We start from the raw sequence: 71,475 nt of genomic DNA on the forward strand, positions 1-71,475 counted from the left end.
AATGTGTAAAGGTCTGAAGTCAGAGCCACGGGAAACAAGCGCCAGACACACCCCACCTGCGAGAGGCATGTGCTCTCCCTGGGGCTCGGGGTCAGTGGGCAGTCCCCCACAAGGTAGCTGTGCAAGGGGGGCACCTCGTGGGGGAGGGCACTGTTGGCAGCCTGCAAAGGTCATCTGAAGTGTGGTGGCTGGAGGGACAGAGGAGGAGTCACTAAGTGGGGGTACAGGGGATGGCTACCAGGCTCTGGAGCGGACGGCCGCCGACGAGCACACAGTGTTGCCTTTCCCACGAACCCCTGGACTCGGCCTCAAGGATGTGAGGCCACGTCCTGGATAGGCTCTGGTCAAGACGACTGTGGGAGGGCTTCTCCAGCTGCTGGCCACAGAGATCATGGCACAGCGTGAAAGTGCTCTCCCTCTGGACAAGTCATTGGTGTAGGCTCAAGAGCACCATGGGCTGCAGGGTCCAGGGTCCCAGCCCAGCTCAGTCCCTGTGTAGACGCTCAGGGCCATTCCCCTGGGCAGAGGGGGAATCACAAGAGACCCAGCACATCTCCCTTCTCTCGACCACAGGTGGGATCAGGTGTCTTCCATGCCAAGACACTCTGGCCTTGGGGCAGAGACACAGGGAGCAGGGGTGGCCATGGCCACAGAGGAAAGAAGAAGGTCCTACAGGGTCGCCCGGGGCGCAAAGGGTGAAGAGAAGCCCCAGGCAGGGGCCGCAGGGGTGATGTCCTGACCCGTGAGGCCCTGACCACGCCCAGGTCCCAAGGACACTGTGCAGAGGGAGCCCGACTCTGGTCCCTCCTCCCTGTCCGAGATGGGGTCCAGCGGGACCTGGCACCCTCTCCGAGGGTCTCCTGGGCACCCGGCCATGGCACACGGAGCGGGCACCGTGCCTCCCCTCATGCTGGAGGGTGGCGGACCGTGAGGACAGCGTCCGGCACAGGACGGCAGCAGGGGCCTATTAATTACAGCATTTAATCCACTGGCAGCCCCGCCAGCTTAACCTCTTTGGAATTCCTCTAGTTGGTCTATGATTAATTATTTCTGGAAATAACAGCCGGCATCATGGCTTGCTAATAGGCTTAAGATAATAAGTTTGAAAAACGCTGTGAGAGGTTTACACGGGCCCTAGCTTCCAGGGCGCCAACAGTAATTCCGCGTGTGAAGCACACCGCCAGCCCTTCCCGAGCCCCGCAGCCCCTCCCTGTGCGGGAGCCACTGCCGCAGCCACTGCCGCAGCCACCGCCGCAGCCCTGCGCCCTCCCCACGGCCTCGGACACTGGCCTTCAACAGCACAGACCGGGGTGGGGACGCTTCCCAGAGCAGCTCCTGTGTCCTTCCTGAGTAACAGTGAATCAGCACATTGCCCCCAGGACCGGGACCACAGTTTGCACGGGTGGGAGGGACGCAGGGGTGGCCATGACCTTGGGGAATGTTTGTGGCTGTCGTCTGGAGGGAGCTGTGTGAGGTGGGGCCTCTGGAAGGCTGGGCTAGAAATCCGGCAGGACGTCCTGGGGGCAGATGCCCTCGGGGCTCCCCGTCCAGTGAGGGACCGACACTGCGTGATTCTTGGTGACAGACGGCCCAGCACGGCCCGGGGTGCATGGCGCACAGGTGGGGGGTTGCTCAGGAAGGCTTTCTGGAGGTGAGGCCAGCTCAGAGTTCGAGGCTGGGCAAGAGCCTCCAGGAGCACGGTGGAGAGAGGCGAGGGCGTCCTGAGATGTTGATGCAGCTCCTAGAGCAGGAGGGTGGGAGACAGGCGGGTGAGGGCAGCAGGGGCGGGGCCGGGAGGGCAGGGGCGGGGCCGGGAGGGCAGGGGCGGGGCCGGGAGAGGCCCGCCCACCAGGCCAGGGCCTGATGCTGGGCACCGAGGGGAGTCAGGCCTGGAAACCACATGGCCCGGGCGGCGCACTACATGTGCATGTGGCCCCGGAAGTGATGGGCCAGAGCGGGGAGAGCTAGGGGGTGTGGGGACAGATGGTGTGAAGAAAGAAGGAGTTGGGGGACCATAAACCCCGTCTCCATCCTCTGCCCTGTCCCCACACAGCACAGCGCTCCTCCAGGGGGCCCTCCCTGCCTGAGGAGGCTGGAACTCGGGGCCGCCCCAGGGACGCTGCCCACGTCCCAGCAGTGGCAAGGGGCTTGGCCCACGGGGGAGACTCAGCACCCACCTTGTGTCCCTCAGGCGGGACCCCACGAGGGTGAGACGCCCCCCCAGCTGCAGGCCCTCCGTCCCTCCCGGGGCACTGCCGGGACTCGGGGCCGGCAGCCTGGGCTCAGACTGACTCACAAGCGTCCTCCCGACTCCCCCTCCAGCCGGCGCTCCGGGGCCTTGGCTCAACCGCTGCGGGGTGTGCGGGGAGGCCGACGCGGGTCCGACAGCACGTAGCGGGGAGAAGGCCGCGGCGCCCTCCACGGAGAGGCAACCCTGACCTGAACCCCTCACGACGCGGCGCTCGGCGGCCTCCTGTGCAAGCAGCACCTGCCGCGTGTCAGGCCCCGCGTCCGGTCTGTGCGTTCGCTTCTGCCAGTGGCTGCACGTCGTGTCGGCACACGGAAGCGCTGCGATGCACGAGCTGGGGCGAATCACACCTGCGCCTTCTTGCCCACCGTCATCCACGGTGCCGCACGCGCATACGGGTCACGGTCGCTGCTGGGCCCGGCCTGACCACACGGTGCTCTCCCCGCCCTGGGGACGTCCCCCGGGAGCGGCCGTGAGGAGCCACAGGACCCCTGGGGTGCAGAACCCGTCCTGGGCAAGGTTTCTCTGTCCCCTGAAGACGCGTGGGACGAAGACGCCGGAAGGAAGCAGGCGTGAGGGCAGGTCCTCAGGGACAAGGACACGTCTCAGAGCCGCCAGCCCAGGTCACCCGAGACCGCGTCTCCCGCAGCGCGTCCTCGGCCCGAGTCTGCCCCTTCACTGTCTGCCAGGCTCGCGGACGCGCTTCCATCCCCCGCCCTGTCCCGGGCTCTGAGGTCCCCCAGCCGCCTGTGTGGCCAAAATCACGCCCACACGCCCGTGGGACTCCCAGGTACCGTCACACCCGCCCACACACCCTGCAGCTCACACACACCGGCACACACACACCCTGGCCCGTGTGAGCAGACATCAGCCTGCGGCGGCCGAGCCAACCAGCGGAACATGAATTCTGGGCACGAACACCAGGTCTCGGATCCCCGTGCTCTTTCAGGGGAGGGTTAAGAAAGTTTGTCGTGGAAGCCCGTGTGCGTGTGGCTTCCCGCGTGAGCGGCTGTGGTGGTGGGTCCACAGCTCCGGGAGGCCGGCAGCTCGAACACTCGCCGGCAAGCACCACAGGAAGGCCGGCAGATGCGGGGGCCCTGGGGTCCGGAGCCGGGGAGGATCTGCGGGAGGAGCCCGTGTGTCAGCGAGGACTGGGGACAGGGACCCTCGCTCCGGGCCCAGGACGCCCTGACTCACTGGGCAGAGACGCGTTCTCGCCCGAACCTTCCCAGAAAGGAGTTTGCTTTCCGGGGAACAGCGTGAGGTGGCGACTGTCCCCACCCCGACCTCGGCTCATCTCTGGGAGTGCTGGGCCCCGCGACGAGGCCAGGACCTGCCACAGACGCAGACACAGGACGGACAGCTCTCCGGACTGAAGAAGAGGAAATAAATAAAATACTGACACACACGGGCCTGTTGCCGAGGCAAGGTGCCCACTGCTCTGGGCGACAGCGAGGGACTTCCGCAGGCTCAGCCGGGGCCGCGCGGCTGCCAGCACAGCAGAGCGCAGGTCACCTTCCCGTGCTGTCGCTACCAGAAGAGGATTTAGAAAACGCTCTGTAAACAGGACAAAAATAACTCAAATAATTTCATGTGCATGTGAGAAAATAACGAGATCACTTTCAAAAGCAGAGATTTACCAGTTACTAAAATGTGTCTGAGGACGTCGCGTGATCCCACGGGGTGTGTGTCACTGGGACACCAGAGTCTCCCTGCGGGACGTCCCTCCCCTTGAACCAGGTGACGACTCACGCTGCGTGGGCTGGGGAGGAAGGGCCGGTCAGGATCCCCTCCCGCTGGCACCTGCGAAGAACGGCCCCCAGAGCCAGACTCAGCATCTCCCCCGACCCCGATCCCAGGGCTGCAGAGGCCTGCACTGCCCTCCAGCTCTCTCTCCTGCCCTCCCCCATGCCTCCGTCCCCCAGGCCCTCACCTGGACCCCACTGCTCTGTCCCCCAGGCCCTCACCTGTACCTCATCCCTCCGTGTCCCAGACCCAGAGGCCCCCACCTGTACCCCATGCCTCCATCCCAGCTGCCCAGGAACCCCTTTGCCTGATCCTGGGGAGGAAGCTGGAATGTCACAACGGCGAGACCAACACAGAAGGGCAGTGAAGGGTCTGAGGCCTGAGACCTCCCCCCGCAGCCGAGGCTCCACCACGAGCAGCCCAGGCCTCTGACGAGATGACAACCACAGTCACGCAGATTTGCAGAGCTACCGGGCAAGAGCTCAAAATTACTTGAAAACATTCAAATAGAAAATTACTGAAATTAGCCGACCTGCCAGACCGCTCTGGCTCTCTCCGCAGGAGGCGCGTTCGAGAGCTGGGATCTGAAGCGGGTTTCACTCCCACTTTGCTCGGGGGCCTGGCGGTGCAGGCTGTGGACCCCCCAGCAAGGTGGCGTGTGGGGGCTGGAAATGAAGTGTGTGCTCTGTAGGTGTTCGCTCTCCCGTAACGGCTTTCTTAAGACAGAACCCCCCCGAACAGAGCCGGTGGTGTCCGCCTCAGAGGGTCGAGGCCATCACCACACCAGCTGTGCACACGGTCGCCCCGAAGGAAACGCCGCGCCCATTAGCAACCACGTCCCTTCTCCCCGACCTCCCCCGCCGCCCTCTACCCTTCGCAGCCTCTAAGGTTCTCCTTTCTGTCTTGGCGGATTTGCTTGTTCTGGACGATTCGTACAGACGCAAGCGTCCGCCGTGTGGTTCTGCGACGGGCTTGGCTCGCGGAGCCTCACGTGTCCGAGGTCCCTCCGTGTTGCGGCAGGTGTTAGCACTTCCCGGACAGCCGGTGTGCCCACTCTTTGACTCTCGTCCGTATTGCTGCTACAAGCACTCGCACACACGCCTTTGTGTGGACAGAGGTCTTCCTCTCTTGAGAATATTCTAGAAGGGAAGCCGTGGAGCCTGTGGTCTGTCAGAGCACCGGAGGTGCTGCCAGGCCGTCGTCCCTGTTCCGCACTCACCAGGCCGTGAGGAGGCCCAGTCTGTGCACAGCCCCGCCGGCACGGGTCACCACCCAGCCCTTCCCTTCCGGCCAGCCTGGGGGTGCCAAGTGCCTTCGCAGAGGCTGGGATTCCCGCTCCCTGACGGCTTCACAGCCCTGGGCATCTTTTCACGGGCTTCTCGGCCGCCGTGCATCTTCCTGGGAGGAAGGTCTCTTCCGAGGCTCTGCTTAGTCACCAGGGCCTTTCCCTCGTAGGTGTCTTTTCCGCTGTCCGCACGAGTCTTCACCAAACTTGCCAATTCTGCAACACCAGGACGACAGCTACATCCCGTAACCGATGCAGACCGGATGGTGTGTGGTAAGTTCAAGCCCTCGCTGTTCGACCACAAGCTTCGTAACGAAGCCTCCAGATGCCCGCCAGGTGCCCGCCAGGAGCGAGGGCACATCCTCAGGGACCAGCAAAGTCTCACAGTCGCCCCTGCTGCCTGCCCGTCAGCCCCCGTCCGCAGCACAGCCTCCCACACCGTCGACCCTCTTTCTGTAACGGTTCCTACCACCTGTGTCGATAACCAAGCCAGGTACGTGCCCAGTGCAAGCGTCAGCGCCCCGACTCACACGCGCTCCCTGGCCGTCACGGCGGCCGGGCAGCGCCCACACTCTCATGCGCGCCGAGGGAAGGTTTAGAGGGGCCCCGTGAGCCACGTCCTCCTGCCCTTCCAAACCAGGCCAGGAGCACACAAGCTGTCTGCCGGCTCCGGAGAACCTGGGGACAGCGGACCGTCCTCTGCCCCGGCTCCTGGAATGATCCAGACCCTGGCGTTCACCCCGCGGGGAGAGCGGCCCTGGCAGAAAGCAGTGCGCCCCCGCCCAGCAGCCAGCCCCGACGCCGCACCCAGACCCCGCGCCAGCGCCGGCACAGCTGCCGGGAGAGATCAGAGCAGCCCGGTTTGGGGCGCGCCTGACCGCGAGGGTGAGCGGGCTGGAGCGCGGGCCCCGCCGAGCCGACGGAAGACGCAGGGAGCGCATCCTGCCTGCACACCCGACAGCAGCCCGCGGGGCCCACCCGGCCCCCAAAGGACCCCCGAGAGGTCGCCGCTGAGCACCACCAGCCCCCGCCGTCTGCCTGGGTTTCCTCCAGCGTCTGCGGCGTGTATGAGGGTGAAGTGGAAGGGAAGGGCGGCTGCCGGGCACGCTCTGCACACGGGCTGATCCCACAGGCTCCCCATTGTTCTAGCGACAAGAAATGTCTCCACGCTTCACAGAGGCCAAGGGACTATGGGCAACTTTAACTTTCTCACTTTCCACGCTCCTTAATTATTTTCCAAGTGAGCATTAATCACTTTAATAATTGGGGAAATCTAGGAAAGACGCAGTGAAGAGGAAAACAACCAAAAAAGATGTCTTTGGTTCACCAACACCTGAACTGGAGGCCACCATCACCGGGACTGCCACGGTGTGAAGGGACAGCAGATGCCCGCTGTGCCCAGAGCTGTTCTGGCCCTGTGGGTGCCCTTCCTGCTGGAACTGGGGTCGGAGCCGGAGCTGGGCAGAGGCGAAGGGGAGGATGGGCTGCAGGGGGAGGTGCTGACGTGTGTGTCTTCGTGGGCTCGAGGAGGACAGAGTGCGTCTCGGTGCCCCGACCGCACACGGCAGACTGGCCGGGGCACGCAGAGGGACCCGTCATTCTACCACAAAACCTTTCTAGAGCGCAGCTGTGCGGGCACGACAGAGACGGGAACCCTGGGAAGACCTTTACCGCGGGAATCGGGAAGTTCAGAAGCAAAGGACAAATGCCAGGGAAGGAGAAATTGGCCCAAAGTGATGCAGGAAAATAAAGAAAACTTAAATAGTCATGTGAGTAGAAAAAATATTATTACTTAAAACTCCTCCAACAAAGAAAAAGCGCAGAGCCGAGCAGACTCACCAGAGACTCCGGCCGTCCTCCAGGAAACAAACCGCTCCTGCCCCAGGAGATTCCTCCAGGGTGAGGAGAGACACCCTGAGGCCAGGCCGCGCCATCACACGGGCCCCACGCTGTCTGCGCGCACGTGGAACCTGCAGGCGGGTGACCGCAAGGCAGCGGCTCAGACGCCGCCCTCCAGCAGTGAGAGGAGGGGCCGGTCCACAGGGTCCGGGATTTTGGGGGTGAGGAAGATGTTCTGGAGCAGGAGGTGGTGTTGGTGACCCGGCACTTGGTGGATGAACGTCCAAACAGCGGACAGTTCACTCTACATTTTGTGGGTTTTAACTCTAAGAACTCTGCACATTAGCCTCCCTCATGAGCCAAGAGGAAAAGCATCTGGAAGTTGTCCATGGGCGATGGTGCTGAGCGTGGACCAGGGAGGTCTTCGATCTGGCACCACTGGGGCCCAGGGGCCGGGCCAGCAGGTGCCCCCAGCTGCCGAAGGGGACCGTGGGGCTGCCCGAGCGTGCAGCGGACCAGGGAGAGACCCCGTGCGTGTCTCGCCAGCGCTGACAGCTGCCCTGACCGCAGACAGGACAGAAAGCTTTCTCGGGCTGGGCTGAGCGGGCAGGGCCGGGGCGGGTGGGACTGTGGGGTCAGCCCCTCCCACAGGTGAGGAGCCTTTCCTCCATCAGAAGCAGTGGGCTCCTCTGGGCCTCCCCGGCTCCGAGGCTCTGCCCTCCCAGCTCCGCACGCACGGCTCCGGTTTCGCCCCCGGGGAGGGGGAGGGCGTGTCCACCTTGCGCTTGGCCGTCCGGGTCCCCCCCAGCCCAAATGTAGCACACAGGGTTACAGGGCCGCTTCCCAGCATGTGGAAGGTCAGTCCTTCTGGACCTGTGTTAGGCCGGATGGCACGGGAGCATCACCGATGTCCGTGCAGCGGGCAGCACAGAGACGCGACTTACGACACCCGGGGACTGGGAAGGAGCCGCGAGCTCGTGCATCTCCCTGAGCGAGGCAGTGCCGGTGCGCACGGCTCAGGGAACTGAGCAGACCAGAGACACCGAGGTCACCTGTAGGAGGAAATGGGCCCTGAGGACCCAGGCTGTTTCCTCCTTAGGTCGGAAAGGCCATCTTCACAGGAAAATTAGAGGAAAGGACCATGTTCTGGACACGTTGCATGAACAAGGGAGGGGCTATCTCAGGACACGGGATAATTTCAGGAGCCACACTAACGACGGGTAGAGCGTCCAGCCTAGGAAATCCTCTAAGCCACGGCTGTGTGCCCAGGAGCTGTGCTGAGCGCCGAGCGGGTGCAGCGCTATGGGCCTGGCCCTGCGGAGGGTCCCCGCGGGGGGGTGAGGCACACTTGTCCACAACCCGCGGCCAGGGGAGGGGCGGGTTAGGCAAGCACAGGATGAGGCTGGCAGCTGAGAGGGGTCACGGCAGGTGCCACGGACAAGGTCAGCGCTCCACCGGACTTCCAGAAATGAGGGTGGGCGTGAACGGAGGGGAAAGGAAAGGCCATGGAAAGAGGCACGGGTGGAAAGCACAGCAGTGAAAGTCAGGCACCTGCTCCTTTCTGAGCTCTCCCTTTCTCATGAGGACGGTCCTGCAGCCCATCCCTGGACAGGCCCTGTCACGTGGGCACATGGTGCTGGGAGACACCGAATGACGGAGGAGTAACCTGCATGTACCGCACTGGGAGGGGAGCTAAAGACAGAAGCAGCTGCCAGTGCAAAGGCCCTGGGGCAAGCAGCAGCTGAAGTGCAGGCTGGGGCACACACTGTGGGTCCCAGGGACTCTGGGTAGAAGCCTGGGGTTTGCTCCCAGCGTCCCGAGACCAGCCCCCGCAGTGACCCACACGCCGCGTGTGGAAGATGGCTTATATGAAAGAGCACAGTGGGAGCAGAAAGACAGCAGCAGCCAGAGTCAGCCGGTGGTGCTGGTCTGGATGGGGAAGGTGGACCTGGGGCCGGTGTCAGGAGGGTGAAGGCCAATGGGCCAAGGCTGGCCCCCCTTCGGGCAGACTGAGGGCAGGTCCTCAGGAAGAATGGGATTTACCCAGAGGCTGCAGGAGAGCCGTTCTCGCGGGCTGAGAACCAATACTCCCTTTAAAGGAACGTGCCACTGGAGACACGACCATCAGAAAGAGCAGGTGCCCAGCGGGAAACCAAACCCATCAGCATGGTGCTCAAGGGAGACACGGGCCTGAGAGAAAAGGCTGGGTGAGTTACCGTCGAGCAGAGGGTTTGGGGGACTGGAAAGAAGCCATCTGGGACACCGTAGAGTCCTGTGCACACACGCCACCCCCTCCCCCTCCTACCAGCAGGAGGGGAACACCATGCTTGGCATTTTAGGAAACCGTCCAGACGCCGGGCAAGCAGCAGAACACGGGACACACAGCATGGATTTCCGCTCACGAACGCAGGCTTTACCGAGGGCACACGATCACCCTAGAACTCTGAGCCTCCGTGGGACGGTGTAAAGAAAAACAGCGACAAAACTGTCACCCTGAGCAGAAAAGGCATCACAGAAGAGTGCGTGGATTATGATACTTCCGTAAAATTCAGAGAAGCCTCACTCACACGGCGCATTGTCTGGAGATGATACGTATGTGTAAGAGTCTTCCAGAACCCAGCGAAGTGGCAGCTCGCACATGTTCGGGAGAGTGAGCACCCCCGGGGGGTCGTCAGGAGTCGAGGCTCCCAGGGGCCCCGGGGGCGCGGGAACGTCCACGTACTCGGGCCCAGCGGCAGTGTTCGGGGCTCTACGGTGCTGGCATTCTCTACAGCGGCATAAACACACACGTGCGTCCGTGCGTCCGTGCGTCCGTGCGTCCGTGCAGGAGGCGGGTTTCCGACGTTTCTTTTCAAGGAAGGAGCGAATCGCAGCTGGGGTGCAGGCGGCTCCCGGGGCCGAAAACAGGCAGCGGGAAGGGAGCAGGCTGGTGGGGAGACGGTCCGAGGGGGCCTTCCCAAGAGGCATGAGCGACAGCAGGTGCGCTCGCTCTCAGGGAGGACTCACCGCGGGAGCTGATCCCCGCAGCCCCTCTGGATCCCCGCTTTGGGGTCTCCATTTGGGGAGACCTGCACCGTCTCTAGGTAGTGAGGCCGACCCAGCGACTGGCGGCTCGGCCCTTCAGGAGCTCATGGTACGCAGAGCCCCTCTGCCTGTGTAAACCCAGTACTTCTGGGGAAAGCAGCTCGATCCCCGTGTTAGGGACTCCTGCGCCTCACGCAGGCCGGTCACTTGGGAGTGCCAGCGATTTCCTTGTTAGGAGCATTTTTATCTCGGAAAATCTCTAACGTGTGAATATGCCTGATGACATTTTTGGTTACAGTGGAGGAGGAAGTAATTCCTGGATAGGAAGAGAAGAGCCTTCCTCTCCCATGGCCGCTTCCTGCAGCGAGCCCGTGCGGGCAGGTGCAGGTGCCGCTCACGAGGGCAGTCGCGGAGGCCCCCTGGCAGGCCCCGATGTGGGGGCTTCCCCGGCTTGGGATGGGCCTGGATGCGCCCTCCCAAAAGACACGAGAGGAGTCACTTCCCAGCTGTTTGGCGGCAGGACAAAATGGGAAACTTAAACCACTCGATAGTTCTGGAAGCAAAGGAACAGGTGGTAAATGGCTTCCGAGACAGATGGTACTTTTTAATAGTTGTGTTCGACCGCCAGGCGCTCTACGAGCGGCCGGAACGATCACTCATATTTTACCTTTTTCACTTGAATGCTTGCAAAGTGCGGGCCAAGTTTTAAAACGAACTACCATCAGTCTTAAAACAATTAGAACCCCTTCCTTTATTTCCTCAGCTCTGGGCAGTGCCAGAGCCCTGCGGCATGGTGACCCCCAGGGTGCGGGGGACAGAGGTGGCAGGCAGGCCGGCAGGTGTGAGCCCCAGTGGCCCGCAGAGCTGTCCCCCACTGTGCACCGCAGGCTCCCCCCAAAAGCTCCCGTCTCCTTAGAAACTAGGAAGGAACTACGATTCAAGATCCGTCTTTCTCCGAACGCTTCCTTCTTCCACCTGAGCTCTGACATCTAATGGAGCGGCTGCATCAGCGTGCAAGCCCGCGGACAGGAGGACAGAGCGGACAGGAGGACAGGAGGAAATGACCCTCCTGGTGCTCCAGCCGCGGGCACAGGCCCTCAGGTGGTGGCCCATGCTGCCAGCACAGGGCAGGGACGCGGCATCTCCAGGCCCTGCCCCCGCTCTACCTTCCCTCCCGACTACGTCACCCCGACTCAGGAGCAGGAATGTGACAAACACTGGCAGAGGCAGAGATGGTGGGAATGACAGACGGGTTGTGCAGGACAGAGATGGGCCCTCGGGGAAACGCCGAAGGAAGCAGAGGGAAGGAGCACGGCCTGGGCCCGGTGCGGGCTGGGGCGTGGGGACAGGCAGACACAGCCCCACCACACGGGACCTACAGGCCAGGGAAGGGGATGGACAGAGGCCCGCGGCCTGCGCGGTCCCAGGGAAGAGGACAGCAAGGACCGGCTTCACGTGTGCCCGCAGCGCCCTGGAGAGAAGAGCCCAGTTCACGACAGGCGCAGACCAGCTCGTGGGGTTCTTCAAGTACGGGTCCTATTCGAAATGTTAAATCAGGCTGAAGGCATATAATTAAGTGCGACTCTCCCAGCTGACCTCCTTTCCCGCGATATGCCTGCCTCCTTCTGGGTCCTTCTGCTGCTGGATCGCGGACGCTCCCCAGCGAGCTGATCCACGCACCGGCACAGCTTTCCACACCGCGCTAAGGGGAGTTCTGGAATCTAAACCGGGGCTTCTGGACAGAAGCACTACTAACATCTTGGGCCACGTGATTCCTCATCGTGGGAGCCGTCCCCGGCACTGTGGGGGGTGTGGCGGTCTCCCCAGCCTCTGCCCGCCGGATCCCAGGAGGATCCCCCAACTTATGACAACCAAAAAAATGCCTTCAGCCGTCACCAGCCGTCTGCCCCGGGTGAGAAGCAGAGAGTTGCTCCCCGCAGGGTCTCGAAGCTTCGCGGGCTCTCAGGACCAAGCGGGGCATATATAAATGAGTCTAGTCCTTCACCGAATTTGTGAATTCTCTGAACAAAAACGAGATTATTCACCCGTAGATAAATTAAAATTCACATGCTTTTGTAAAATCAATTTCAATACGGAGCACACTTCACAGACAGGTGCGTTTTGCTTGGTCTGTGAAATCGGCTTCGCAGGGACACGGTTCTGTCTCAGCCCCGCCCAGCCCTCCGCCCCATCCGGCCCCCCTCAGGTGCCTGTTTTGCCGGGTGGCAGGAATTCCCCAGCATTGAGAACACTCATCACCCTCGAAACTCCGGGACCTCAATGAGTCTCATTCTATGGAGCCACTGACCGCGGTTCGCACGAGCTCTGAGGGACAGACCGTCGGCTCAGGCTCCGCCAAGCCGCGGTTCTCAGAAAGTTCTCAAGGAAATTCTGGAAATGGCTCATCACGGGCACGGCCAGTCTCACCAGATGTGCTCTGCCGATGTCCAGCGGACACTGCCAGGGGCAGACTGCAAGGTGGCTCGATCTCCCAAAGGACCCACTTAGCAGGGACACTCCGGGTCGGACCACAGACGCTGCTGGTGCCAGACGTGGGCACAGAGCTCAGACGGAGGCTGCCCCCAGGCTGGGATCGTGTGTCTAGATCAGGCACTGCCTCCTCCTTTCTTTCAACTGTTACAGGGTCCCTCTGCTGCAGTGCTCAGTTTTCGAATCAACAGCATAGGGGCCGTTCTAGAAGCTGCCCTGAGTACCCCCTTTCCTTCTTCCCGAGGGCACATTACAGTGGTTAGCTACAAGACCGATCACGTTGACACACTCGTCCTCGAACTGAACGCACATCACAGCAAATCTGATCATAGCACCTTATAAAACGCAAACACAGAGAGACACCTAATTATTATGTCACTTTATAAATCATATGAGGTATGGAAAGTGAAGCCACCCCTGGGGTACATGGGTTTGGGTTCCCTCTAAGATTAATTTTCTCGGAAAACAGTAAGTCATCCTTAATAAATGCCAATGGACTGATGGATTTTAACGGAAATCTTGACGCAGCTGTAAATTATGTTGCACACGAGAGATTATTCATGTGTTTTATTCATTTCCCCATCACACCCTAAATGCATGTTCACTAACAGCTTGAAATAGAAATAAGATTTTGTTCTTGAGAATACAATGTTCTACCGGCCGACTCATTTATCAAGCCAATAGAGAAATACGGACGCCAAAGACCGCATCTGATTTTCCAGAACAATGTCAGCAAACCAAAACAGGAAAAGAACAAAACTGTGCTATTCCTTTCTCCCATGAACTTGGATGTGTGCGCACATGTCTCACAATCTGGTGATGCTTCCTGTTACCGATAGCCTAGTGACTGAGGACATCAATGGTAACATTAGAATTCTAGCACCTGATTAATACTAGAACCCATGGAACTTCCATTCAGGTCTCTAGCATCACAAGCAAACCTAACACTCACATAGCAGTTCCAGCTCTCTGGGTCTGAGCACCTACCGAAGGCTCATTCCAAGTCCACGTTGCCTTTGCTACACTTAAGGGAAGGACCTAAGCTCACGTTCACGGGTGGCTTGGACACATGGTGTGCGGTCACCATTAACAGACACACACCTACATCTGTGAACATACACACGGACAACAGAGTCGCCGCCAGTGCAGGACCGAGGGCCCCCCCCCCTGCTGAGCCCCCAAACACGCATCACGGCACCATTCAGGCTCCAAGGCGTCCGCCAGCCCCATGTCCTGGAGGCTTCCCAGAAGAGCACACGCGTGCATTAAGGAAGCCGAGGACCTTTGTGGCCTCCCACGCCCCTCACAGTCAGCCACGCGTCTGGGGCTTCCCGAGGTCCCTGCCTCATGTTCAGAACGAGGCAACCAGCAAGCCCGGGGGTGGGGTGTGACTTAGTGAGTCCCAGCATTGCACTTTTTTGTGTTTTACTAACTTAGATGCTCAGCCCTTTCCTGGCATGCTGCCTTTGCTTCCTTCTGAGTTCCACGTAGGGAAACCACACACCTCTGGGTATCTCGACTCTCTCACTGACTACATTATTCCCCCTAAACACTTAGCAAAGGGAAGCCTCGCTTCTCTGAATAGAAACTTCAAACTTGGTCTCACGGCAGGAAACAGCCAGTCTGACTTAGCAAGACCTTCCTCAGTGGGGTTGAGGAGCGTGAAGAGGGGCAGAACCTGGGTGACCCCCCCGGCATGTCCCCTCCAGGGAGCCCCTCGGCACGTGAATCCAGGCACAAAGCCAGAGGAAGGCTGGCTCCTGCCTTGTCCCCCACACGGTGAGCTCTGAACCAGCTCCAGGCTTTGAGAGCCCACGCTCTGTGCTTACCGGACAAGGGGGCGGTCCTCAGGGGTATCTTGATGGGCGCCAAGGTCAGGAAGTGGCAGGGCTGTACACTGGAGGGGGATGGGCCCCCAAGTCCCTCTGGGTCCACGGACACCATGGCAGCCGTGGCGGTGATGGCAATGCCGGGGGCGCTGCCAACAGGCTTCAGGCTGTTGTGACAACCGCCTGCAGAAGAGGGACAGAGAGGTCAGCGTGGGGTCGCCCAGGGTCGTCCGGTGTCCCCAGGGAGGTGCCATCCACCACGCAGTATATCCTCACCCAGAAAACAAGGGCAGCGCTGACCCATTTCTTGGAAACCCATGCCATGTGCCAATACCCCAGAAGTACCCAGGCTGAGTTCTCAATCTGTCCAGACGCTATTGTGCAGAGCACATGCACACCGCTGTGACGTTTGGTGAGCCACAAGGCTTAGTTAGCGGGGGACACGTGTGCCTTACCCCCGGCAGCGGGGGACACGTGGTATCTGTATAACCAGGGATGGTGGTGACAAGCACGCCGTTCCTGGGAGCAGCGAAGGGAGGGGGAGGGCAAGACAGGAGCACAGACAGGCGGGAGATGGGCTCGGAGGAGAAGGCGGCCAGGGTCGGGGGGGAGGCAGCCCGGGTCGGGGGGAGGGGGTTCCCCAGAGCCCAGGAGGCTCCGCTGATCCTTGGTGACGCAGCTGCCACATGCCCAGTCCCTGCAGGGAGAACCTCGACATCGCATCAGCCTGGGCAGCCCCTTGTGAGTTCGACTGGTCTTTCCTGGCAGAACTGGAAACACTTGAAACTTTGCTTCTGTCTCTGCCTTTTCTGTAAAGTTGTGATTTAAAAGGACTCTCTGGTCCCTAAATAATTGTAGTTTCTAAGAAATAGTCTATAACTACCAGCTTACATGGATGGTGCAAGCTCTGGAAAGCAATCTGGAAATATGTCTTAAAGATGTTAATATATAGGGGTGCCTGGGTGGCTCGGTGGGTTAAAGCCTCTGCCTTCGGCTCAGGTCATGGTCCCAGGGTCCTGGGATTGAGCCCCACATCGGGCTCTCTGCTCAGCGGGGAGCCTGCTTCCTCCTCTCTCTCTGCCTGCCTCTCTGCCTACCTGTGATCTCTGTCTGTCAAATAAATAAAATCTTTAAAAAAATGTTAATATAGTTTACAACTTTTGATCTAATGTTTCCCTCTCTAGAATTAATATAGTTTACAACTTTTGATCTAATGTTTCCCTTCCTAGAATTCGCCCACATGCCCAATGCCTTCAGATAAAGGTTTGTGGCGAGAGACTGGAAAAAGCAGCAAAGGGCAGATGCTTGTACTAACAGTGGTCCAGCCAGCGAGACGCTGAGCAGCCAGTAGAACCACACAAGGAAGAACACCCAGTGCCACAGGGGACAGCTCACGGTGTGTTCAGAAAACAAAGCAACTTACAAAATCATTTCTATTTCTACACCACATAGCCATTCAGTCAACGATGCTTTATGGGGTTGACTAGGTGTCCACCATGTTCCAGCTGAGGGACAGAGCCGTGACCCGAGCGGAGGGAAGGCCTTCCTCCAGGGACCACACCTCCCAAGGGGGGGGAAGACACATGGCATATACTTCCTTCGTTTATTTGTTTTGTGTTATAGGTTGATGGGCACAACGCAGAAAAGTAAAGCAAGGAAGAAAAAGGGCTGGGAATTGGTAGGTGGGCTTCGTCTTTACATGGGGTTGTCAGGAAGGTTTGCCCTGGGAAGAGAGGTCACCGCTGACAGCCTGCAGGAGGCGAGAGTGGAAGAGCTGGCCGGGGAGGGGTGGGGAAGTGCAAAGGGTCTGGGGCAGGCGCCAGCCCAGTGTGTTCCAGAAGCTGCAAGGAGGTCAGGGAGGTGGAGTGGAGGGGCAGGGAGGAGGAAGTGTGCGTGTGGGGAAAGGGGGACGACTGTGTCTTGCAGGCACACAGAGGCATGCAGCTGCCAGGCGGGGTGGGGTGCAGGGGCGGGGAAGCTCTGCCGTCATCTCAAGTAGCGCCCTGCCTGCTTTGCTGGCGACAGACAGGAAGGGGGCAGCTGGGTCCTGGCTACACTCAGCCAGATCCTATCTGTCTGTCTTTGCTTGTCTTCCCACAGTATTCAAATTCCCTTTGATGGGCATATACAAATTTAAAAAATGTAACTTAATTTTTTATAGATTCAGTTCTTGTATACAGAAAAGTGGAGCAGAAAGCACAGAGAGTTGGCACGTACTCTGCCACCCCCCACCCCGCCCCCACCATGCTTACAGCCCCGCATCGGGGCCAGCGGAGTACCTGTTACGTCTGATGACCCAAAACTGATACATTGTTGCTAACCGAAGCCCCTGGCAGACAGCAATGCTTGTGGTTGTGTTGCGCATTTCTGATCTTTGCCAAAGCCAGACGGTCATGCGTTCCCATCATAGAGCAGAACACAGAACACAGAAGAGCGTCGCTGTCCTAAAATCCCGTGTCCTGCCTGTTCATCCCCCGCCCCCACAGCCGCACCCCCACAACCACAGACCTTTTTATTGTCTCTACAGTTTGCCCTTTCCAGGATGTTGTATAATTGGAATCAGACATTCATTAAGTAGACTTCCCAGACTGGCTTCTTCCACTCAGCAATGGGTGACTGAAGTCTCTGTCTTTTCATGGCAAGAGAAGTCCTTTCCTTTTATCACCGAGTAGTATTCCGTCCTCTGGAGAGGCCACCGTTCACTTACGCACTCAGCTACTGCGGGACATCCTGCTTGCTTCCAAGTTTTTGCAATAAAACAACTATAAACATGTGTGTGCATGTTTTTGTTTGGACGCAAGTTCTCTATTTGGGTAAATACTGAGGAATGTGCCTGCTGGATCATATGGTGAGACAACGTTTAGCTTTGTAAGAAAGTGCCAGACTGTCTCTCCAAGTGGCTGTACCATGTTGTATTCCCAGCAGCCAGGAACGAGTGCTCCTGCCGCTCCTCGTCCTTGCCAGCCTTTGGGGTCAGTGTTCGGAGTCTGACCGTTCTGACAGGTGTGTAGGAGCCCGTCCTTGTTGTCACATACACATTTGTGGTCAGAAAAAGAGCCCCACTGTTCTAAACATATTATCGTACTTGATAACAAAAACCTATTATAGAAAAGTCATAGAGTGGAGTGACTCACTGTGTACAAATGTCCCTGTGGACCCCCCAGCCAAACACGGCTCATCTTTTGTCATGCAGCAAACCCCAGTTCCCTGGGGGCACGGTGTGACTGCCCTGGTGTCCCCATCAGACTGCAGGATCAGCTCTTTTTTGGAGATGTTATGAGATAAGCACTTCCCTGACCATTAAATGGCTTACCCAGTCCAATTATTAATCGGAGCCAGGCATTCCAGGCAATTCAGCTGCCACACAAATTTGCCGCATTCACTACGAAACCCCATCCTAACAGGTGCTGCCTCCTATTATAAATAAACATGATGTAAACAATGGTTTGCAAAAACATTCGTTTCTGCATTTGTTGCTCTGGGACAGACGTTCAGGGTCAAAGCAGTGTGAGTATTTTTGGGTGTACCTGTGTCAGTTTAATGAGGTAATTTTGTGAAAGCCAGCACACCATTAGAGCCCTCTACAATTTCTTATTAAGCCTGGCTTCTCTCCCTCAGGATCCATACATTCATATGATCTCTCCGAGGGCGTGTTCACTGGGGTGCTGCCATCAGTCTGCGCTGCTTACAGACAGACCCACTGGGGAGACACACCACAAAGTTCCATGACCTCAGTGACATGCTGTTTGTTGGATTTGTCTAATAGCCCCGACCTACTATTCAAACTGAGGATGACCTTTTAGAAACGAATGACAAAGTCATTACTGGTGTTTTAAAAGAAGCAGAAGCCAAGGCAAGCGCATTTCATAAACAGACGTATAGGGACATGTTTATTATCATGCGATTTTGTTGTCAAAAATAATATGTCACTTGCTGATTTCAACTCTACTGTGAAGCTATAATCACAACACAGTGCGGTACTGGTACCGAAACAGACAAATCAGGCCACAGAACAGAATCAAGAGCCCAGAAATAAATGCAACCATGTTTGGCCAAGTAATGCTTCTTCACAAGGGAGTGAAGACCACTCACGGAGAAAAAACAGTCTTAAGTGGCACTGGGATAACTGGAGGAATGAAACTGGATCCTCATCTAATGCCACTCACAGAAATTAACACAAAATGGATTAAAGACTGAAACGTAAGACCTGAAACCATGATGCTAGGAGAAGGCCTGGGAACAAAGTTCCCTGACGTGGGTCGTAGTGATGACTTTTTTTGAAATTATACCTACAGCATAAGAACAAGAACAAAACTGACAAGCGGGACCACATCTGACCAAAGAGCTTCTGCACGAAGAAGGAAACCATCAACAAGCTGAAAAGGAAACCCACAGAATGGGAGAAAGGGACATTGGCACACCATATATCCCATAAAGGGTTAATATCCAAAATACATAAAGAATGCCCACAGCTCAATAGCAAAAACACAAATAATGCAATCTAAAAATGGGGAAGGAGCCTCAGGAGAAGCTTCTCCACAGAAGATGTGGGAAACACGGGGGCAAACCGGTTTCCTCTCCACTCCTCGTCAGCAAAATGCAAATCAGAACCAAGATGAGGGGTCTCCCCACACCTGTGAGAAGGGCCGTCTCCCCAAAGATGAGACGACAGATGCTGGCGAGGATGTGGAGGCAACGGAGCCCTCGTCGACGGCTAAGACGGGTGCAGCCACGGGGCGCAGCTCGGAAGACCTACCAAAACGTTAACCACAGGCCGAGCACGTGGCCCAGCAATTCCGCTCCTGGGAATATATCCGCAGGGAATGAAAACACTAACTCAAGAGTCTACATGCACAGGCACACAGCTCGAGTCACAACAGCCAAGTCGTGGAGAGCACTGTGTCCCTCGATGGATGAACGGGATGAAGAACGTGTGTGTGAACATAGGGATGGCTCTCTGTTCTGGAGCTTGGGAAGTCGTACGGTCTCTGACAACACAGGCAGGCTCCGAAGGCATTATTCTAAGTGAGGTAGGTCAGACAGAGAAAGACAAATGCCATGTGATTTCGCCAATATGTGGAATCTTAAAAGAAAAAAAAATACAATAAAAACAAAACCCCCAATTCACAGAAAGATATCAGCTCTGTGGCTCCCAGAGGCAGAGGGGCTGTGAGGAGGGGGAGATGGGGGAAGGGGAGGGAGACGTCAAGGGGAACATATTCCGGCGTAAAGACGGTGCTGACAGCAGAACACCTGTGGCGGACGCTGCCCAGGGATTCAGAGGAACGTGGTTAAAAGAAAAAATCCTGAGTGCTCTCATCACACCAAGAAAAACATTTTTTCCTTTTTTCTTTACTCCATATCATCTCTATACGAGTAGATGGATGCCAGCGGACCGACCATAGATACTGTTTCAGAAGGGACGTAAATCCAGCCAACATGCCGTCCACCTTATGCTTATGCGGTAACAAACGTCAATTACCGCTCAATAAAACCAGGAAAAAATAATGAGTCAGCTGCAAAGGAAAACAGATAAGTATACCTTATCTACCTATTAAAAAAAAAAAAGCCTGGAAAGATAGTTTTTAACCTGCTTGAATTCATTTGGTTACATACAAAAAGGCAATGCTCCCATTAGTTCACAAAACTACCCGAACATGGGTCAAGTCGGGACACTGCTGAACAGCCACGAAATGAGGCGCCTAACTGTTGGATGAGATGGAAGGTGTCCTGGTCTTCTTGCGGCGAGGTTTCCGCCAGGATCCAGGCCACAGAGGGGGCCCTGTGTTGACATCCCAACCCAGAGCCCGGTGTGGAAGCAGAAGCTCGCACCGGGCCCCCGCCCACCAAGAGCGCGCATGAGCCCCGACGCACATATGCAAGTGTGCAAATGACCAGGATGCCCTGCGGGGGCCCGTACTACAGATGAGCGCACAGTAATAAAATTCGGGGAGCCCAGCGTGGGAAGGAAGCTGTTGGCTACCTCGTGTGCCCCTCTCTGTTTCCTTCCCCAGCCATCTGCCAAGCCGGCCAGCTTGGGCCTGGAGACACCGGTGCGAACAGACAGGCTCCGCCCGTGGACGCCAGCCAGCAGTGCACGGAGCCGGAGAGAGCCTGGGGACGCCATCTGCTCCCCCGAGGGGTGGCTCTGCAGCCCCGTCTTGCAAGATGAGCAGGCACTCAATAAATTGTGTTGACTGATAATAATTATCATAGCTTGCTTTCCCCCAAGGACTGCAGAGAATCCCTTAGCTGAGTAAATAAACAGTGAGATAAGAGGTCCAGCCAAAAAAACCTGCTAAGCCAGCTAAGCGATACGCCAGGAATGCTGTCCCATAAGGATCACTTATAAAAAATCAATGTTTTAAGCAAAACCGTAACTAACCGTGAGCTTCCCCTGAAGACCGGCGGAGGAGAGCGTGCAGGCCGGCAGCTGGGGGAGCCTTGCCCCGGGTTGTGCCTTCTCAGGGCTCCCATCGCCTACCTCCTCGCAAAAGAGCTGTTTGCATGTTTTATTCTGAGTGATCCCTCCCGCAGCCCTGCGGAGGACAGCGTCCACCGTCTTCTGCGGCCGGAGACAGTGGGGCTCGGCGCCGCTTCCTGCGCTTCACAAAGGCCCTGGAGCATCAGGGCCGAACTCCAGGGTCAGCTGTGTCTCACTCGATCCCCCCGCGAGGCCGGCGCTGGCGCCCCGCTGTCTGGACGTGCGATGCCTCCTGTCGGAGACACCGGGTGGACGGCTGGAGGCCTTCGTCCTCTACTCGCTGAGCCCACAGGGGGCCTGTTCCCGGCCCTGAGGCTGGCCTGTGTCACCTCCTCGGCCTCGGTGACCCCGGGGCGGGCAGGCTCTGGCGGCGGACCGTGCTCACGCGCACACGCCTACCGGACCCTTCCGAAGCCAGCAGCTGGTTTGCTTTCTCCAGATTCAACGAGGAAACAAGAGGAAGGCCAGTGGCCATGGGAATGGGGACAGTGGGACAGTCGGGGACTCTAGAAACACCCAGCATTGGCGCAGGCTCCAGGTTTGGACGGCGCCGTCTGTCCTGGCTCCAGGGTCTCCTGCTCCCCACTGCAGCCGTGCTCTCCGCCGGAAGGAGCCACATGGCGGCTGGCAGTGCTGGAAGGGACGCAGCCCTGGCCTCTGGCCTCTGGCCCCCCCGCAGAGGGGCGCTCAGCCTCCCAGGGCTGCTCTGGGGTCAGGGCATCACCAAACCCCAAGCTGAGGAGGCAAACCAGCAGCAGGTTGTGGAGCAGATACGGGCATCTTCTCGGAAGGCTGCGCTCGCCTTCGCCTCAGTGGGAGCGCGCCCCCCGGGAGGCGAAGAGCCGCAGGTGTCCAGGATGGCAGCGGGGGACGCGTGAGCCACAGGGCGGCCGTGAGGCTTCTGCAGGGAAGGAAACCCCTGCCTATGAACGCCAGCTGCCCCCTTCTCCATGCTGAGGCACATACTCAAAAATAAACAATCATTAGTTTATTATGCCTACTTAGCAAATGATTTCAGCTCCCGTAGAAATCCTTCAGGCGATGTATCTACCAACTGGTAATTATTTCTGCAAAACTGACTGTTTGATCAGAGCAGTGACTTCAGGCACGCGGTGTGTGAGGGCAACATTCTCAGAGGCGCGTCTGGGGTCTGCGGCGGGCAGTCAGGAGGGCCGCGGGGCTCGGAGTCTGGAGTCCAGGTCCCGGCTCCCTTCCTGGCCCCCAAGAGCCCAGACGCTCTGGTCCCAGCAGCGAGGACATCCTTCCAGCAAGTTGGTGACGGCCCTTGTGTCTTCACATGCTGAGCTTTTCCCAAGGAGTGACGTCAGAGCTGGTGGCATTTTTCTCCTTGTACGGACACTTAGCAGCTGTGGTGCCTGTGGAAATGACCGAGTGTCCATCCACAGCCCTAGAGCCCCCCTTCTGGATTGTTATTTTGTATAACTCTAGGTGGACTCAGGGTCTTGGGGTCGTGCCCACAGTTGTGGATACAGCCTGTGAGGACCCAATGGGGCTGCTCGGAGCCCTGCACCCCAGGACTGACGATCCCTCCAGGTCACTGACCCCGGACCGTCTGACGGACGGTGGCCATGCTTCCTGGTTCTTGACCCTGAAGGGGGCCTCCAGCCAGGATTAACTCAGCTCCTTCTCCTCACAGCCAGGGGACCCTCAAGGCCCAGGGAGCTGAAGAGCGAACGATATAGCTTTGACGTGTCTGTCTCTAGCAGGGACAGCTGACGACAGGAGCTCGGAAAGGTCACTGGATCCCACCAGGACAACGTGGATGAGCCCCGCACCCACCTTCTGGGGACGTCACCTTCTGGGGACGGCACGCACGGGACAGGAGCACGGCGCGGGCTCTCCCTGCCTCCGCGCTGTAGACCGTCGGAGATGAGGACGCAGGAGTTCCTCAACGCTAAGACGGTGGCCAGTTTACTTCTCTCTGTGCATCAGCTCAGAAATACTGTTTTCTTCTTATGATTTCGTGTAACTTGGTACACAATCATTTGAATATTCATTTTATTAAAACTAGAGATTAATTATACTACCCCAAAGAACAAACTGCCGCTAATACGGGATAATCCAAATGTCCTGATGGCTGTAATAAACCAAGGCTGGGAAGGGAAGGGCAGACAGAGCCGGGTAGCGATTTTCTTCGTCAAGAAACAACGGATGGGGCGCCTGGGTGGCTCAGTGGGTTAAGCCGATGCCTTCGGCTCAGGTCATGATCTCGGGGTCCTGGGATCGAGTCCCACATCGGGCTCTCTGCTCAGCAGGGAGCCTGCTTCCCTCTCCCTCTCTGCCTGCCTCTCTGTCTGCTTGTGATCTCTCTCCATCAAATGGATAAATAAAATCTTAAAAAAAAAAAAAAAAAAAGAAACAACGGACTGACCAACAGCAGCTTCCACCGAGCGCCGTGAGCCCGGCCTTCTGCTCCGGGCCAGCACCTTCCATGGCAGCTGCTCCCGCTCTGGAATCCCAGTGCCACCATGGGAAGGGGCAGCACGTACGGCAGACCAGGTAGGGGGGTGCCTGAGGTGGGAAGCTGATGGGGACAGCTGGTCGAGCTGAGCCCGAGGGCCAGCTCGGCACTGTCCCTTGACGCCACTAGACTCACTTTCCATCAGAACATCCAGGACCTGCCCACCACCACCACCACACTTAGAAACTCCTGGGGGTGGGACTGTACCCACAGGACACCTCCAGATATTGTCTATGCAGTTGGTGCTTAACAGATGCATGCCTGTTGAGCGGCTCCTAGACAACACTCACCTTCTGAAGGACTCATTCCAGAACGGGCTTAGTGGGTTCCGTGGGTCCATAAGGACTTCTGAGTTCACTCCTGAGTGCGGCTCGCTCCTGGGCGCATCTCGGAACGCCTGCCCCACACAGCTCCCCTCTCCCCAGTGCGCATGGCGGTGCCTAAAGGGAGGGCCTTTCTCTCTGGAATACAGTGGCCCCAGGGAAAGATTACCATTTGCCTTAAAATAAATCCATTTTCGCTCCCAACAGGAAGCTGGAGGTTCTGCTGACCTTGATGCGGGACAGAAGCTTATTTGTTGGCACGACAAAAGTTGTGCGGAGGTTCCTCAAGGCGTTAACAAAACTGCGCTGTTGATCTAGCGCAGCTGTTTCCAAGCCCCTCGTGATGCGCGCACGTGATTTACACTCACCTCTTACCTGACTCGAGACACCCCCGGCAGTAATGAAGCACAGGAAATTACTCTCCGCCCGCGTCTCCCTCTTCAGAGACACATTTAGACAGCGATGCCATCAACCAGCTGACAATTTTTAGGCATTTTCCTGCTTTGCCGTGCCTATCTTCATTATGAAATTAAGATGATTGAAAGCCTCATAATGGAGACACCAAATACGCCTTTCCCTTCACCACCTGCCGGAGTGGTTCTGCCCTCTCACGTCCCCAGGTATCCGCACGCGTCTGTTCCCTCGCAAGAAGGTTCAGGACGGTGGCTGGGGCGTTCACGGATGACGTCATGGTAACCATGTCTGCACTGAGGACCTTATTCCTTGAAACCCAAGTGCTTCTCCCCAAAACAGCCTCCCGGGACCAGCGTTCTTAACGGGGTTTCACACCACTCCTTGATGACGATGCACCGTCCTTGAGAATAAATTTTAAGACAGAAATTTTCAGAGAAAGCATTCTCATCATGGGGAGCTGCTGCTCAAGGATGCTCTACCGAACCCTCGCTGGGGGATGGCAAAACACGGTGCCCTTGTCTGTCCTTGGAGAACTGCTGCCCTCTGTGCGGCCAGTCTGAGTGTTTGGAAAGCCGGCATCGGGAGAAACACGGGTAATGACAGCCCTGCTCACGCGGGACTGGCTGGCCGGCAGGCTCCCCACTGGCTGATCGCGGAGGACAAAGGGGACTTAAAAGCAGCAGGCCCACTACTGAGATCAGGAAAGAAACAAAGGAAGCTTGGGACCATTTCTGAGGCCCTGCTCCTGAATCCTGAGGACTGTCTGAAGCAAAGCGAGCCTGCCCCAGAGCCGCAACAAGCCTGCCGTGCGCGGGGGGCGGGGGGGCAGCTATGTGGCCGTGAGGGTAGCTGGGCCTCCTCACACAAGAGGGCCGCTCTCTGCCTCCCGCCAGCAAGGCCAGGGTCCCCCGCGGCCAAGTGTGCGCACGCAGGCACCCATGAACTGCACACTTGCCGAGCACCTCCCCCATGCAGCCCCCGGGCAACGCTCAAGCCTAGCATGGGGGGTCGGCCGCCCGCAGGCACAGGGATGAATGTGTGGCCACACGTGCAGAGAAGGACACAGAGGCAGGGGTGCGCTTTTCGGAAGGGGGCAGGTAGGCTAGCCCCTGCAGTCGCCTCCCAGCGGAGACCTTCGGGGAACAGGGAGTGAGCCCCGAGGACTCTGGAGGAACGGTGATCCAGGAGGAGGGAACAGCAAGTGCGAAGGCCACACCCAGGTGCTTGGGACGTGAAAGGAGCCCCCGAGGGTCAGGAGCTCCTCAGGTTGGGGGAGTGACAGGGGCAGGGGCCACCCTGAGTTTCGAGTTTCACTCCCCCTCCAGAGCTTTAGTCACTCACCACGGCTGAGAGGCTCTGCAGGTGGTCCCGGGGAGGGGCCTAGAGGGACTGGCGGCTCCTGAGGCCCTGCAGCAGCCCAGGCCTCCATTCGGGCCTCTGACCCCACAGCTGGGAGCCTGGGGTGGTGGGAAGGGCCTGAACTCACAGTGCCTGCACAGTCGGCTGTCCGTGAGGAAGCCACCTCCTCCAGGCAGCACCTCCTGCGGGCAGCGTCCGAGCCTCGCAGGCATGGTGGCCCCCACCCTCCAAGTCTTCACACTTGACCCGCTGGGGTCTTCTCCACACTGGGAACCGACACCACTAGCTCCGTGAGCGTCGTGAGCAGCTTTCTGAAGGCTCCGGCCGCTTCGGTCTTGCCGGCGCACGGCAGGGCAAGTACGGGGTCTCGGTCACCCCGATGCTTTCCTGTCGCTCCCTCATGACCGCCTGCCTCCCAGCCTGCCCTGCCAGGTCAGCTGCCTGGGAAAACCTGGCTCCCATGACAGCCAGGAGTCGGGCCCGGCGGCTGCAGCAACCCCCTTCTGGAACCCCATCCTACCTCCCTGCAGGACCATGTGCCCCCTGGGACAGGGACACTGACCCCTCCCCCGAGCCTGTGTGAGGACTCGGTGAGTAACGCCCCTGCACGGGGAAGCCCTTACACAGTGCCTGCTCCAGTAGAAACTGGTCATTATCCTTGGAGCTTTCAGGCAGGGAAGACATGTGCTGACTTCCCAAAGGGACAGAGGAGGGAGGGAGGAAGGAGGAAGGGGGAGGCAGCGGCCGGCGGGTGGGCAGGAGCTGAAGATGCTCAGTGGAACACACAGTCCCCATGACCACCGGTCCTGCGGTGAGTCCCAGGCATCAGGGCGCCCCCGCAAGCATTCCCAGAAGGGGGCCAAATCAGGACCATCAGCATCAAAGGCAGAGTGCAGAAGCCCTGGAGGAAGTGACGTTTGGTGAGACAGGTACAAGTCACACATTTCACGGTGCCCATGGTCTCCTCAGCCTGGCAGCCATGAAAACGCCCAATGATGGAGATGGAAAATCACAATGGACCCAGGAGGGAAACAGGCCAGTGTCCTCACAAGGACAGTTACCTCCACTTATGGAGTCCCAAAATCATCTGAAGGAATGGAAAATGGATAAGTTCAGAGCTTTGGTGGGTTTCTGATGGTCCAAGAGTCTAAACCCACTTCCGGCCTCTCCCTCCGCCTTTCACAGCGCTGGTGAGGTCACACCCGCAAGCGGTGCGTCCTATTCCCACTGGGAATCCCCACTGGGAATCCCTTGGTGAGAGTTTCTCCCATGTAAGAGCCAGCCTGTGTCCTTAGATGTTAAGCCACACGTGACACCTGTGTCTGCACAAGACCACACACCTGTCCTCTCTATGGTTACAATGTGTCTGCACAAGACCACACACCTGTCCTCTCCATGGTTACAATGTGGGGAATCAGCCACCAGTTTGCCTGGGTGTCCCTGGAGAGGCACCTGTGACAGGAAGCAGGCAGGCGGCGGCGAGCCTAGCCACCGAGGCAGTGAGTCAGGCTACCCTGGGCCTTAACTTGTTCCTTTCCCCAACATCAAGGAAAGAGTTTTGCTGCCCCGGAATCCAAGTAAACCCTGGGGCCCTGCCCTTCCTCTTACATCTCCAAACTCAGTAAATCCCAAGATCATTTATGAAACTTGTGTGATCAGCGCGAACTGCTTACCTCTCATCTAAGCCTGCAACAGTGTCTGTACACCTCTTTCTAATGATCTCAAAAGCAAAAATCTATGGCCAACAGTCACTAACCATCTTCGAAGCTTCTCTTGCAAATCATCAAACTCCATTTTATGCATTCCAAATTGCATTCGATCTTCCTTCTACTGAATCAGGAGGCATTTTGGGGGTGTCCCTTATGAGCAAGGTCTTGCAGAAATGCATCTGAAGGATGCCCTTCATCCCCCCCACACTGCAGAAGGAAATCTGCTATGCAGGTTTGTCTCTCCAACATGAAGAATGAATGCAAATAGGCTAATTAGATCAGAAGAGATTCAAGGTTCATTTCCAATTAAAAAAATCCACTGTATTGAAGATAATGTTACCTGAAATGAATACTTATTTTCCTTAAATGAGTGAATAATGTATTGTTTAGGTAAAAGGCATTTATATTAATGTAGTGAGGAACCAGGATTTTGCAACTTCCTAAATAAAACTCAGGACCACCAAGTCATTATCACAAGAAGAAACAAGGACTGGTCACTGGAGAACACTCAGATATTTATTCTTTCCAAAAGCAAATCTGACTTGAAGCTCTTGAGGCTTAACCTCCGGAGAGCTCCATTCACACAAACTCTCTCGAGCCTCCATCCTTAACTCCTATTAGTGACTTGGTCTGCTTTTCCTTGAAAAGAAAGCCAGGTTTGCATTAATCTCATGGTCCAAACACCTGGTCTGCCCCTTCTTAGCAACCTCAGTATCTAAAAGTAAATATTGTCCAAGACAAATGAAAACCCACGCTTCTGCAAAGTCACTTGGAAAGAACTGACCCAACCCCCATCTCTTGGAGTACACAGAAGAGTTAGATACTCGGTCTAAATACTTGAAAGTTTCTCAGAATTCTAACTGAAATCACATTGACATGAATTCAACAGATATAACAATGATCACAGGGAATTTTAGAAACAAGCATCAATTTTAGGATTCCTGGTGCAGTTTTCCTGTTGTTTGTTTTACTTTGCAGTGTCGGTACTACCCGATAAGCAGAAGGGAAGTGAGTCTTCATTACAGAAACCAGTGAAAATATCCTTGGGTGTTGTACCAGAAAGACTGGGTCTCCTATCTGCAAAGTTTCCACCAAGGGTATTTTAATCAATGCATACAAAAAGTGACACACTAAAATATTAACAAAATCAGCTAGAATGTAAGACCTACAGAAGCCGACCTTTTAACCTGTTTGGTTTACCATCTATCCCCCAGAGCACGGTAGGTGGTAGGTGCTCAATCCATCCTTGTGGTATTGACCCTTGTCTAATATTTCCAAGCACTCGTTAGAGGCAAGACACATTGCCAGGCCCTAGAGACCCAGCAGTAAACAAAACGGGCTTTTTGCTCTCGAAGAACTCACATCTTACCTGCATCATGCCGACACTGAATGTTTAAAGGAAGAAAACCACGGTCAGGCAAGCTGAATATTTAACTTTTATCAAAAACATTGTGTCTCATAAGTTCATTCCTTATAAGTCTTGAACCTAACTTTTGATTGAAAAACAGTGCTCGTGATTTTGTACTTCAAGAGAAATCTATGACACTTTGCCGGGCTATCCAACCACGAGGGTACCCAATGTGAGAAAAAAAAAATGTACTCTATTGGAGGAACAGATATTACACAATTACAGGCGTAAGTGGATATGGGCCACTGAGTTGGCTGGTCTTCTCAGTCGAAGAGTTTGAGCTGACTTATATCCCCAACAGTGTGATGAGTTAGTATTCTAACTAAAGGACTCTCCTGTCACTGGAAAGGACAGTCCTGATAAACTCCACTTTGGGATGCTTTCCTAAAGTTGCCAATAGTAGAAGTGGTCTCCAAAGATTGCATCTCTTCTCACTACCAGGCCTCAGGTCTACAATGGCAGACGGTAAGGGTAGAATACCATGGGGCATTCTTGGAGGCTGGTTTATGGTTAGATGGGACGGTGGAGTCTAGGAGTTTAGAATTGGGCAGGAGTTGTATATTCGTCAGGGACTGATCTCATCCTGGGTTAGTGGTCCTGGGTTAGAAATCCCTTATTTCTGCAGAAGTAAGGATAAAACCTCTTTGGGGTGCCTGGGTGGCTCAGTGGGTTAAGCCTATGCCTTCGGCTCAGGTCATGGTCTCAGAGTCCTGGGATCGAGCCCCACATCGGGCTCTCTGTGCAGGGGGGAGCCTGCTTCCCCCCCTCTCTCTGCCTGCCTCTCTGCCTACTAGTGATCTCTCTCTCTCTCTGTCAAATAAATAAGTAAAATCTTAAAAAAAAATAAAACCTCTTTAGAGGAAAGCACAACAAAGTCAGGACCACTGCCATTCTACATATTATAATAAAGCAATAGCGTCATGATTAAAGTACACCAAATCAAATGAGAAGCAAATCACCATGGGTGATGCCCATCAAAAATAACAAGCAACTAATCTGGATCCTCAGAGACCAGCAATATTGGAATTTCATACACAGAATATAAAATAATTGTGTGTACCATGTTCTCAAGAGGATCAAGGATGAAGACACTGTATGCAATGAAGCAGATTTTAAAAAAGAAGCCAATGGGATTTCTAAATATTAAATTATAAGTGATTAAATAAAACACTTCATAGAAAGCTGAAACAGAATATTAGAGACCAATGAAGAGAGACTTAGCAACTGGAAAATACACCCGAGGAAATTGCCCAGAGCACTGCATAAAGAGCAAAGAGATAAATAGCATGAAAGGAAAGGTAAAAAATTTAAAGTAATAAAGCTGAAAATATTTCTTATCAACATTTCAGAAGCAACAGAAGGGCAGCATTTGAAGTATGTCCCAGAAATTATGAAAGATGCAAAGCCTCAGAAGCATAACATTCAGTGAGTTACGAATTTTTAAGAGCACCACAGCTAGACACAGTGATGAAATTGTAAAACCTAAAGTCAGACAAAAATCTTAAAAACCTCCAGAGATGAAAGCTAGATCCCCTACATGGAACACCATCAAAATAATGGAAAGCTTGGCAGAAATAAATAGATCCCATAAATTCCTGGAATAGTAGTTGTAAAGATTTGAGAAAAGAATTGCCATCAGCCAGAAAACCCACCCTTCAGAAATGGAGGAAAATTAGTAGTTTTTTCAGATAGGCAAAAACAAGAGATTTTACTACTTGCTGACCTTCACTTTAAAAAAATTCTTGGGATTTAACAAAAAAGGAAAATGATCCCGGAAGGATTGTCTTAGGAAAGTCAAATAGGTCATGAGTATGAAGAGCAATAGTAACAATAAATGTGCTTAAAAAAAAAACTGAGTAATGAACAATATAAGCACCTAACTTGGAAAAAGTAGGTAGAAAAGGATGGTTAGTATTAAATTATGACAATGCCCTTATGTTGTTTAGGACAATAATGGCAAGATAATATTCAACTTTGGACTTTTTAAGTTAACTGTTGATGGCATAAATTTAAGAGAATTTTTAAATAATAGAGGGGCACATGGATGGCTCAGTTGGCTGAGTGTACAATTCTCGATTTCAGCTCAGGTTGTGATCTCAGGGTCATGAGACTGAGCCCTGCGCTGGGCTCTGTGCCCGGTGGGGTCTGCTTGGGATTCTCTCTCACGCTTGCTCTGTTCCTCCTCCCACTCTCTCTCCCTCTCCCTAAATAAATAAACAAAATTTTTTAAAGAGTATTTTTAAATAATAGAAATAGAGTGTATAAATTCCAAACAATAGCAGAAAATGGAATATTTAAATAAAAAATTAAATTCATAGCAAATAAAGGTAAGCAATGAGAAGAGAAGAACTAGGAAAATAGTAATGCAAACCTAAGACTGTAAAGCAAAGTCCAGAGAGACAAATACCAAAACAGAGGTAAACCGACCAACTGAGCAGTTAACAATGGGTTGCTAATTGGAAAAGAATCCACCTATTCAATGTTTAAAGAAGGTACACTTAAACTGAAAGGATTCGCAGAAGGGTTGACAGCAAAGCTACGGAAAGACAGAGGCGCGCAGGAGAAGAGTGTGGGTGTGGTACACTCCTGGGAAACAGGCAATGAGCGAGAACACGCTGTAAGAACAAAGCCCTGGGTGTGGAGGAAGTGACCACGTTCAGTAAAAATGTAAAATTCACCATAAAAATAGAATAACTCGTAATATGAATAAGCCTAATGAAATAGTGTCAAAATTTATGGGAGTAGTAGAATTGGGGAAATCTACCACCACAGTACTAGATTTAATCCTATGTTTCTCAAATAGTTTCAAGAGGAAAATCCCATAAACAATGTAATTATCAAGCTTACTCAAATGCACACGTAAGGAACCTTGTGTCCACCATTAACCAAAGCACATTCTGATCCATCTCGACATAGGTATTAGGCCATAAAGCAAATCTCAGCGAGGTTCAAAAGAATCATTGTTATATAGGCCACATATCTGACCACAAGTTATTTAAATTATAAATGAATAACAGAAAGAAAAGGACAAAACTTATAAATGATAAAATTAATTAAACATATATATCCTAAAAATCTATGAGACATAAAATTATAATAAAAATGCAAAATCTATAAAAGTGAATGACAAAATGGCTTGCAAATTTATGGAAAGCAGTGAAAATGATATGTAGAGAGAAACGTGTGGCTTTAAATCTTCTATTAAAAAAGAAGACAAAATTAATGTGCAAATATATAACTTAAGGATTTAGGAAAAGAAAAAATCTGAGCGAATCCAAAGAAAATGGAAGAAACTAGAGGTAAAATCAGAAATAAATGAGTATAAAAATATCTATAGAAAGTATTTTTAAAGGGCAAAATTTGTTTCTTTGAAGTTCAAATAAAATGGACAAATCTCTAGTGAAGTTGAACAGGTAAACTGTTTTTTAAATAAAGAGGTATAAATGGAAATATTATATGTTTAAAAAGACAAAACTATTAGTATAGTATATTAAAACAATAAGTAAATATCATAAACTATTGTATGCCAAAAACAATTTGAAAATGTAAATGCAAGTATGATTTCTAGGAAAAATGTCTATAACACATTGATCCTTACAGAAATAAGCAGCAGAAAGCAGGAACAGTCATAAGGCAAATAAAGACATTAAATCAGGTGCTTAAAATCTTTCCAAAATGAAAAAATAGGATCTTATATTTAACTGGCAAGTCCTAAAAACTGTTTTTTTTAAGGAGTATCTCATTCTAATGTAAAACTCTCCCAAAGAATTGAAAAAGAGGGTCCTTTTCTCAGTTTATTCTATGAACATGATACAACATTCACACTAAACCAGGTGAGCAAAGTGGAAGAAAAGAAAGAGCGAATCAGGGGCCCCTGGGTGGCTCAGAGGGTTAAGCCGCTGCCTTCAGCTCGGGTCATGATCTCAGGGTCCTGAGATCGAGTCCCACATCGGGCTCTCTGCTCAACGGGGAACCTGCTTCCCCCCCCCCCGCCAGCCTCTCTGCTTACCTGTGATCTCTCTCTGTCAAATAAATAAATAAAATATTAAAAAAAAAAAGAAAGAGCGAATCAGGAGAAAAAACTAAGCACCCGAAACAAGGGGGTAACAACAACACAGTCGTCTGTATAGAAAGGCAATTCACAGTGAAGAAATCGGGTTTATCCAAGGATTGCCAGTGATTTAACATTATTAATCTTTTTACTAGCATATGCTACAATAACAAATTAAAATGAAAAAACTGTGATTATCTTAATAGAAAAAATTGAAAAAAATTTACCTCTCAATTATGATAATAAGCAATAACCACTAGCAAACTAGGAACAGCAGGAACTTATCCTAAGTCCCATAACGGGTAATTAATAAAAGCCGCAACACACATCAGTGTTAATGGAAAGGATTAAAAGACTCCCTTCAAACTGCGGATGGCCCAGAGTGTCTACCATCATTGCTGCATTAGTCACTGCATTAAAGTCCTAGACAGCAAAGGCAAAAATAAAATTTTTAAAAGTGGAATTAAAAAGCATGAGAGTGTAAGGAAGAAACAGATCCTTTTCCTGAGGATCAATACTTGTGTGGCTCTCGCAAGGCAATCCTGTGTCCTCTGAAGCAAGGGAAAGGCAGAGACAACTTGGCTTGAGCGGCCTTTACGAAGTCTGGGGACTTAGGAAAAAGCGATGCTAAATGCCTAAAAAAAACTTGTATGCACAGCGAAGAAGTGGAAATAGTGTTCCCTGTGCATTTATGTTAAGTAAACTCTGATTTGTCAGCTGGATTTTGAAAAAAAATTTTAAAGGTAACATTTCCTAATGTATTCGATCACAGAGATATGCATATTAAAATATTAAGTCAGAGTAGAATGCAAACATTATTGCGGCAACATAGTAGCTGCTTGGAAATCCATCCTGCGGCCTCCAGTGACTTTTTTTCCTTCCTTCTACATTTTGGAGTTTCCAAATTCTGCACACCTAACAGATATGGATAATTCTTCCATTGGGAAAAGTGAAATGTGCTCAAATGAAAGGCAAACCATTTGTGCATATAAATTATACACGCTTATTACCTTTTAAGTATTCTAGACGTAGGACAGAATTGGTGCCTTAACTATTTTTATAAGATCAGAGACATAGGAAGGTCACATTTGAATTCAAGTTGTTTGCGGAATGGGCATTGGGCAAATTTCTTTAAAATGCTGTCTTCACACTTTATTGACTGGCTGTTCTATAAAACATCCTGAGGAAGGGCTGTTTAAGGTCTCTTCCGATGTGCTTGGTTCTTCTCTTCCTGTGCTGCCCTGTCCCACACGGGGGACGTTAGCCACACGAGGACACCAGGCACTGGCTGGTCTGCACTGAGGTGTGCTATGCATGTAAACCACAATACAAAAAATATCAAGACAATGTAAAAGAAGAAGGAGGAGGAGGAGGAGGAGAAAAATATCCCATTTATAAAATTTTATACCAATTACATGTTGAAATGACAGTGTTCTGCATAGGTGAAGCTAAATAAAATTAAGTAAAATTAATTTCACCGGTTTCATTATACTTCATTAAATATGAGTACCAGAACATTTAAAATTCTCTAAGTGGTCCACAGTATGTTTCCAAAAGAGAATAGCGTTTTATAATAGGTACTAGCATCTGGAAAGTTCTCCTGAGAAGAAAGTAGGGAAAGATCACATCTAATTTGGATTTTAGAGTCCACACTTACCCTGGAATGCTGAAACTCCCCTCGTTATCTTCTGAATGGCTCAGCACTAATACAATGATTCAGAATCAAATCTGTGACCTACAACTCTCCTCTTTCCACAGAGTACTTCATGACTTTGTGGCATGTCCCCGTACACTCAAGGACAAAAAGATCACAGTTTGTGAAAAGACAGGAGTTTTGTTGGTTAGTTTGTTCATCATCTAGGCAACCTGTCAACTCTTCTTGATCGCCGAATACTATTCCAGTGGTTCTAGGGGCACAACCAATTTTCCTAGAAATGGAGCCTTGAAGTACAGTCAAGAACAGAGAAAATACAAAGTGATCAGGAGGGACAGCTGGTTCACTCGATCTCCAAGAAGGCGCTGCCGCCGTGTCTGGAGAGAAGCTGCCGGGACAGCACCAGCCTCCAAGGTGCGACGGGGCTGTGAGCATTTGTATGGATTGCTGACATGTCATAGTAATGTGCTGAATTCTGGAAATAGCCCCACTTTACACAGAGAAATAGTGTCCCTAAGGTGGTACCATAAGCAAGCTGCAGAGTCATTTTGAACTCCGGCCACCTGCCCTCTGTAATGTCACTTCTCCAAAGCACACTTTCAAGCCACACATTAGAGGATGGCATCGGCGGAGTGTCGTTCCTGTGCCGGCATTTCTCTGGCTTCCTGCAGGAGGCGCAACTCGTGGTGCTTCATGGACAGCCTCCCCCGACCCCCAGCAGTTTTCTCTGGGGCTGGAGGGAGTGTGAACATACTGGCGGGTGCACAGCAGACCCTGAATTGCTCACGCCAGCCTCAAGTCCCTTGAGGGCTTCCCATTTCCCGAAAGAATCAAACACACTCACATCTTCCACTAAAATACCTGGTTTCCCATCAGACTCGGGCAGCGTGCTGCCCCCAACCATCTCAGTCAAGCTGGGGATCCTAGACATCCCTGCTTATGCTCTCGCTGCAGAAATCCCTGGGCCCTGGGCAGCCAGCTGGAGAGCTGAGGCCAAAGGATGGACGGCTGGGCCTCATGGTCTTGTTTCCCAGGAAGCCGGGCTGAGTCCAGAGGGCAGTGATGAGCTCCGCACATGTCCTGCTCTCCCGCCTCACCCATCCCCAGTCCTGGAGGGGGCGGATCCGACCATTGCGGGGGAGGGCTGTGTGGGGACACCACTGTTGGGAAGGTGTGCCACCCCCTGTGCTGTCCCCCAAGGATTCACAGGCTATCTTTCCAAGGAGGACGAGAAAGAGACACCTGTCTGAGGCAGAGGCCCCGAACTGGGGCACCGCTGCTTCCCCAGACAGGGCGAGGGCTGGGGTTCGGAGCCCCCAGCGCACAGCCGCTTCTCTGTGACCCAGGTGGACACAGCTCCGTGGTCGGGTCCTGCCCGTCGTGCGCAGCAGATGCACGGCCCCCGCGGCGGAGAATAGTCTCTTCAATAGCACGAAGGAGAAAGCATTTTCTTGCATTTTATGGCCTTTTTTCTGATTATAGAAGAAATACCTTCTCATTAAAAAATGGAAAGTAAAAGATACTCTATAGTTAGGCATAAAAGGCCTCCTCGTTTCTGCCTCCAGAAATAGGTACGATCATTCCGGTGAGTCTCCTTGGCTTTCATCAGTGTGTGCGTGTGTGTGTGTGTGTGCATATGTGTGTGCGTGTGTGTGAACAGAGCTCTTGGAAATTGGGAACGCCCTGTCCATACACTTTGCAAGCTGCCTTTCAAGCTTACCAAAACAAAACCAGAGCATTGCCTTTTGTCTAAATAACCTTCCACATCTGATTTTATTCATGGTGAAGACTATTTATTTTTTAACAACGGGTCCTAACTCATCTAACCAACTACCTAGTCATGGATATTTGAGATTTTATTTCCTCTTTTCAGTATTCTGCTATAAACATTGGGGTACAGTATTCTGAATAGTGATGCACTGACTCTGTACATACGTATTTGTTCTTTCTCCAAGAGGTGGAATCACTGAAATGATATTAACTTTCTTAAAAGATTTGAAAGTCACAGTGCATGACCCATTACACACTACATTTAATAGCGTTAAGAATGAGTGCACACCCTACTGCATTTTTGCAAACACAGAGCAGCGCCAAGGTTTTTGGAAGTCTGTGCTAATTTAATAGGAATATTATATTTGGTGGTTTAAATTTGCATCCTTGAATAACTTATGAGTAAACCACATACTGCATAATGATCATTTATAATTATTCTGTGAGTCATCTGCTTATGTCTGTCTATTTTTTACGATGGTATTAGACTATTGTCCCATATAACAATTCTTTTAACACTCATTTCATTAATCTATATGTAGATTAGTATACCAGCATCCCGTCTTTAAAAACTGGTGCCACTTTGGAATAAGAAGTTAAATCCGTCTGACAGATTTTAAAGGTATATATTTGCCCATCTCCTGAGTATTCCCTGATCAACACTTTAAAATGATTTTCTCACACTTCATAAAAGTAATATAATTAACACTCTATTATAGCCATAAACAAAGATGAGAACTGACATCCTCATGATGTTCCATTGTCCTATTCAAACCTACAGTGAGGCTCTTCAGTTGAAAAGTACCAGTTTTGGCAAATTCTTCATTTCCTTTGTTTAGATTCATACACAGTGAACGTTCTGAGGCCCCGGCCCGTCGATGGCTGCGTCCGGCACCATGTGCAAAGACAGCATTTTCCCTGCTGCGGCCTCCAAATACGTGTCACCATGTAGGAAACAAACTGTCTTTTGTATGTTTATATCTTATCAATCCTTTTTGCTTAACTGCCTTTTTAATTCTGAGAATTTTTAGGTTGAGTGTTGTGAGTTCAAAATATAAAGGTGTACAAACTTCAAGCTGAATTTCATATTTATATCTCATTTCTTATTGTAATGGCTGGAACTTCCAGAAAACAGCACAAAGATACATAGTGACTGATTTTCATGGGAATGACAGTGATGTTGGCTGTGTGATGTGACAGCTTTTAGATAAATATGTATCATGTTGAAGGTTTACCCTTCAGTTTTGCGTTTTCTCATGTTTTAAATGGCTGTTGAATTTTATCAAGCAATACATCGTCCTCAAATCCAATTAAGGAATATTTTTTCACATTAAACCTACTGATGTGATGTTGTTGCCAATCCCTTTCTTATCATTACATGATTTCTGCCACCATGAAATGTGTCCAGGCGATCCTGGCAGATGTTATTGTTACCATACTGTTACAGTCTCATTAATACTTTTAGGATGTTTATAGCCACTTTTACAAGTGAGATCTTGTAGTAATGTATTTGCTTGTCTAAGTAATTTATTTGCTTCTCTTTTTTCCCCCTATTTTTGAGAAACGTTGGTAAAATGGGTAGCCGGCTTTATAACCTACATCAGCATACTACTATTCTGTACGTTCAGAAAGAAGCTCTGTGTCAGGAGAAGACGCTCCTTGGCGTTTGGAGACCTGACAGGTGACATGTGCGGAGCACCTGGCGAGGGACGCAGGTGGACGGACTGGACAGTGAGGGAGATCTGGGAGCTGGCAGCCGTCCAGGAGGCGGGGACAGGGGGCTGTGACCGGGCTGCCCCACCTTGATCTAGCTGAAGGGCTCACTGTGTCCCGGAAAACACTTCGTGTAGTCATGAAAAAAAAAAAAAAAAAAGAAAAGAAAAGAAAGAAATACTGATACTGACCTGGAATGTTTCCACCTGAGATGTTTATTTTTTTCTGGCCATGAGTGGGGTGAGTTGTTTTTTAATCAATATTTGTTTTTCAAACTATGAATGTCTGTCTTTGTTTTTATCATTTTCCTAATTTTTCTCTAACTTCCTGATGCCTTGAAAGCGAGTTTACGCTGTGCCCGCGGTAGCACCGTCGTCCCTGGGGGCGCAGGTTTCCAGGCCGCGGAGGAAGGTACCACTGGCCGCGAACACCCCTCGGAACAGGTGCACGTCGCGTTTGGTTATTTTATAAAAGGCTTGTTTTTGTTGCGTTGATTTCTGCCTCATTCATTCATTTTTCGTCGTCTTCCGGCTGCCTTACAGCTCCCCCTCACTTGTGATCCGCCGCGCTGGGGCCGGCGGGGTCGCACCGTCGCTGCGCTTTCTCGAATGCGCTTCCTCTGTTTTTTCCATTTTCGCTATGAAGCCCCCGCAGTAATGAAATAGAGACCAGTGCGATGGCCCCCACCTCCCCAGCACCCTCGTTGCTCACCCCCCACCCTGATTCCGCGGCGGCCCCGACCCCCCTGCAGCTCCGGCACCGGCTGCAGCGCGCGCGCCCTGGGAGCCGAGGGCTCTTTTGGAAAGCGTGAGCAGGAACCGTCCCCCGACAGCTGCGCCGGACTAGCGCGGCCTCCTTAGAATTAGTAATACCTACTTGTATTAAGTGTCCAGTTGTCTCACAGCTTTTTGGTTTGGTTTATTCAAACCAGGATCACAGGAATTTTGCATGTGTTACTGGGGTCTCTAACGGCTCTTCTCAAAAAGAAGGAGTTGGCACGTTCAGATACGATTTACAAATTCACTCTTGAACGTGGAGCCATGCCGGGCTGGGACAACTGACCACCACCCCACACCATGCCCTCTGTGCCTCTGTAGTCAGGACCCCTCTCCCACCCCTAATCCCTGGAAACCACTGATCTGCTTTGGATCCACAGTGTCGCTTTCCCTGGAACGTCAGGAAAAGGGGATCATATACAACACAAGTGTCTGATCCTGCACTCTCCCTGTCGTCTCGTCTTTGGGATTCGGTCGCCTTGCACCCAAGGTCCATCCCGATCATAGGCCATGATTTGGATGTGCCCAGGTTTGTCGGTCATTCAACAATCAGTGGGTATGTGGATTGTCCCCAAGTTTGTTGCTCACCAAGAAAGCCAGTGTGCTCAATTGTGTATAGGTTTTCGTGTGGACATGCCTCTTTGTTTTTCTTGGGTAAATACCCAGCAATGAGATCACGGGGTACAGGACATGGGTATGTTTACAAGAAACTGCCAAACTGATTTCCAAAGGGATCCTAACTTTCGCATTCCCAGCAGCCAGCTGCCCCACCTCTCCCCACGTACATGCCTCCACCTGTGTAGGGTTTCAAGTACAGCTCTTCTAATATGAAGGGGGAGGGTCTCAATATGGATTTAGTCTGCATTTTCCTAATGGTAGAGAGCACTGAGCATGTCTTCGTGGGCTCAGCCACCACCCATATATCCTCGCTGGCGATGTGTCTGCTCACATATTTTGTCCATCTTCTTATTAGTGACTTCTAAGTGTTCTTTGTATATTCCAGATATCAATTATATATGTTTTGCTAATCTATCTATGGGCTGTGACCAGGCTGCATGACCTTGTGATTTTTCTTTTCATTTTATTAAAAGTCCTTTCAATGAACAACAGGTAATTTTGATAAAGTACAATGTATCAGTACATTTTTCTTTATGGTTCAGGCTTTTGTGCCTAACTAGAAGTCTTTCCCTAATTCAAGGCTAAAATTTTTTTCTTTTATGTTTTCTTTCAGAAGTTCTAGGGTTTTTTGTCTTGTAATCAAGTCTATAATCTATTTTCAGTTAATTTTTGTATATGATGTACGGTATTGCTTAGGGTCTCTTTGTTTATTGTAAAGATGAATTGTTCCTAAACCGATTATTGGAAAGGCAAGCTTTCTCTATTAAATGCCTTTGTAGCTTTGTCAAAAACAGATTAACCATCTATGTGTGTGTCTATTTCTGGAAGGTCTGTTACTCTGTCTATTGATCTTTCTTCCTATGGGTTTGCCAATTATATAACACTTCCATTCCTGTAGCTTTATCGTAAGCATTCAAATCAGTTATGTATGATTCCTCTGCATTCTTGTTCAAAACTACTATGGCTCTTCTCCTTTCCCCAGCTTCCCAGATAGAGTCAGCTTGTCAATCTCAACACACAGGGATTTTGTTTAGGATGACATAGACTATAGATCAGTTTGGAGAGAACTGATATCTTAACGTTATGGAGTATTCTCGCCCATTAATATAAAATATCTCTCCCTTTATTAATGTCTTTGATTTCTCCAATCAATGTCTCATAGTTTTCAGGACCTATGTTTTAGGATAACCTGTAAATATTTCATGGTTTGAGTGCTTTAATGATACTGCTATGTTATTTTAATTTCCAATTGTTCATCATCAGTACTACAGGAATACAATTGAATTTTCACATGAACCTTGTGTCCAGCAACTTGCTAAGCTCACTCATGAGAACTAGTGGCTTTTCGTAGACTCTTTGAGATAGTCGTAGGACAATCATTTTGTCTGTATACTGTTGGCACTTTGTATGTTTTCCAATGTTTTCCTTTTGCCTTACTGCCTTATTGCATGCCTCCACCCAGAAGTTAGGACTTCTAGCAAAATTTTGCACAGGAACGGGAAGAGCACAAACACTTGCCTTGTTCTCCATCTTTGAGAAAAAAACATCAGACATTCACTACTAAATACAACATTGGCTGTGACTCTTTCTTTGAAGGTTGTCCTTTCTTAGTTTGAAGACATTCCCTTTAATTCCTAGTTGACTTGAGGGCACCTGGGGGGCTCAGTTGGTTGTGTCTGCCTTTGGCTCAGGTCATGATCCCGGGGTCCTGAGATTAATCCCCATATCTTGCTCCCAGCTCAGTGGGAGCCTGCTTCTCCCTCTCCCTCTGCCACTCCCCCCTGCTTCTACTCTGTCTTGCTCTCTCTCAAATAAATAATTTAAAAATCTTACAAAAAAATTCTTAGTTGACTTAGAGCTTCGTTTGTTATTTTTTTAATCTGAATAGATGTTGAGTTTGACGAATGCGTTTTCTGCATCTATTGAAATGATCATATTGCTTTTCTTCTTTATCTTTTTGATAAAGTAAATAACATTGATTTGCTAATGTGGAACCAGCATTGATTTCCTAGAAAGAGCCCTGCTTGGTCATGATGTATTATCAGTTTTATATATTGTTACTATCATGTGGAAGGCATTTGCATCTCTGTTTATGAAGTATATTGGTCTGCAATTGTCTCTTTGCACGAGTTGGTTTTCACATCAGAGGAATGGTGAATGAACGAATGAATAATGAATGAATAAATAAATTAATATTGGACATTGTTATTCCTCCTTTTATTTTCAAACAAGTTTACTTAAATTTGGTATCATTTCTTCCTTAAATATTTGACAGAACTCCACTGATGCTGTCTGGGTCTGGAGTGTTCTCTCTCGGAAAGATTAAAATTAAGAATTCAATATTTCTGACATATATGGTTCTATTGTGTTTTCTACTTGTTGAGTGAGCACAGGTAGCTGTGACTCACAAATAATTTGTCTCTGTCATCTAAGCTGTTGAGCTTATTGTTAGGAAGTAGTAATATTTTCCTGTTTCATTTTTATAGTAAGATCTATAGTGACATTTCTCATCTGATTCCTGATATTAATAATTGGTGTTGTCCCTCTTTTTTTATTTTTTAGGTAGGCTCCACACCCAGTGTAGAGCCCAGCGTGGGCTGTGAACTCACAACCCTGAGATCAAGACCCGAGCAGAGATCGAGTTGGATGCTCAACTCACTGAGCCACACAGGCGTCCCTCTTTTTTCTCTTATTCTCTGTAGCCAGGGGTTCGTCAGTCATACTGACCATTCAAGAAAGAAAGGGAGAAAAGGAGAAAGGGGGGAAGGGGGAAGGCAGGAAGGGAGGGAAGGTAAAGGAGGGAGGGAGGAAGATGGAAAGGGAGAAAGAAACTGGTTTCACTGATTTTCTCTATATTTTTCTGTTTCCAGTTCCTTTGATTTCTGCTCTTTCAATACTATTTTTTCCTTCTGCTAGTTTCAGGTAAGTTAGCTCTCTCTCCTTTCTAGATTTTTAAGGTGGAAGCTTTAGATCATTGATTTCAGACCTTTCTTCATATTTTCTTCATTTTTCTTTTCTTGATGAGAAAATATAGGTCTGCTCTCTGAGCAACTGTAAAGCGCATGACGCAGCATGGCTGACCGTAGCTGTGCCTCCGACCCCCGAAGGCGCGCATCCTCCAACCGCAGGTTTCTACACTTTGACCAACATCGACCCAACCCCCACTCCAACCTTGGTGACACCAATTTCCTCTTTCTCTGAGTTCAGCTTTGACAGATCCTGCGTGGAAGTGAGGTCAGACAGTACTGGTCTTTCTGCATCTGACTTACCTCACTGAACAGAATGCCCTCAGGGTCCGTCGTGTTGTCAAGAAGGACAGGATTCCTTTCTTTCTCCTGGCCGAGTGCTTCTGCGTGAGAGTGTTCGAGTGTATTACCACCTGCTTGTCCGTGAGGGTCTGCGGTTAGAAGACAGACGCCGAGACTCTTTCTGCATCGTGGCTAGTGGGAATTACGCCGCAGTAAACACGGGAGCGCAGGCATCGCCTCGAGATCAGGACTGAAGTTCACGTGACTGTGTGCCCAGAAGTGGACGGCGGGATCATAGGGTAGTTCTACCTTTAACTGTAGGGCTGAGCTCTATACGGTTTGCTCCGTGGCTGCACCAATGACAAACCCACCGAGAGTGCTTGTCTTTGGATCATGGTCATTCTGACAGGTGCGAGGTGAGGTCTCATCGTGGGCTTGATCTGCATTTCCCCGATCCGAGTGATGGTGAGCACGTCTGTTGCTCATCTGCGTGTCTTCTTTGGAAAAAATGTCTAATTTAGTTCCTCTGCACATTTTTAAAATAGATGGCTTGTTGTTATTGTTACTGACTTAGGAGTTCTTCATATATTTTGGATATTAACCCCTTAACTGAGGTCTGGTTTGCAAATATTTGTTCTCATTCTATAGGTTGCTCTATCGTTTTCTCCTCCTCCTCCTCCTGCTCCTCCTCCTCCTTTTCCAATGCAGAATCTTTTAAGTTTCATGTAGTCTCACTTTTTAATTTTTGCTTTTGTTGCTCGTGTTTTTGGTGTTGTATCCAAAAGCTTGTTGCCAAGACCATCGTCAAGGAGTTTTTTTCTTTGTTTTCTTCAAGGGGTTTTACAGTTTTAGGTCTCATGCTTAAGTCTTTTTCATTTTTGTGAGCATTGTAAAACAGAGGTCCAATTTTATCTTTTCGATTGAACTATAGTTGACATACAACATTAGAATAGTTTCAGATATAAGACATAGTAATTCAACATTTATATATTATGAAATTTTCACTTTTCCCAGCACCATTTATTGAAGAGACTATCTCTTCCTCACTGAATATTCTTGCTCCCTCGTCAAAAACTAGTTTTCCATATATGCAAGAGTTCATTTTGGGGCTTTCCAAAGTCTATTTTGATGCCAGTACCGTGCCTCTGTGATTACTGTAGCTTGTATTATAGTTTGAAATCAGGACTTGTGGTGCCTCCAGGTTTGTTCTTTCTTTCTCGGGACTGCTTGGACAGTCAGGGTCTTTCCTGGTTCCATAAATATTTTAGGATCTTTTCTATTTCTGTGGAAAATGCCATTGGAATTTTTATAGACATTGCACTGAATCTATGTAAGGCTTTGGGTAGTGTTTAATATTTAACAATATTAATTCTTCTGACCCATGAACACAGATGCATGTTTTTCCATTTGTTGTGTCTTCTCCAATCTCTTCCATCAAAGTCCTGTAGTTTCCAGAGTACGGATCTTTCATTTCTTTGGTTAAACTCATTTCTAAGTATTTTATGTTTTGTTTTGTTTTGTTTTGTTTTGTTGCTATCATGAAAAGGATTGATTTCCTTATTTCTTTTTTCATATATTATAGGAAATAGAAGAGCAGCTGATTCTGTTGATTTTTTTATCCTGTGACGTTACTGAATTTATTGATTAGTTCCAACAGATTTTGGCTTAGTCGTTAGGATTTTCTCTGTATAAGATCACCTCATCTGCAAATAAAGACAATTTTACTCCTTGCTTTACGACCTGGGTGTTTTTTCTTTCCTTGTGCCTGATGGCTCCAGCTACGACATCCAGAACTATGTTGAATAGTGGCAGTGAGAGCCGGCACCTTTGTTTTGTTCCTGATCTTAGGGGACTCTGGAGTGTGGCGTTTGCTGCCGGTTGGTCACACAGGCCTTAATTATGTTGCGGGGTGTTCCTTCTGTCCTCCGCTCGTCCAGCCCTTTGGTCGTGAGAGGACGTTGTATGTTGTGCTTCTCCTGCCCCTGTTAGGAGGGTCACAGGTTTCCGCCCTTCAGTCTCTTCACTCGACGCATCGTACTTACCACTCGGCAGACGTTGAACCATCCTTGTGTCCCAGTGACAGATCCTGCTTGATTGTGGCGTCCGCTTCCTTTGATGTGTTGAATTCAATTTGCTAATATTTTGTTGAGAATGTCTTGTTTTTCAATATAGGCGTTTTTAATGCTATACATTTCTGTCCAAATATGGCTTAAGCTATGTTTCACAGGCAGTTTTAAAATTGACTTTCACTTACATTCAATTCTAAATATTTTTAAATTTCCTCTCACTTCCTCTTTCAGCTACACATTACTTGTCAGGTTTTCATTTAATTTCCAGATATTTGAAAATTCTCTGGACTTGTTTTCGGGTAGGGACCCCCAAATTAATGATATTGTGGCAGAAGAACAAATTTTATATCTTTTATTATTTAATTAAAAGCTGTTGACTTATTTTCTGGCTAAGAGGATGACTGACCGAGGTGCATCCCCCACATGCCGCCGGTAGGGAGAGTGATCTATAAGTGTTCGTTGAGCCGAGTTGGTGGACAGTGCTGTGTAAGTGCGCTCAGGGTCACTGATTCTTGGCCTTCCTGCTCTGTGGAATCCTGGGTGATGAGTGCCGGCATCTCCCACTGCCCTCGTGTCTCTTTTTGTTCAGTTCAACCCATCCTTGTTTTGGGTGTATGGAAGTTCTCTCCCAGATGCAGACACAGTTTAGCATTGTTATGCCTCCCCGTGTGCTCTTAAGTATGTTTTGGTGGTTATGGGATGTTCCCTTTCATCCCTGGCAATAGTTCATGTTCTGAATTCCAATCTGCCTAATACTAATGCCCCCACCTACTTCTGATCTGTATTTGCATTCTGTATATTTTCTATGTTCTTACTTTTATCTATTCTACTTCTGTATTTTTTAAATGAGTTTCTTTTTATTTAGGATTTTATTTATTTATTTGACAGAGAGAATGAGCACAGGTAGGCAGAGTGGCTGGCAGAGGGAGAGGGAGAAGCAGGCTTCCTCCCAAGGAGGGAGCCCAAAATGGGGTTCAACCCCAGGACCCTGAGATCATGACTTGAGCCGAAAGCAGAGGCTTAACCCACTGAGCCACCCAGGCGCCCTTTCAATGAGTTTCTTGAGAACATCATATATTTGAGGATGAATATCTGCCTTTAATTGGGGAGCTTAAACCTTTGTACTTAAATCTACCATCTTGTGGTTGCTATTTTTTAAAAAGATTGTATTTATTAATTTGACAGAGATCACAAGTAGGCAGAGAGCCAGGCAGAGAGAAAGGGGGAAGCAGGATCCCTGCTGAGCAGAGAGCCCAATGCAGGGCTTGATCCCAGAACCCTGAGATCATGACCTGAGCCAAAGGCAGAGGCTTTAACCCACTGAGCCACCCAGGTGCTCATGGTTGCTATTTTTTAAAATATTTGTTCCATCTGTACTTTGATCCTTTTCTTTCTTTTCCAGCCTGCTTTTGTGTTATTTGTTATGATTCTAATTTTATCTCCACTATTGTTTTATTAGTTATAACTTTCTAAATAATTTTAAGCATTCACTCTATGCTTTGTAATATGTACTGACTTTATCAGAATTCACCTCCAAATAATATTATAAAACTTACTGTAGGTTTAATAGCCTTACAGCTCCATACTTCCTGTTTCTCCTTCCATCGTTTGTGGTTACTGACATATATTTTAATTTTTACTTGGAGATACACATCTATTATTTCACTACTGCTTATTCCTTATACAGTTAGGTATCTTTTGGAGCAATTAAAAAAGGAAAACTTATGTTTACCTTACCGTAGCTTGTCTCTAGAACTCTGTGTTTCTTCTTGCACAGTTAGCTTCTCCCTCCTATTACATAACTTCTGCTTGATAAGCTTCCTTATAATTTCTTGAATACAGGCTGACAATGAACTCTCTTCAGCTTTAGTTTGTTTGGAAAAAATATTTATTTCACCTTATTTTTGAGTGTTGTTTTTGTTGCTAAGATATTTTTATTTCAGTCTTTTAAAAATGTCCTTTGGTGCCTTCCGGCTTCTATAGGTTCTGACAGTAAAACTCTTGCAATTTTAAGATTTGTTTCTATCTATGTGGTGTGTTTTTTTTCTTTAGTTGTCTTCAAGATTTATTTTTAATCTTTGAATCTGAAATTTGAATATGATTTGTCTAGTTTTCAGTCCTGGGAGTTTTCTGAGTTTGGAGTCATGTTTTGATCAGTTTTATAATTTTTTTATCTCTTCTGGTCATTATTTCTTCAAATATTTTTTCTGACATATTTTCTCTCCTTCTCAGACTTCAATTATATGTATATTAAACCATTTGTTATAAATGTCATAGTGCTGAGAAAGTATCCTCTATTTTTTTTCACCTGTTTTCTCTTTGTATTATAATTTCAGCAATTTCTAATGACCTATCTTAAGTTCACTCATCCCTTCCTTGGATGTATCACATCTACTCATGAATCCATTGAAGTAATTCTTAATTTCTCATACCATGCCTTTTTCCTCATATTTCAGATTGATTTTTTCTTATATTTTCCATATCTGTGATGAAATTCTCTATCTATTTATGCCTCCTTTTCTATTAATTCATGAAGATATTAATCATAGTAATTCAATGTCTCTATCTGATAGGTCAGTATCTGTGTCATCTGAGGATCTGGTTCTGTTGCTTATTTTATCTCTTGATTATGGTTTATCATCTCTTGCTTTGTGTGTCTTATAACTTTTTAGTTGAATGTCATACGTGATGAGTAGAACAATAGAGGGTGCAATGAATAGGATTTGCTCCTATAAATGGGCACCCCTTTTCTTCTGTGAAGCTGCTAGTAAAGGAGGTATGTCCATATATCTGAGTGTTCACCTGGATTTGGACTTCATTACTGCAGTAGCCTGTAACACCCTATAGGCTTCAAACCCCTTTAATGATGCCTTTTGCTTGGGGAAGTTCTGGAGTATCTGACAGACTTTCTTAATATTTGTGCTCCCCTCCTTCAGTTTGCAGCCATCCTCCTATTTCTGCATCACAAGTAAGGGTCACTATCCATGTCTTGCCCTGCAACACTAGCAAATGGCTGTTGCTCTCACTCATCTGCTTAGTGGACAGCAGGCCTGGTCCAGTCTCAGACCCAGATAACCTTCTTATCGGGGCTTTAAGTATGAGAATTTCCTAATGTTTCTGCTTCTTTTAAAAAAGTTGAGGGATTTTGAGTTTGTGCTCATGTTTCTCATTTCTCTTCTCCCCAGTTATATCAGTACATTTTGGGGTTGTCCGTTCAGATTATAATTATTATTGTAATTCCTTCTCATCAAGAATATTGCTTAGAATTATTCACCTACTCCTGTAACCAAATTAAAAAGTATTCTATGTGACTGGCAGATTATTGATAATTACAGATATTCTGAAACCTGACTAGCCCCATTCTTAGTTTTTGCTTTAGATCAATTTCTCAGTTGGTTGAGTAAATTAAAGAGAGACTATACATTTTTATGATATAAACTTTTCCCAAATTTGTCATATTCTATAAAAGGATTCTAAAGTGTCATGATTTTCTAAAGTGTTAGTGCTGTCCTGATTTGGAAATCAGAGGAAATGTAAGATCAAGTCTGCTTTTTAAAATTTAACTGGTGACTGCTTGAGAAAAGAGGACCAGCACATCCCACATAACCATATAAAAGTAGACAAAGTAAAAACATAAATGGCACAGCAAAAGAATAAAAACAGATTAAAAGAAAGGACTTACAGAGAACACACTGATGGTCACCAGAGAGGTGGGGGGAATGGGTTAACAGGTGATGGGGTTAAAGGGGTGCACTTGTCCTTAGAACACCAGGTGCTGTATGGAAGCATTGAATCACTACATTGTACACCTGAAACTAATATTATACTGTATGTTAAATAAGACTAAAATAAAAACTTTAAAAATAAAGGAATTACAAGATACCATTAGAAACAAGATACAATAATATAACAGAAGAAACACAAAAACAGGAAAGCAGACATAAATTTGCTCAACTACATCTTTAAAAGGCAAAGGCAAAGACTGTGCCTTTCAATAGTCAACCTGAGCTTAAAACAAAAGACGAGGCAAAACCCACAGGAGCAACAACGCGGGGATGTAGCATAATGCAGCCAGAAGAAAAGTAACATTCCCTGGAGAATTTGAGGTGAAAACTTTGGTGTGACAAAGCTGATCTGTTGCTCATTTGAGAACATGTTTCCCTTACTGATTCATGTGTCTGACTTCCCTGTTGGAATACGTTTCTTCAATCACAGACTTTTGTCCTCATAACTCTCTAAAGCTCCCCCACCAACTAACGGTGTCTGGTGCTGAAGAATGACATGAAGCTACGTCCGCTTCTGTGTCAAGCGGTGCCTCTCCCTCTCACACATACAGTTCATCAGGACACAGTGGGCGAGACACATGGCGCAGCCACATTGCACACCCCTGCTGCTCGGTGTTGCACGGAGGCCGGAGACAAATTGATGTGTTGTTTGCTTTCTATTTTACGTATCACCTCATCTCATTATCCTCATCTCTTGTTCCAGAAACGCATGCTTGAGACTTTTCCTGCACTGTCTTCCATCATTACATCCAGAATCAGCTCTTCTCTTTAAGGATTTTAATTGCCAGTGTTCAAAAGTTCCCTTGCATTCTCTTCTCGCATCTGACTATCTTTCTGCGTGACTTTGCATCTTGGCTGCTCTCTTTTGATCTTATTTTTTGCTGCTTTTCTATAAAACTCTTTTTTTTCTAATAAGGTAAACCAAATGTTAATTTATCCAAAATATTTATCAGTTCCCATGCAAGAACCTGTTCCTAGGTTTGTTTCTCTTCCACATCTTTTGAATAAAAGAATCTTTTATGGAGCAGAATATGATTAGGCTCCCCACCCCATCTTCCATCAGCTCTCTCTCTCTCTCTCTCTCACTGGTCATCTTTGAATGAGGTCAGTTTGGCTTTTTTCCCACTATGGTGTTGGTAGAATCAGGTTCTTCAATTTTAAGCTGAAGGGCAAGGTTGTACAGACAACTTTTAGACAAATCTCCACATTCCACCAAACTACTATTTCATGCATCTTTACTGGACAGAACCTCCCATTGCTTGATACTCTGAATATAAGTAATTTTCTTTCTGAGCATCTTGAGGGACCCAGAAGTTCTCGTTTTTACAAGTACGGTACAGAGATTCCATAGGAAGCATCCTTTCCACACTGGCCGTGTCTCCTCTTCTGCTTGCTATCCTCCTTGTGTCCTGAGATGTGGTGCAACCCTTCTCTCCCTGGAAAGATGGGCGCCCCCCTGCTGCATGAGAGAAAGGGGATGTCGGTGGAAGAGAGAAAGCAAAGACACCGACCTAAGTGTGGGGGAGCTCCTCAAGAGAAGAGTATGTCTGTGCAGGTGGCCCACTGACTCTCCTCCCCAGCAGTCTTGCCTTGAATCAATTTCTGAGATCTGGGAATGAGTGAGTCCTGGCTTATTTCTCAATTCAATCCATTCATACTGTAATTAGGGATAATTCCTTAAAAAGCCGCTAAATTATTCATTAGAGACTTAAGTTTCTAGTACAGCTGTAACTTTGCATATTTTTAAAATGCTTGGATTTACTTTTCAATGAGAAAAATGCTCTGTCTTCTCTGTGTCTGCTCTGATTCACTTTGCTGAAGGAACGATGGATCCCGAGCCAAGGAAAGAGGGAAAATTCCACAACACTCTGTAAAGAGCCGGGTCTTACACACCACCCAGTTCCAGTGGGATAATGGGGCTCACAATTGCTGCCCCATCCTTGCTCCCTGCCCCTCTCTATCTTCTTCTGTGGTGTGGCCACACTCAGCCACATGTGATGACCAGACACATTTCTCATGTGTTTGTCTCTTGGCACATTCTGTGCCCTTCGTTTGGAATCCCATTCCCCTCTCCTGCCCTATTCAAGTTCTGCTAAGTCTTGGAGATATGTTTCAGGTGTCATCACCTCCCCCCCGGGGGTGGGCCCTCTCCTGATGATCCCCATCCCAAGACCTCCTCAAAGGTCCACAGTGAGCATAGAAGATCCATGTTGCATGATCTCATCTTCTGACTTGCCTGTTCCCCACTGGAGCATGACCTCCTTCCCAGCACCCTGCATGGTCGGCAGGAGCATGGTCCAGGGAATGAAGCAAGAGCATGATATTAACCACTAGGTTCCAGGATGGAAAGCAGCCAATGTGCTTCTCTCAGATTTGCATATGATGGCAGAGCGGCCCTAGTACCTTCAATATAAGTGAGCCTAATACAGATCAAAATGAAGTAAGGTCCTTTATAATATTTGTTAGGCTTCAGATGACTTATCTAAATTCACAGCTATGCTAATATCACATGAGACCCTGTTGCTGTGCACTCAGCTACCCAACAACACATCGGGTTGTGAGTTATTAACACGAGTCTCCAAGGCCACCCAACACCGCCATCCCTGCCTGTTTCAACGTCTAATCCAGTTCAATGAACGGCGCGATTAGTCAAACAAAGCTGCTATCTATGTCTTCTCTTTGGAGCTCATGGCACATGTTGACCTTCTCCTGCATACAAAACATGACTCCCAAAGTGATTATTACACAAAATTACTACCCACCCAAGAAAGGAAAATGAGCTTCCCTCACTAGACCTATTTAAAATGAGGGGGTTTGACTCATTCTTCTGTTTCTTTCGGAGTTCTGATGGTGTTCCTTTGATTAATTGAAATCAGATCAATAAAACATATCTATGATATAAAACCATTTACTTACAAATAGAACAGTGTATAACAAGGCTGATGAACTTAAAAATCAACTATATGTCATATTTATACATGATATATTAATAGAAGATATGCAATGTTTTATATTTTAAATGTGTAACTATATAATAAAAATAAATGTAGTATCTAAATTTATTGATCTATAATAGGATAAAAAATTTAATAGCAATTTTTGAGAGAGAGAGAGAGAAAGATCCTGAGTGGGTGAGCAGGTGGGGGGGTGGGAGACGGGCAGAGAGGGGAGAATCCTAAGCAGTTTCTGTGCCCAGCAGGGGGCCTGACCCAGTGCTTGATCTTATGACCCCAAGATCATGAATTGAGCTGAGATCAAGAGCCCACTGCTCAAGCAGCTGGGCTGCCCAAGCGCCCTTCATGATTACTTTTACCAGTATTCTGAAACTTGACCTGTAACATGGTTCAGTGCATTTTTATTTTCTTAACTCTGGTGAACCTACAACGACGTGTCTTTGTTAGCTGACCTGGAGCTGACTTTGCCTTCTGCAGTTACTAGCTCTCTTCCCCGCTTCTCTGTTAAGCAGTTAGTAACACACAAGCCACCCCTTCAATACCTTGTTTGTACACAGGGCATTTAACACCTGCTTTCCACAACAGTAGTTGCTAAAAATTCTGAAATTTATTTAAAAAATCAAAATTTTCACAAAGTTTGAAAACTCCCATCTCAAACACATGCATTTAACTGTTATTAAATTACCTCTAGGGACAGACACATTTTTCCCCAAAAGACAAGTAAAAATGTAAGTATTATATTCTTATGGGTTATAAGTTCAAAAACAAAAACAAAAACAAAACCAGGGGAAAAGAGAAGCAGAGATTTTTCAGATAGTGGACCAGGTCAGAGTGATTATTCTATTAGCAACCATGTTAGTGAGAAATATTACTTTATTTTGCCCTTTAAAATAAAGTAGTCAAAAGTCAAAGGTAAAATGAACATAAATCTGCTTTGAATAAAGTATGAGAAGTTGGCCACACGATAAACAATATTCATACGAGAGAAAATCTGTTAGTTGCCACGAGCGTCCTTAACTATGTATTTAACACGTTCATAGTAAAGGTTTTCTTTTTTTTTTAAGATTTATTTATTTATTTATTTGACAGCAAGAGACACAGTGAGAGAGGGAGCACAAGCAGGGACAGTGGGAGAGGGAGAATGTGCTTCCTGCGGAGCAGGGAGCCCAATGTAGGGCTCAAGCACAGGACCCTGGGATCATGACCTGAGCCAAAGGCAGACTATGATGACTGAGTACCCCAGGTGTCCCCACAGTAAGGGTTTTCTAAAAAGAGGAGCAGGTATCCCAAGAAATGTCTCTGTGATACTCAAGGATGGTACATGAGCTAGCTGAAGTCATGGAGTCCTTACGTGATACGTGTAATCTGATCATCCTGTATGGTCATTGAATTAAATAGGAAACAGGACCATCTTAGTCTAAAATGTTTATAAATGTATGCGTGATATGTATGCAGATTTTAATGACTCAGTAATGCACCACTGCAAGGACAAAAGGCAAGTTTCAGTCCAGAACCATCAAAGCCTGTGACAAACACGAATAGTTGAGCTGTTCCTCCTGATTTATTACTAAACAAGGTCTCTAGCAAACTAGAACATGCAAGGTAGGCAGAGGGAGAAGGAAATAAATACATGTCCTAAACTGGCACGGTGTTATCCACAGGAACACGTCCTTGTTACTGAATTTTACAGACGCACATTGAGAAAAGCTTGGTAGGTAGGAGATTATAGGAAGATAATGTAATTCTGAAGTCATAAAATATTCCATAATGGAAGGCGTTGCAAGATCATCTTGGCATGGACAACGCTCGCTTTTATACTATGATCTATGTTAAGGTGATTTTAAAAATCAATTTAAAAATTCATAAGATGATTTTATTCTCCTGTTGCTACATAGGTTTATTATACAATCTTTCATCCAGAGATTATTTCATGAGAGTCTGTTCCAGGACAAATGTTCTTTCAGGCCACTAGGCTCCAAAGATAGAACAAAATCCATCTTCCAAACAGTATATTTTTATAGGCCCTTCCCAATATCACCCCCAGCATGCAGGCAAAACCCACAAACATCTTGCAGGTGCCCCCGTCCTGCAGACCAGGGAGCTTGGCTACATGAGCCCTATGCCACACGAGGAACATGCAGGCAATGACCTGTCTGATCCATTAGTACTCCTATTAAGAGCAGAAGACTCAGCCAGAGCCTAAAAACTGAACACTGAGAACTGGGATTCTATCAAAATCCCCTCAGCCATACCTTCATCTTAACAACAGATTCCATGGTCTAAAAACACAACGAATGAACTACTCAACACCCGATTTCTTTATAAAAAAGAATCATGTTCATGAAAAAAAGTTACAACATGAAATAATTATTTTGCTAAAATGACAAATATAGTTTTCATACCTAAAACTAACTTATGACTAAAACAGAAACAAAAAATAATATGTAAAAAAAAATAATATGTATTTGGGGCACCAACCTGGTATTAGCTGAGGTGCTAACAGCCCCGTGGGAAGAGGCCAGGAGGCAGGAGCTGGTCTGGATAGAGACAGGGCGACTTGGTTCGCCAACAGATGAGGCTTTTCATGCCCACGGAACAACCTTGACTCCTCAGGATATATCCACGTTGAGTCCAGAGCAAAGGAATTATTAAAAAAGATCTGTCCAAAAATAAAGCGAGCATAACACATAAGACAGGACACGTGATAAAAGCTAAACCCTGCTGTAAAATAGTTCTCTTTCTGACATTGATCAAATACTGAGGATTCTGTAAGTGGGACCCTCTAAAGGCATCATCCTAAACCCTGAAGATCCATGGTGCCGACAACAGTCACCTTCTAGATGAAGTCTCCTGGGCCAGTCTTCCACCACTGACGTGCTTAACTGAGCCTAGCGGCCAGTCTACAAATGGAAGAATCCCTCAGTGAGGTAAACAGTGTGCTGTGGGAAAGTCACCATATTACTTGCCTTTAGTCTTCAAGTAAATACAGTGTGGCCCTTAAATTTGAATACAAAAGCTAACATAAATCATCAGAAAGATGAACACTTAAAGTAGTAACAGCAAGAAAAACCTCATAAAATTTGTACTTAAAGTATACAATGTTTAAGACTAGATTTTGGTCAATGCTTACAGATCTAAAAATTGAAAAAAATAAATTTGAGGTGGATTCTGATTCAGAAGTAGAAAGTTTTTATGGCTCCATGGAATCCAAATTTTTCAGTTAAAACAAAAGAACCCCCCACCTCTGCTGGTGTTTTTGAACAGATGGACCTTATTCCGAAAAGATTTATCTCTAGACCTAGATATTGCAATTAGAAAACACACAATGTTTTCTGCTGTTATGGAAATGCCCAACAAATTAATAATTAATGGCCCATTCATCTAATTAAACTACTTGCATTTTACCTTACAATTGGGTATCCTTTTGTCTATCCAACTTTTCCCAACAGGAGGTGGAAGGACAGACGGGCAGACGTGTGGGAAAATGGGCACCAGCTCCACAGTGGAAGAGGGAGAGAGTCCTATGGACGGAGAATGGCCACCGCACAGCCACTGAAACCCAAGAAAACACAAGGGAGTGCTCATTAGCCTAAACATATCAACTACTTTGTACCACAAGATGTTGACATAGCTGCTTTAAGAAAATAATTTTAAAATATATGTATTTGATTAGGAGAGAAATTCCTCCTTTCAAGAGTGAAGAAAAACCATAAATATTCACAAATTTTCAAAATGTATTAAAGCTTTCATATTGGAATCCTCACAAAGCATCACCAACATTGCATTCTTCGATACTGGGAAAGAATTTCTAAGCACAAAGCCATGAGAATATGGTAAGAAATGGGTTTCTACCCTGAGATAATGAGAAACCACAATGGAGAGATGAAATGCTGGGTATTCCTTCTATAATTCTGGAATTCTTTTCACAAGCAAGTAGGAAGCTCTATTTTATGATAATGCTTTCAACACAAATTCTTGTATTAATTATACTTATCATTTAAAAACCAACACAGCTAATAGTTTCAAAATAAAATTAGCTCAGGGGTTAGGATTCAAAGTTTCCCAAGGTTCACAAATGCAAATACACTCCAAGGCAGAGAAAATATAAGTGAGCTTATCAGACAACTGAAGATCCCAATGCACAGAACAGAACAGCAACATCGAAGGGGAAGTAAACATTTAGGAGACAGTCTCTCTAATTTAAATAACTGAGTCGTCATCTGTGGAGAACTAATAAGATTATTGTTTGATGGTATGTAACACTTTGATATTTATTTGTTTTAAAACTGTAAAAGCTTCTTTGAGCTTCCTGTTAATGTGAAAATATTCTTCTGGCTCTAAATATTGTTACTTAACAGAAAATATGTAGCACAAAATATTTAAGAGATAAGTTTTTTTTAGATTTTTCTGTTTAAATACACACACACACACACACACACACAAATGCAGTGTTCCCTACTGAAAAAAAACTGTAGTTCCTTGACATTATATACCTCTAGTGGTGGACTCTGATATAACAACCTTTTCAAAACACGGAAAAAGCTACCAACGTTTATTCGATAAAACCCAATACGAACTGCATCACATATCAGAACGTGATATCCGGCACCTTATATGTGATGTATCCTTAAGTCTGAAGACCGATTTAGGAGGAGTTTAACAACATCTTTTAGAAAAGCTCACAAGATAATATTGGAATTAAATTAATTAAATGATGTATTCTAACCCACCACTCATTTGAATATGCTAATGAGGACAATCTTGGGAATAAAATACATGTTATTCCCTGATTTAAATGCATCTGCATAGTTAGACAGCAAACAATGGGTCTTGCCAAAACCAGCCTGCCCTGCTCTGTTGCACCATTAATCAAAGGTACAGTCACTTTTTCTTTTTAATTCCACGTTTTAAACCCCAAACTCTTCTAGAGTGCAATATGGCATTAGCTAATTTAATGGACTCAGGCTGACCTAGGTGGAAGGGAAAATCGCCGGCAATATTTCTCAGTATTAAAGACAGGATTTCCTTGCCGGCTTCCATTGGTTTTGAATTCTCTTAAGCATTGTCCTGAGTCTATTGTAAAATTTAAAAAGAAAGAAAGAAAGAAAAAGATAAAAAGGGGCGGGGGGAAACCCAGATCAGAATCAGAAATAGCTATTGATTCCCAGCTTGCTTTTCAAGTCTGGCAGAGACTGTAAAAGTATTAACTTCCCGGCGATAAGTCAGCCACAGAACGCGGCTGCAACGCGGGGCTCCAGCGGCCGCTACTTCAGCACCGCGCTCTGGACAGCGACCCCGGCCGGGGCGAAAGTTGCGGCCAGGGCGGTCCCGGCTCCCGCCCTGGGGCGCGGACTCCCCAGCGCCCGGCCCGGGGCCGCGAGGACGTGCCGCGGAAACTGCCGGGAGGCAGAGCGGGACGTCGAAGCATGAACTTTGTTGCCGATGCATGGCTGCCAGGCTGCGCCCTGATGGCTCGAGGAGCCGAGCACCACCGCGGGGAGGGCAGGGCGCGAGCCGCAGGGCCGGGGCCGCCCGGGGGCCACGCGAGGGCCGCGCCCAGGGGATGGAGCGGGGGTGGGGGGGCAGCCGGCGACCCCCCGGGTCCCGGGGCCGGGGGCACGTTACCTGCCCGTGGAGCAAGGGGTAGTGGTGCACGGAGGCGGCGGCGGCGGCGTGGTCTGGCGCAGAGGGCAGCGGCAGCAGCGGCAGCAGGGGCTCGCCGGGGGCTTGCCAGCCGGGCAGCCCCGGGAGCAGCGGGCCGGCGGGGGGCTGCGCCGAGGCGAGCAGCACGGGCGGGGGCGCGACCCCGGCGCCCAGCCGGAGCAGCCCGGCCGAGCCGGGAACCATCCAAACCCAGGGCGGCGGCGGCGGCGGCGGGTCTGCATTCATCGGCCAGAGGAGAGGCTGCCGCCGCCGGGGCTGCTGCTGCAGCTGCCGCCGCCGCCGCTGGAGCCTGGCGCCCACCAGCATCCTGCATCCCCGCGCGGGCGGCGGCGGCGGGGGCGGCGGGGGCGGCGGGCGCCCGAGGTGCGGGCCGGCGGCGGCGCGGGCTCCGGAGCCAACTCACTTGGTTCCGCGGCGCGGCCGCTCGCTCCGCCCCTGCCCCGCGCGGGGAGCCCCTCCTCCCGCCCGCCGCCCGCCCCTCCGAGCGCGGCCGCCCGCGCCGCCGCCGCCTCCCCGGCCGGGCCGGGCCCGCGCGCCCCCCAACTCCGGGCGGCCGCTGTCCGCTCCTCCCCTCCTCCCGCGGCCTCCCGGCGCCCGGCGCCCCCAGCCCCCGCCCGGACCCCAGCGGCGGCGCGGGCGGGCGGCTCCGGGGCGCGGGCGCGCGGGCCGGGATCCCGCGGATCGCGCCCCCGACTCCGGTGCCGCGCGGGAGGCCGCTGGCTCGCGCGGACGGTGCGCACGGAGGGGCGGCGAGCGCGGCCCGACCCGGGAGCCGAATGCAAGCGCGGCGGCGAGCGGAGGCCAGGGCAGCGGCGCGGGAGCCGGGCACATCCTGCGGTCGGGCGGGGCCGGGGGCGCGGGCTGGCACGGGGCCAGCCGCCCTCTGCCTGGCTTAAGCAGGGCCAAGGTCTCAGGGCCTCGAGGGGATGCTGGCTGCAGACCCGACGCCAGGGGGGCGTCCATCGCCACTGGACGCGGTCAGATTCCGTCTCGGGAAAATCTGCCCAACACTTCTTGACCCGCTGGCAGGTCCTCTGCCCCGGGGGCCCCTACTCCACGCCCCACCAGCACGCAGCAGGCAGGCCGCCTCTGGGCCTTTGCACACGATGGCCCCATGATCGCACTATGAGCTGGTCCTAGACTCTCCCAGGCACAGGACTGTGCTCCTCCTTTATCCACCGCAAGCGGCTTCTGCTGTGCACCCTGAGCTGCCTGGGACTGAGGACGGACCCCTCCCTCCCAGGACCCTCGCTCAGCCCAAAGCACAGCCCCCGCCTGCGGAGTGAGCAGGTACAGCGCCAGTGACACGCAGTCACCGCCAGGCGGCGCGTCCCAGCCGCTCGGGCCCACCTCGTGCCGCAGACCCAGGTTCCTCGGAGCCGGGTCCCCTTCACCTCGGTGTGATCCTGGCCGGCAGCAGCGACTCTGAGACCTAGCCCAGCCCTGGGCGGCTCCTGAGACAATCTGCTGCTTGGGTCGCTGAGCCAGAGCAGCCCAGCGCCAGTTAGGGGGGCCTGTGCTTCTCTCTAGCATTGGATGAAGAGGCTTCTTGCCCCCGAAAGCAGAAAGGGGGACCGAATTAGGGTGTATGGATTCAAGGGCATGTATGAAAAGCTCCCCCTGACCTGGACGGACAGCATGACACCCCCACCCGCCTACACCCACTGGAACAGCTGGGACTCCCCAAACGCCTTATCTCATCACCTCTGAACTGGTGGGCCGATCACCCCCTCTGAGACCACCTAGGGCAGCAGGGTGCATTCCCTTTGCTTCTAGCCTTGTGTGTTCGTCCTAATTTGCTTAATTTCCTCCTGGCCTGGCAGGATTTCTTGTAGATCCGGGCATATGCTAATTTACATAGCTGGCATCCCCATACTTTGCTCCATGCAAACCAGTTTTCAATTAGCAAGTTTAGCTTTCTCTTTGATGCAAAGTACTGGCAAGATTTTGTTTTTTCTCACCTAAAATCAGAAAGCTCTACAGATTAGAGGCTGTTACTATTCAGCTTAAGCCCTTAATTCATGTGCATATATCTGTCCGTGCATGCACAGGGGATCCCAGTGTCTTGATCTTGATGGTCACAGCCTGACTAGGGTTCCGGAGCAGGCATCTTCTGGCAGGCTAATGTGGACCTCTTAAAGGGTCCTGTTTGAAGCCGAGTTTTTGCCCCCCTTCCTCCCTTGGGGGCTAGAGACTGAGGACCTTTGGTGGCAGCGTATGGCTTCCTTTGGGGTATGCAGATGGCCACATCCACTGACCCCCAGGTCCTGGGAGGGCAGGTTTAGCCATCATCATCATCTGTGGGTGCTTCAGCAGGCACTTGGGGAGGAATCTCGCCCCACTGCTTCACAGCACTGTCCTTAGAGTGGTTCTACTCAAGCGGGGGTTTGTCACCTGGTGATTTCCTCTGTCCCTGGGCCTTCCAGGGTCCTAAGTGCACGGTGCTCATCTCTGAATGAGAGCTGGAAAATCACAGCTGTTCACTCGAATAACTGAAAAGTAGCCCAAACTCCTTGGCTATTTCTTGCCATGGGCTTCACTGGATTCATTTATTACGGTGCCTTGAATGTTTTCTTGTACTGTGTGAATTCTACAGACATGGCCTAGGACAACACACATGCGGAGTGATTTCCACTAATCAAGGAACTGATGTGAGGGGATGCAGGAGACGGGCTCGTCTCCATCTTCTGTTTCTTGTTTCAATCAGATTCATCTCAAGGTTCCCCCCATACTCTCCACTCAACCCGTAGACACACTAATCCCAGTGGGGATTTAAAGGACTCTGTTAAAGCAGGAAGCTCTCCTTGAGGACCAGAAATCAGGGGACCGCCTGCCAGCAAAGGGAGGCTTCTGGGCCCGGCAGACGGGCACTACTGGTGTGCAAGTCTACTCTCTGGCAGTGCCTCCCGGCAGGTCAGCCCAGGGCAGGGCACATGGCTAGCACCCCACAAATCAGGCCCGTTTTCTGGGTGAGAAGTTTTCTTTAGAAAGGGTTTTATACACAATTAGGTTCAAGTTCTTGTAACCAATAAAAACAGGCTTAAGTTCATGTTATTCAGGGGAAAACCAGCAGAACTTTGCAACTAAGATGAGACTAACAGGCAAAAGGAGATTCACACTAGAAAAAAAACCGTGAATTATTGACGTATGCTAATGAGTTCTGAATTGTTTATTACCTTTCAGGAAAAAATAATGTTGGGCGTTAGGGAGAGATCAATGAAATAAGATTTTGCAGACTGTAAAAGGTTTTTCTTTTTATTCCAAGTTATTTTACTCTGTTTTCTAAGTAAAAGCTAATAGAATCCAAAAATATGAGATGATGAAAATAGTCTCTTGCAGGCCTGCAGAGTTAAAATGAGCCTCGTCCCCACCCCAGTGCGGATGCCACCTCGTCCTTCCCTCCTGAACACCCACCAACTGTGACAGGATGAGGCCCTGGGTGGAGGCCAGGAAAGACGCCGCCACCGCGGGAGCCTGGTGGCTCCAGGAGGGGGACTGGCAACGTGGTGCCTGCCTCAGTGCGGGGTCAGAAGGAGAGACTGCAGGAGTGGCTCCCGGGCTTTGGCGAACTTGGGAGATTCTGCAGCTGAGCCCTGATCTCGAGGCAAGGACTTCAGGGGTGGCTGGCCTCAAGGACAGGGTGGACTCAGGCTTGATGGTGTTGAAGCCTCAGTGGGACACCCAGACAGATACTCTGTCTCAGCTGGAAACTCAGCTAGGAGTTTGGGAGCAGAGTCATGGTTGGGGTACAGAACTGGGGTCAGCTCACAGTCCCTGGGGTCAGGGATGGGCATAGGGTCACCCCAGGGGAGCACAGAGTGGGGAGGGAGAGGCCGCTCACCAGGTCACGTGTTGGGGAGTGAAGCTCCTAAAAAACAGAGGGGTAAACCCAGGCAGGCAGTGACCTCAAGCCATCATGGATGGGCAGGAGTGTGCATGCTTGATAAAGGGTACTGTGACCCGTTTTACTATAAATGTGTCACTCTAGAATATCTAGAAAACAGGAAAGCATAATGAATACAACCCACTGAGAGAAAAAGAATGGGAACTTTTTTTTGACATCCCTTCCATTGCCTTCCATAGCATTTTGTCCAGCTCATCTCTCTCCCTCTCTCTCTCTCTATATATATACATATATATGTATATATATATAACGTGATTGTGTATCTTGTATGAGTATCTCACAGAGCGCATCCTATAATACTGCATTTTTAAAATGTTTTATTGATTTATTTACTTGTGAGCGCATGCGTTCGTGAGAGCAGATGCAGAGGCAGGGAGGGAGGGGCAGAGGGAGGGGCAGAAGCAGACTCCCCGCTGAGCAAGGAGCCCCGAACCCAGGAATCAGGACTGAGCCAAAAACAGGTGCTTCACCAACTGAGCCACTCAGGTGCCCTTATAATATTGCATTTTATATTAAATCATACCTTATAAAGAAAGTTTTAATTCAGCTTGTGCTATATATAATATTAAATCATATTTTTCACTCAACTTCATAGTACGAGCACTTCTCCACAGTATTAGAAATTCTTAGGGGAGCTGCTTCCTGACAGTCTAGCAAATCCCCCGCTGAGGATCTTTAAGGGGAAGGAACCTGTGCCCTAATGAGAACTCAGTGGCCCACTATGGGATGACAGGGATGTTGTAACAGGATGTTACAAAAATCTACTTACCCATCCATGCGTCCATCCACAGTCACCCATCTCTGACACATGTCATCCCAAATAATGGAGTGGGTAGAGGCATGAGGAACAGAGGGAGACTGCTGGGAATCCAGAGCCCCCTGTGGTTGTCGGGGGCTTGTTCCCTGGCTCCCAGGGCAAGGTGAGAACCCGGCTGTTCTCCCTGTGCCCACAGCCTCCACCCTCCCTGGAGCAGGTCCCCGGGTCCACACCCGTGCTGGGGCACGAGGCACGCACATCTGCTGGCTCAGCTCCCCATCCCGGGGACAGCAGGACCTGACGCTCTTCTTTCTTCCCTCCCTCAGCATTTCGGGGGACACTAGCCAGTGCCCAGTGAACAGAAGACCCAGGCCAGATGCCCCACTCCTGAGCCTCCGCTGGACTTGGAGATCTGCTGTATGACCACGTCCCACACAACAGACAGCGACACAGCCAGGGCGTTGAAGGTCCTGTGCAAGCAGAGGGGAGGGGGTTGCCACCCAGCCACATGCCAGATTAGTCTGCCCAGAGAGGCGACTTCCTGAGATCACACCGAGGCAGCCCATGGAATCGAGCCCTGGAGAATGACAGGGAGAGAGGGAGTTGTCCCTCATAAAGTGACAGCACCGAGCACGTGGTTCTCCAAAGCAGTAGGTCAGGGGCTGAAAGAGCTCCTGCAGGCTCCAGTCTGCAGAGCAAAAAGGGGGAGCAGGGGCTGGCTGTGCATGCTCAGGGTAGGCCACACTCATCCCCTCTTTCTGCTCTTTGGACCAGGACGACCTGAAAAGGCAGGGGGGTCAGAGACTGTGGGACTGGGGGAGGCACTCCCAGGACGGGCTCCTCACAGTGTTGGGGGTCTCTCCTGCCCCCAGCAGAACTCCCGGCCCCTTCCTGTGCCCTCTGCCGCCCCCCTGCCATCTGGCAGCCCCAGCTGCTGTGGAGGGGATGGGAGTCTTCAGCCTCCCAGTGTGATCAAGCAGGCACTTACGACGAGGAGGGATGGGCAGAGACGCAGGTGGATGCATTCTGAAGCGCGGAGCGATGTCCCTCCCTCATTCTTGGCACACATCTGGTGGCATCTGGTGGCAGGATCTGTGGGTTTTGGAGACACAAAACTGTTTGCACTGGGACGGCAAAGCCCAACCCAACAGCGAGCCTGAGGTGTGCCAAGCGGACCCCATTGCTGGCACCAATGCCGCACGCATCGTTTTATTTAGTCCTGTCGAAGCCCGCTCTCCTCCCGCCAGCTGGAAGCCCGGCGTGGACGCCGCTCCAACCGCCGGACACGAAGTGCTCTTCCCGTTGCAGAGGGCGGGGGAGGGGGTGGGATCCCCCGCATCCGCGTCCCCGCGAGAGGCACGTGCGGCGGGCACTTGGCCTAATTGCGCTGTGGCCTTGCCGCCCACTGCCTGGTGAGACGGGCCGCGGCTGGGAAACCCGTGACAACATTTCTGCTACTTGGAAGTAACTCAGGAGGAGAAGCGGCGTGGTTCGACCCAGGAGAAGTACAGTGTCCCGTGCGCTTTAATACAGTCTGACTGTTGGGGGCCCGGCCTGGAGCACAAGGTAACAGGTCAAGGGGAAGCCCCGCCGCGGCCCCGCCTAGCGGGAGAGGAGCCGGGCCATTAGCGCGCCACGGCCTGGTTCCCCCGGCAGCTCGCCAGCCTCCTGCGCCCACGGCTCGCTCCTCGCAGTCCGGCCAGGTTCCGGGAGCGCAGCTCCCAGCTCCGCAGCGCAGGGTCTGAGCACACGGCTTTCGAGGCTCCGGAACAACGAGCCTCCCGGGGAGCGGAGGGCGCGGGCGCGCAGGCAGCTCAGCGTCTGCCCACAGGAGCCCGAGCGCACCCAGTCCCGCAGGCGGACCGCGCCGGCTCCCGGCCGGCAGCGCCGAGTTCGCCCCGGACGCAGGCTCGCGGGGCGGCGGGAACCGAGCGCGCAGGGCGGAGGGGGGTGTCCAGCGAGCCGGCCATGCTCCCGTGCTCGGGCCAGGCGGACGCGTCCCTCCTCCGCCTCCTCGCCCGGCTCCGCTCTCCCCTTCCCCTCGGGAGCGTCCGGCCCAGCAGCCTTTCTGGGCGGTTCGGTTTGGGCAAACAGCTCCCACCCCCAAGTGGGGACAACTCTGAACCCGGCGACGGATTTGCTTCCAATCCAAATTCTCCGTTCTCGATAATAAATTATATTACAACGGGGGGAAAAAAACTGAGGAAAGTCTAAATGTGCTGTCTGCACTATTGATTGTCTTACTATTTTTCACCTTGATACAATAGTCTTAGGGCAAGGAAAAAAACAGAGTTTCACAGTTAGGGTTTTTTTTCCCCCTGAAACGTTAACTTAAATAATTCTGTGTATTCAGCAAATTCTGCCATTTAACCTTTTCTCTGACTCTTCCAGCTCATTAATAAATATGGTGAAATACACTTGCTTTGGGACCCGTCTCTGGTGCATCAGACTTCTGACCTTTTTCCAAGTTCAGAACTAGACAGGGCACAGATTTGGATTATTTAAAGGGGTAAGTGGTAGGACAGAGACACAAACACAAACCCCTGACTCAGAGTGGGGCTCCCCGGGCCGCCGGCGGAGGGGCAGCCGGGCCATCCCACAGCTAGCAAGCTGCTCTGTGAGCTCCTGGGCTGCCCCGAGGTCCGGCAGGTAAGGGCGACTTCGCAGAGCTGTGGTCTTGCGCCAGGCCGCCCCCCCATAATCTGTCTGTGGGGGGCTGCGGGCAGGCAGCCCAAGGTCCCAAGTCCAGTTCCCTGAAGTAGGTCACAAAGATTCTGCTCCCGGGTGTCCCCCCGGCCAAGCCCTGACCTGACATCACTGGACCTCAGGGGTCTGCATATGAGAAAGGTTTGGATGGAGTCGGTCGTCTCCCACCAAGTGTGGCATCTCCTGTGCCCAGTCTCTGTGTGTCTCGGGGGCATGTGACTTTGGGCAAGTCCTGCCGCCTCCTCGGGTCAGTTCCCAAGTGGAAGACAGACACGGGTCACACGACGTAGCAGGGCTCCCACAGAAGCAAACTGAGGAAGCGGCTCGTATTTCCAGCGGCTGGTATGGTCCTCGGGCTTCCTGTGTCCAGCAGCTCAGACACTGGTCCTCAGGTCCCTTGTCTCGGCTGTGTCCCCACTGCCCAGAACAGTGCCTGGAACATAGCAGCTCAGTGAGAAAATACGCATGTGTCTTCGTCCATCTCGGCTGCTGCAACAGAACGCCCGAGCCGGGGTGCTTACCCATAAAACCTTCTTTCTCCCAGTTCTGCGGGGCAGAGAGCAGAAGCCAGCCAGCTGCGGTGGGACTCTAACAACGCATCAATCCCATCGTGACCCCCCGCTGACCTCAGCGAGCCTAACCCCTCCCCAAGGCCTCATCCTCAAGTGCCATCGTGCCGGGGGGGGGGTAGGGGTCAAGCCTATGAGTCTGGGAGGCCTGGGGACAGACATTCAGAGCAGAGCAGCACGTACAAAGCCTCTACGCTCCGTTCTGAAATCATGAAATGTTCGAGGACCGCAAGCAGCTGGTGTCGCCAGAGGGACCTTCCTGCACGACACAGTCACGGGGCAGCAGCCTCTCCGGACGGCCAGCAGCAAAGCTGCCTCGGGCGTTCACCCAGCCCTGAGGCCCTGGGCTGTCTGGGGGCCCTGCGCCAGGTGTGGGGCGGGCCTGTCCCAACACCCTTCTGGGGCCTCAGAAGGGATACCTTCCTCTGAAGTCAGAGAAAGAGGCAAAATTAAATTAATTAAATTAAATTAAATTAAAAGTAAAGTAAAATAAACCTGGAAGAGGAGGCGTATTGGCTCCCCAGGCCTTCATTCCAAAAGGAGAACTCTTTGCACGTGAGTAGACACGGACCGCACATCCCAGAACCACACCCAGGCTGGGTCCCCGGATCCTTCCGGACGCTACCGAAGCTGGGCTTTGGGGCGAGCAGGCTGCACGCACGTGGGCCTCCCAAGCCCACCCTCAGTTGCCAGAGCCCCAGATCCATCCCACCAAGTTCCCGCTGCGCCCCCAAGGCAGGCCCGGGGCACCCGAGGCCCTTCCGGCAGCCGAGTCGGGACCAGGGTCCTGGTCCTTGGCCCACAGTCTGTGTTGCACCAGCACGACAGAGACCGGTTACAGACGAACAGACTGGTTTGGGGAAGGAGAGGGCTGTCCCCCAGGAAACATCCCAGTCCCGCCTGAGCCGCCCAGAGCCTGAGTCTCAGGGGTCAGCTGTGCCGACGCAGGTCTCCGTTGAGGGCTTCCCCCCCACCCCGGCCTCTCCCCGCACCTGCTCTCTGTGCCGGTGTGACCGCCGGCATTTGCAGAAGACAAGTGATCACGCGAGGTGAGAGCCCTCTGCGTTAGCAGTGCTGGCTGGGAGGGGCTGACGTCCAAGGGTCCTGGGGCCACCACGACACTCAGACGTCCGCAGGCCTCTGGAGGGGGCACATGAGGCTGGAGGTCCTCAGCCTGCCCGGAATCGTCCCAGTAGCCTGCGGCAGATGAAGCGGGCGGATTTTCCTGTTAATAATGAGATGGTGGTGGCCCGGCTCCCAGGCCCACGCTCCATGTCCTACTCAGCTCACCTTGACACCCAGAGCACCTGTCCTGGGTGAGGACAGTGGGGTGCAGCGGCACAGGTGAGCTGCCCAGGGCCTGACCCCCACTGTGGCCCTGCGTCTACCTAACTGGGCAAGACCCCTGCTCCTGAATGCTCAGGACAAGAGATAGGATTTCCTGCGCCCTCGCCGACTTGCACAGCCTCCCGAGGCCGCTCCCGCAGCCCTGTCCCAGCGCGGCTCGCCGGCTGCCACCCAGCTGTCTTGCATGGCTCTGCCCCTCACCCACGGGCTCGGTCCGAGTGCCACCTGTCACCCCTCGTGCTTTCTCTTGTGATGGATGCAAATGTCCTCCTCGTCCCTGGCTCCCAGCTCACTGTCCTCACCCAACAGCCCCTGCGGGGCACTCCCTGGGCGGGGGACAGGGCGCTGGCCGGTCCTGAGTCCTCCGCCACCCGCTTCCTTCTGCAGCCAGGATCTCTGGACTAGAAGCGGCACATGTCACCCCCTCAGAACCAGACCACCATTGGCCAGCGCTCTCAGATGCGCTGGCTGAATAAGGCTCTTACGGACGCTATGCCGCAGACAGTTTCTCATGTGAAACACTGAAAAAAGTATGATTGAAACGTTAGAAAAATACAAGGCTGAATTGGGTAATAAAAGAACAAGTAGAGGAAATCTCGAGATGGCAAAAATGACAAGAGAACCCAAAACGGTGATGGGACGAAGCTGCAGCTGTCATCTGACCAGAAGTTCACTGCCCGCGGGGACGTCCGTGTCCCCGGTGCTGTGGCCCAAGGCCAGGCAGGGGTGGCCCCATGAGGGCGACGGCCTCCGTGCGAGCCAGGAAGGGCGTCCCGCAAGAGGAGGCAGCAACGCGTCGCCGTGCACCTGAGCCGGCTGTCGGGAGGAAACGCGTCCTCTGGAAGTGGACAACCATGGACTGTCCTCCCGCGGGCTGGGGTCGGCATTCACAGCGCCCACGTGACAGAGCGAAGATCAGAGGTGGCCGTGAAGGGAGGTGGGCACGGGCTCCCGGCAGCAAGCTCTGGCAACTCCCCAAGAAGACACGAGAAGTCCAGCCAGCAGAGACGAGCCTCAGAAGCAGATCAAAGGCGCAGCCGGGGCAGGCAGCAGGCGAGGACAGAAGTCATCGTGACCGCGGTCGGAGGAGAAACACTGAAATGGAAAGATCGGCCCCAAGAAAAATAGATATATTTAAATATTTTAATTCATTCTGTAGAAACTATTTTAAAATACTGTCCTAAAGTCGCGCCTAAAGAATGAGAGATTATAAGGACAATGAGGTGAATGTGTACATTGATTTATTGACTCTTTTTAGACGAAAAACTCACTGTCCAGGGGATGTGGATTAAAAAGCAGCATAGACCGCACTGAGGACAGAGGAGGATGCCGGGTCCTGAGAGCCGCCCGTGGAGTTCAGAGGATATGGGGGAAAAGGCTAGTGTGTCTCTTGCAAGAGTCCTTTCCAGAAAGTGGCAGAAGGAAGGGAAGAGAGGGGAGGCGGTATTGGGCAGATCTCGGACAGACAGTGTCCAGAACTCACGGGGTCACGAGTCCAGCTGCGAGGGGTGTGAGCGCACTTCCTGCGCGTGTGGCCATCACCGAGGGTGCCCTGGGGCATGCTCTGATCGGCCGCAGGACCCACGGACGCCTTCCGGAGGAGGGACGTTGCCGTGTCTCATGCACACGCGGGAGGGGAGACGTGTAGGGCGCCAGGCACATACTCCAGTCGGCGGGGCTCCATGGGTCAGCCCAGCCCTGCTGTCTTTTCCTCCTATTGGGAGATTTGAAATTGGCCAGGAATGACGCATGAGGCAATAAATCACATGAAGGGGACATTCCCACCCCTGACCAGTAAGAGATGGGGTCTCGAAATGATCGGGCGTCTCCATGTGACTGACGCTCTTGTCCGCCCACAGCTCGAAACCTTCATGGACACCTCACAGCACCTCAAATGGGCCTGTGGACTGCCTAATGCATTTTAAAAATCAAGTTATTTCCTGGGGCGCCTGGGTTGCTCAGTGGGTTAAAGCCTCTGCCTTTGGCTCAGGTCATGATCCCAGGGTCCTGGGATGGTGCCCCACATCGGACTCTCTGCTCAGCGGGGAGCTCGCTTCCTCCTCTCTCTCTGCCTGCCTCTCTGCATACTTGTGATCTACAAATAAATAAATAAAATCTTTTTAAAAATCAAGTTATTTCCATAGACAAGACCCCATGTAAAATATTTGCCCACAGGGTCCCCAGTACTAGGGGCAGCCCTGCATGTGAGCGCGAACCTGGAGGCACTATTGTACACAGCTGTCAAAGAGAAGTATGGGACGAGAAACAGGACCCCAGAGGGGCAGACGATGAACAGATCGTAGAACAGCTCCAAGTGTGCAGGACCTAGTAACAGGCACTCAGGATACAGAAAGTAAACACTAGCAGACTTTTGAATAGACAACGTAGTAGCCATTGCGGGGAAGTCTGACACATCTAGCTCCCTTAGCGGCGGGTACGGCAGCCGGATGACTCTGATGCCCAAGAAATGAACAAGATCACGGAGATTGATGAATGGGGAGCACAGGACCCAGCATCCGTGGAGCACAGAGCGAGGGCGGGATGACGCTCTGTGGAAGCAAATAAAATCTGAAAGCATTTCCTGCAACAGACCCTCAGTGCCGGGAGTTATGACGAGGTTCTGGAGAGAGACAACAAGTGGTGCCGCAGGAAGGTCTGAGACAGCAGCAGAAACACTGAGCAGAGGAAGCCTGGACGTACGGCCAAATGTACACGGGCCCCCACCTGACAACAGACAGTACATGCGTCCTGGGGGAGCTAAAAATTAGGTCACCATAACATAATGGAGAAAAAAATGGCATGTAAATCTGGAAAGAAATAAAGATACTTACTAACTTTTAACTTTGTTAAATTAAATATGCATGTTAGGATTTTTCAGAGCAAATACTAAAGGAATAAAAATAGACTTTGGCAGTTTTTAAGAAATCAATATCTAAAAAAGTTGTTTGCATTTCCAGAATACATGCAAGTAGAATGTAAAAATTAAAATATGTAATATTTAAAATGGTAATACAAATGATGAAGTTCCTGAGAGTACTCTGACAGATAATGTGTAATTTTTTTTTACAGGTAAAATCATATAGTTTTGTTGAGACATTGAGGAAAAGTGGATACACCATACGTATGGGTATGACTATTCAACATGTTAAAGCTGCCAGTTTCCCACACGATGTATAATTTTAATGCAATCAGAATAATCAAAAGTCATTTTTTAATAGAACACAGGAAGTGAATCCTCAAATACATCTCCCTGTGGAAAGGGCGAATATGGTTGGACGTAACTAGCCGGTCAGTTGGGAAACTGTTCAGAAGTCCTTTCCACAAATGGCTTTGGAACTCTTTGATGAAAGTATGAAACACAACAGGACAAATGTAAACGTTTGCTCTTCAAAAGACACCACGAAGAAAATGTAAAAAGCAAACCAGAAACTGGAAGAGAAAACATTCATAGCACATTTATCTGACAAACGATGCAGAGTATGCAAATGTCCAGTATGAAGAACGTCCGGCATTAGTAGCATGGCGGATGACTGCCCAGTAAGAAAGGCTGACTACACAATTCGCAAAACAAAATACACGCACCCCTGATGCTCACTGAACGTCAGTGAGCTCTGGACAGTCACCTAATGTCATGAAGTACCCGGAAAATGCAAATTAAGACCCAAAGGAGATGCATGGCACGCATCCCCAGGACGGCTAGAATTAACTGAGAAACGAACCAAACTGACCATCGCAGGTGTGGTGAGGCCGTGGAGTAACCAGACTTGGTGCACTGCAGAGAAGGACGTTGGTGGTCCCCCTCGTCTGCAGCTCTGTCCACTGGTTTCTTTTAACAGGAACCTTGGTGGCGGGACCCTCAATTTCCAGCTGAGATACATATAAACATGGCTGTAGGAGGCCCCTGGGTTGGTTGAGCATCTGCCTTCCGCTCAGGTCCTGATCCCAGAGTCCCGGGTTGGAGCCTGCCCCTGGCTCCCGGCTCAGCCTGGAGTCTGCTTCCCCTCTGCCCCTCCCCCTGCTCCTGCTCTCTCTGTCAATAAATAAATAAACTCTTTTAAAAAGTCTATAGGAACACTTGTACGAAATGTCTTAGTACATTTAGTCATCGTGGCCTCAAACTGGAGACATCCCAGAAGTCCATCAATACTGGACAACACATTTCAGGGTATTCGAACAGTTGATTACTACTGAGCAATAAGAGAGCGTTGAGTTCCTGATGTCGGCACCGTTGATCGTCCGGAGACGTTACGTTCACTGAGAGAAGCCTGGCATCAGAGAACGCATGCTTCATTCCGTTTTTTTTTTTTTACAAAATCCAAGGACAGGAAAAATAATCTTCAGTGAAAGAAATTGGGGCAGTGGTTGTCATAGGGATGGGGACTGACTTGAAGAGAAACTCTCTTAGGGAATGAACATGTTCTATATCTCCGGTGGATGGGGTTACATGGGTGCAAACATTTATCAAAACCCATCAAATTCTGCCCTCAAGATATGTGCATTGTACTATCTGTGAATTCACCTCACAGAAACATAGGTAAAAGATAGAGCCACTTGTTTTATGCTTTTCAAAATTAAACTTTTTTTCTGAGGTCACTGTTGATTCACACTCAGTTGTAAGAAATAACACAGAGAGATTCTCTGTACCTTTACCCAGTCCCCCCGACGGTCACGTCCGGCGAAACGGTGGCACATAACACAGCCAGCGGCCGGTCCGGCTGTGGTCAAGAGACAGAGCATGTCACCATCCTAAGGACCCCACACACTGTCCTTCCTGCCTCGCCCCTTCGACGCCATTCCCACCGTCCTTGACTCCTGGGGCACACTAATGTCCTCTCCATTTGTACGACTGCGTCCTTTCAGGGTTGTGGCACAGACAGAATCACATGGCGGGAACCTTTGTGGTGGGTGTTGGTCGCTCCGTGCGATGGTCGGCACATGGCCCGGGTGGTCGTGCACGTTAACGCTCCTTCTTTCCAGCTGCTCAGTAGCCCTTCGTGGTGTGAACAGACTGCGGTTTGTATCGTGATCTACCCACAGGAGCCCGCCCCGATGACTTCGTGGTCTTGGCTAAGCTGAACGATGCCTCCACAAACACTAACGCGTGGGTCCGTCCATAAACATGTGGAGTTTCCCCGAGATGAGTGCCCAGAAGTGTGATTTCTGGGTCCTGTGATCATTTCGTTCAAAGAAGCTGTCAAATGTTTGTCAGGAGGGCTTTACTCTTGTACGTTCCTGAACAAAAAATCCGGT

The 71,475-nt window shown here is 50.5% G+C and overlaps 1 protein-coding gene across 1 annotated transcript; it reads right to left on the minus strand.

Annotated features, from left to right (window-relative positions):
- Window positions 1–7,278: 7,278 nt before the first annotated feature.
- LOC122899305 (transcription elongation regulator 1-like protein) lies at window positions 7,279–57,167 on the minus strand. Its single transcript, XM_044236853.1, has 6 exons — window positions 56,904–57,167; window positions 54,684–54,830; window positions 53,757–53,937; window positions 14,462–14,644; window positions 7,852–7,991; window positions 7,279–7,353 (listed from the first exon to the last, which is right to left on the minus strand). The coding sequence occupies exons 1-6, from the start codon at window positions 57,165–57,167 to the stop codon at window positions 7,279–7,281; spliced, it is 990 nt and encodes a 329-aa protein (XP_044092788.1).
- Window positions 57,168–71,475: the final 14,308 nt, after the last annotated feature.

This window comes from Neovison vison, chromosome 2, assembly GCF_020171115.1.
Source record: "Neovison vison isolate M4711 chromosome 2, ASM_NN_V1, whole genome shotgun sequence".
NCBI lineage: Eukaryota > Metazoa > Chordata > Mammalia > Carnivora > Mustelidae > Neogale > Neogale vison.

Bases quoted from the DNA above. Each gene is read 5' to 3' on its own strand.
- LOC122899305 (XM_044236853.1), bottom strand. From the start codon at position 57,167: ATGAATGCAGACCCGCCGCCGCCGCCGCCGCCCTGGGTTTGGATGGTT. The intron at 14,645-53,756 runs GTTGGTGCCCCA...CCTCTTCTGCAG, and splicing joins AGCACCTCAGCTAATACCAG to GCGGTTGTCACAACAGCCTG. The intron at 7,992-14,461 runs GTAAGCACAGAG...GGCCTAACACAG, and splicing joins GAGGACCGCCCCCTTGTCCG to GTCCAGAAGGACTGACCTTC.